This window comes from Spea bombifrons, chromosome 7 (genome assembly GCF_027358695.1).
Source record: "Spea bombifrons isolate aSpeBom1 chromosome 7, aSpeBom1.2.pri, whole genome shotgun sequence".
Classification (NCBI taxonomy): domain Eukaryota; kingdom Metazoa; phylum Chordata; class Amphibia; order Anura; family Pelobatidae; genus Spea; species Spea bombifrons.
In genome coordinates this window covers 42,447,104-42,514,702 of record NC_071093.1, presented here as the reverse complement: position 1 = coordinate 42,514,702, position 67,599 = coordinate 42,447,104, and the positions used below count along the sequence as shown (strand labels likewise).

The window sequence follows — 67,599 nt, the reverse complement described above, 5'->3', positions numbered from 1 at the left end:
AAAGAAAGAAACAGAGAGAACAAGAAAGAAAGAAAGATAGAAAGAAAAGAGATCAAGAAAGAAAGACAGGGAAATAAAAAGAGAGAGAAAGAATTTCAGAGAATGAAAGAAAGAAAAAAGAACAAGAATGAAAGAAGAGAGAAATGGAATAAGAACAAGATAGAAAGAAAAAGAAAGAAAGAATGATAGAGAGGAAAATAAGCCTCACAGAAATAACATGATGAAAATAAAGAAAGGTGTAGAATAGTAGGGAGAGAAAAAGAAAGAATGTGAAAGAAAGATAAGTGGAGAAAAGAAAGGAAACAGTGAGTGAGAGAAAATTGTAGTAAAGAACTAAGTAGAAGGATCGATAAAACAGATAGAAGACAGAAGGAAAGCTAAAGTATAAAGGAGAATAAGTCAATGAAGGGTCTGCAGGAGTAAAAGGAGGAGGAGAAAGGAGCAGAATAGAAAGGGAATCAGAAAGGAGCCTAATCTGAGCGGCAGGAGTCTGGGGGGATTCCGTGAGAGGGGAGGGCAGCAACAAGATTAGAGGGGGGGGTCACAAATAAAGGGGGAGAGGCAGTTAATCCATACGGCTAAAGGAGGGAAGACGCACTTAGGTCTGTCAGCATCCAGTGAATGGAACGTGGCGGTTGGGTTACCGTTAGAGCCTCACGTTATACGGAGAAGACATTTAGGTCTCAGGGAGATTCACCAAACTGTCAAGGTGACGGGCAGATTTCTAATTCCTAGGGGCAGATTCTTAGGGGCCACACAGTCTTTCATATTATTCATTGACCCAACAAGACTTCCTCCTGCCAGTTCAGGCTTTTCTCACTATTGCGTCTCGGTTAGAATCCCGGCTTGAACACAGGTGGGTCATTTTAGAAGACATCGTTTGGGTCATGGGGACTTGGAGCTGGAGCATGGAGCTTTGGGGTTCACTATTAAAGAGTTCGATGGGTCTCAGAGGCTCACGTAAAAAGCTTGGAGGGATGTTGTATTATAACGTAATATCACATGTTCTACGAGATATCGTACAGACGGGAGTGACCCGGCCAACATCTCCAACGTAGATCTCCAACGAGTGCAATGAGGAAAACAGACAAATCTCCACGGAGGAAAGAAACCGGAAAGCTCTGCTGAAGATAGTGAAAATAAGAAATTATAATTATATAATAATACATTTATTATCTAGAGAAAGAGGAAATTGGTTTGGAGGCTCCAGGTAGAACCTAAAGTTTTCTCCGGCGAGGGCTTTACAGATGTAATATTCATTGTAAATGTTCAACGCGACTAGAAGAAGAATGGCAAAAATAACATTGTGTAATAAAATATAAGTACATTCCCTGCTGTTTCTATACACATTATCGGGGCGTTTAGGGCTGTAGAACCCTGCGATCCCCTCATACCCGGCAAACATTCCGAGCTCCTAGAAAGAGGGGCATCAGGGGAGGGAAAAGGGGCATCAGGGGAGGAAAGAGGGGCATCAGGTTACAATGAATGACTGATCCTCCGAAACAGGAACACAGGGGGAGGTAAAAGGTATATATGGGAAAAAAGGGGTCACTTTTCTGTTGGGGTCTATGGTTGGAGATATTAACAGGACTATGGCGATCTTACTACCTGCCGCAAAGGTACTGCTGTTTTATCTATTATTTATTGAATACATATGGATTCGGGTGCGAGCGAGGGACTGCGGCTCAGAAAGAATTTCCTCGGGGGATACGGGGCAATACATTCCCCTGTATCTTGTACCCCCAGCAGCCGCGGGGTTAACCATTTTGCCCCATCTATGGTAAGCGGTTTCTCCCAGCTACCAGCGGAACTCCGTTCAGAGAGCGGCGCGTCTTGCACTGTTACAGTGACTCGGTCTGACACCGAACATCTGTTCGATGGAAATGATCTCTCCTGCGGGTGCGGAGTGTGATGGCGGAGGGGGGAGGAGTGCATTGGAAGGGACGTGTGCGCATGGAGGGCACGCCGATGATGCTGTCTTCTCCAACCACTTTTCTCCTTGCAGACAAACGCCCGTCAGACTGCATCAGCTCGGCTGCTGTACGAGAGGCAGGGTGGGGGCGATGCAGACGCCGGGGCCGGGGCGATCTTCAGGATCAGACAGCCGGCCTCTGAACCGGGAGAAGGAGCTTCCCAAAGCGGCCAAAACGGGGACAATTTGACAGTTATTGGGGGGGGGTGATAGGGGAACCCCAATAGATGTAAAGTTGCTCTAAATCTTTCCTTTTTTACAGGAAAAAAGCAACAATTTAATGGTGAATGGGGATTGCTGCTTATAAACCGCCTCTGTCTGCCCATATTATGGAGAATGGGCCACAGAGCTAGCACTCAGTGCATCCATTGCTTGAATCTGCTTATTCCAAACAACGTGCAAAATCACCAATCCGGGTCAGCACTGCTTGAAAGTGCCTATAAAATCAGTCAGTGAACGAACACTCATCCTTAGTGAGGTCATATACTCAGATCTGGTCTAGTGAGCTAGCACTCATGTTATACCATATAGTGCTGCCTTAGTGGGGTTATATACTCAGATCTGGTCTAGTGAGCTAGCACTCATGTTATACCATATAGTGCTGCCTTAGTGGGGTTATATACTCAGGTCTCGTCTAGTGAGCTAGCACTCATCTTATACCATATAGTGCTGCCTTAGTGGGGTTATATACTCAGGTCTCGTCTAGTGAGCTAGCACTCATCTTATACCATATAGTGCTGCCTTAGTGGGGTTATATACTCAGGTCTGGTCTAGTGAGCTAGCACTCCCCTATACTAGTCTAAGTGATGTTTGTATACGCTGCACGGTTCTAGTAATTATGTATCTTTAGAATAACCTCAATCAGCAGAAGCATTTAAAGGCCGGACGCGGAATCGCTCTCTACTGTACTCAGACACGCAGGACCAAGATCGGAAATTATTAGCATCTGATTTTACCTCCGGTCAAACCGAATAATAAAATGTGTATATTAAATAAATTTCACTTTCGCCAACAGCAGTTATTTCTGTGAGAAAAAAAAACCCTGAAGCTTTTGTAAACGGACTGAACTGCAATGAAATATCACGCGAGGTCGGAAAAAATAATAATTGGTGCAATTACTTGGCGTTGAAGGGGTTAATAGAATAAAATACTGACTGGCAGTCACATATAGATTGTAAGCTTTTATCGGGTATGTATATATTCCTCCGTGCTCTCCAGCAGGACATGTTGCAGGTTTGCAAATACATGCAAATATTATATGTAGATATATTTATATCCGTTTATCACATGTACATATATTTATGTATGTATATCACATGCACATATGTTTATGTATGTATAGCACATGCACATATAGTTATGTATGTATAGAACATGCACATATATTTATGTATGTATAGCACATGCACATATGTTTATGTATGTATAGCACATGCACATATATCTATGTATGTATAGCACATGCACATATAGTTATGTATGTATAGAACATGCACATATATTTATGTATGTATAGCACATGCACATATGTTTATGTATGTATTGCACATGCACATATGTTTATGTATGTATAGAACATGCACATATGTTTATGTATGTATAGCACATGCACATATGTTTATGTATGTATAGAACATGCACATATGTTTATGTATGTATAGCACATGCACATATGTTTATGTATGTAAAGAACATGCACATATGTTAATGTACGTATAGCACATGCACATATATTTATGTATGTATAGCACATGCACATATATTTATGTATGTATAGCACATGCACATATATGTCAGTCCGTGTCGCGGTATGTTCCGCCTGTCTCCGTGTCTCTCGTCTGCTCCCGTGATATTGCTCAGAGCGTAGCGTGTAGCTGTGTGTCTGAGCTTGGCGCACCCCTCGTCAGTTTGGTGGTTAGCAGTAATTATTGGGCTGGGGGCAGCTCAGCGTGACCATATGTTGTATCCAGGGTCTGGGGCCTGGGGAGGCATTGGGCGGGTGCCTTCCCTTTGCAAGCTTGTCATCGCTTATTCTTTGCTTGGCTGCTAGCAATAGAAAAAAAAAGGCACAAGATATCGCTCTTACCCAGCCAGGCGGCATTAGCTACGCGTAAAAAGACAGCCAACCTGCCCAAAAAAGTAAATTCCTGGACTACTGAACCCAAAAGGCAACGAAGTCCTCAAATACGGGCGAAGATAGGACCTAAGTAACGGTTCCAAGCAAGGTCTCAAAACTGGGCTTTTCCGACGATGGGTTAAAACCATTGCCATCCCCTCTCTTCTCTGCCCCATAAACCTTTGGTCAGCGCTATAATACTAATCCCCTGATGTAAAATGTATCTGCCCTCTCGGGGAGCACTTTCTATTTGAACTGCCTCCGAGATTCTCTGCCGGAGGGTTCCTCGGGGGAAGATACATTAACAACAAAAAAGGGCCGAGACTCTTTCAAACGCTAAAAAGACTGCATGGATTCTGGTACAGAATGTTCTCTCCTGAAACCTCACTAAAGCCCCGGCAGGTTTAGAAGGACGGTAGTTATTTAGGCCGCTAAGGCCTGGACCCTCTGAGACATTTGGCATTTTTCAATGTTGGGGTTGACCAAGCCAACATTTTTGAGTTCCTTTGTTCAGGGCTATCAAGTAACTTAAATATCGGACACGCTGGGCAGGGTTTTAAACGATGTCTCCCTACGTCGTCCTGAGCTTTGGGTCCCTGAAGGTCCTTGGATAGTTCTCCTTCTATGGGTCTTATTAACTCAACGGTGTTCTGCCATTTCTGCTTCACCCTCCAGGAAGCCATGAGTTGGCTGTGGGCAGGGTGGACTTCACATGGCCTCGAGTGGAAGTTAGTTGAGCATTCTTACTAAATTGACTATCCACCGAGATATTTGTAGCTCTCACTTAAGTAAGTCCTGGCTGACATCCTCAGGGATCCTCGATCCTCGAGGTGACCTTTGAAGGACTCAGGACAACTGAGTTGAACGTGGCTTCCATGTTTTGAGGGAAATCCTGGGGTTTAACTTGTGCTTCTGGGTTACCCACTCTACATTTTCCACGATTTTGTGGATATGGGAAATCCTTAATTCAGGTTTGCAGGAAAGTCACTGCGCCGCGCAGAGAATACTTGTGAGTGAACCTGGTAAGACCACGTATGACCTGAACTTGTACGAGAGAAGGTGGACTTAGTGAAAGACCAATTCCAAGACAAAACGAGATACGGGGAAGGTTGTAGGTTCTCGTACATCCAGCATAATACTGAAACCGGGTGAAATATCCTCAATTCCGTGTATCTCGAATTATAGACACAGGCGGCCACTGTTTAGGTCTTCTCACACAAGGTCCTCAACGTTCTAAACATAGAATTCCCGGGCACAGAACATTAGACAGGTCCATGTAATCGAAAGCGTCACACAACTGCGCGCACACACGCTACACAAACATTTTATTTTCAACGTGACACAGGTTTCCAGGAGCCTCGCTGACACCTCTCTCTGCCTCGGGGCTCCATGTTGTTAAGGCCGCTGCCCCCGACCTCTCGTTTACAAGCGCTGACAAGACCAGGGGTGGCGTTAACGAGCGCCCGGCGCGGCCTGCTCTGGTAATGTGGAGCCTAACGTCAAGTGACAGGGACATTTCACAAGTGAAGAGCCACCGAGGGCGCCTGGAGAAAGAGTTTAACAGTCAGTGCTCTCGAACTTCTGTTTAACCCACGGCTTGCTGGAGCGGAGTGTGGGCAGAGACTGAGAAGCTGCCCATTCCCAATCCCATTATCTTCAGCCAGTGTGAGCTGAGAATGTGGGAAATTGTAGCACTGCATTTTCAAACACTAAAGGTGCTGGAGTATGATGTCACGCTTCCGGATATGATGTCATCCCTGCCTCTTGACACCAGGCAAGTAAGTGCAGGTTGTGTGGAGATGCCCTGTCCCTGTAGGCACATCTTAATCTCTAGGAAATGTAACCATTTCTTTGCCGGCGGGACCTGGCATTTCTGCGCATGTGCCCAGTATTAGAGGAACGGATGACATCATGTCCTGGAGGATGACATCATACCCAAGCACCTTTAGCGTTTGAGATTGCAGATTCACACCACGGAGCAGAGGAAAAGCAGTTTGCGGATATCATTATGTGAGTTTTGCAATTGTATTCCATCACGGCCAGATGATGACATCACAGCTTTTCTTCAGCATGAACCTGTTTTGTTTATAATTTTTACGTTTTCGGGGGCGCGGGTAACGTCGGTTTTTCTTATTGCTTTTTCTTTAAGTTTATCGTCTCTTACGGTCTGAGTGGAGGAGATTTCGGGGCTCTGCAAATTACCCATTTTGCGTGGAAGTGGCCCAGAAGCGTTTGCTATTTGGAGCAGCGAGGCGGCCGCGGCGTGCGCGAGGTGCAGCTGGGCCTCGGAGGGGAGGGTTTAGGACAGAGAAGCGAAGCACCTTATCGGTCCTGGCAGTTCCCCTCAGTGCCTGGAGCCAGCCTGCAGCCTCCACCGCGCAGGCCCTTTAATTGCTTTCACATCCAATCCACCAGCCCGCTCCTCACGCCGGCTCTGCACAGCCCCACAGCCCTGCGCCCCTACTTGGGAGAGGGGGGGCGTCACACAGCGCCGTGACCCCAATATACCCCACACTGCGCAGAAAGCGGGGCCCCCGACACCCCGATCCAAAGTCATGGGGACAGATACGAGGAAATAGGCGACACTGGGAGAGACAGCCGTGTGTTATACAGAGGGAGCTGAGACAGTGGGGTACTATACAGAGAGAGGGGGCTAGACAGTTGTGTGTTATACAGAGGGAGGGGGTTAGACAGTTGTGTGTTATACAGAGAGGGGAGATCCATCTGTGTTATAGAGGAAGGCGAGATGTATATTCTGTAGCGCTTATACAATAACAGAAAACATGACGATATCCACAGAACGAGGACCGGGCCCCGCTCCCAGGAGCTTACAATTTACTACAGGCTAAGAGGGGATGAGACGAAAGGTGAAATAAAGCATTACAGGAGCCGGGGGTAACTGCATGGGGAGTTTATTCCCCTTTCGGGGGGGGGGGTCACACCAGGTGCGGTAGGAATTTTCCAGCGTCACGGGACAGATGGGTTCTCTTCTGCTAACGTCCAGCAGGCTAATATGAGTTTTCGCCGGCCCTCAGGGCTCATCCTCCGGGATACATCCCGCGCCCACCTGTACATGATTATATATATATATATATATACATACATACACACACACAATATATCCCGGAATCGGGTGGGGGGGGCAGTCGGGCCCCAGATGGATTCCGCAGAAAATACCTTCCAGCAAAAGTGCGACAAATTGTGTATCCAACGCCGACCGACACTTCGCAACAAAACAAAGGAAATGGATCTTTTTTTTCTGACAAAGACTAATATTCTGTCCTTTCCATAAATACCCGGAGATAGAGCATCATAACTCACAGCTTTATTACATAAATATAAAATTAGCCCATGTGTCCTGCCCTCCGCGGCTCACTCCAGCTGGCCGTCTCTCGCGCGGAGCGTAATCGAAGATGACAGAGGCTTCTGACTCGAAATCTGTTTTCACGAGGAGACGACGTGGGGAGGCATCGCTTTAAGACAGAGAGGATGCATCTCCGTCTGCTGCACCCTGCGAGCGGTGGTCTCGCGTACCCCTAGTCTCTCTTACCCTGGTCCGGACCCCGTGTCTGTCTCATAACACTCCGTAACACACGCTCGCCGTTCCTAACCCGGCGACGGTCTCCCCGCTCCTTCTCCAATCTGCTTCTTCCTCTCCGTTCCAGGACACATCATATTATGTAAAGTTCACCAACGTTCCGAGGTCTGCTGCTTATAAAGTTATTCTATGATTGCCCCGGATAACTCTCCAACGCAGGCCTCAGTCATGGACGTTGGTCCCAAAAGAAGGTCCCCTTGGCAGCTTGAAGGCAAGAGCTTAGGGTTGCCACCTAGGGAGAATAAATTAGGGGAACCGGACGTCACCCAATGGTAACAAAGTCTTGGAACATTTCTTGGATCCCGAGGAGAATTTGGTTTCATTTATGGTGACCTGCAGGGTTCTACGGAATTCAGTAGGAACTCAAACACCAGCAGACAAAAAACCCATCTCAGATATTAGATGCATTCAAACCCACGGCCCGGTCCTTTTCCGAATGCAATTTACGAACAGGGAAATGGGCCGCATGTTTGGGATGCCCCCCAACTTTCCTCAATTAGCCCTTGCGGCAACCTACCAAGGACATTGTGTCCCCGCAGCCTGAGGGGTTTTCCTTTTCATTTAAGAAATTATTTTAATTCACCGACATGTTCCAGCAGCGTTTTATGTAAAGAGAACTCCTCCTGAGCGCACGCAGGAGCTATCGCCGTCACCCGCCTCTCGCCGAGACAATTTCACACCCAAATACGAGTCAAAACGCATCTTTTAAAAAACAAAATCTTTATTTGGTCCGATAGAACCTGAGATGGGGGCGCAGGGCACCCTGATTTTTACTATCTATACAATCTGAGTATATAAGCTGATAAAATAGCATTCTGTTTTTATTACAGATGAACAATATATACAGGTTTTTCAAATAATTCCCAGTTGTGGCAGGCAAAGAGACCAGAGACGACCCCCCCCCCCAGTAGACAGATTTGGGGAGGAAAAAAATAGATTTTTGTGTTTAGGGAACGAGATCATTTTGTACCACGCAAACTCCCCGATTTACTTCCGCAAACATTAAAATGGATCATGATTATTCTAAAAACGACGGCCGATCAAATTCTGTGTTTGCCGTCTGTACAGCCAGGCCAGACGCCATAAAAAGGGTTTAACCCTTCATATGCCAGCAGGTCCCACACATTAAAAAGGGGATATGTAAAAATGAAAAAAAATATATTAGGAAAATAAAAACTCGAAAGACATTCCTACACCAGGTTAGACATTGACAGCATATAGTAAAGGTAACTGCAAGTATATATATATATATATATATATATATATATATATAATATAATATAATATATATATACTCCAGTAAAGGAGATGCAGCACAAATACTTACATGATTAAATGTCCTTTAAATTAATTATGGATAAATGGCACCCTCACCCGATACAGAAAGTTGAAACAAGAATTGTAAGGGTTAATTCTATAAAAGAATACAACGCTCCTAAGACAGCACTGGTTCCAGTCTGGTGATGCTCTTAACCCCTTAAGGACAATGGGTTATCAAACCCATTAAAAACAAAAACGGGCTTTGTCATGAAGGGGTCAAACTGGAAAACCTAAAGAGTGGAGGATTCTGGGTGATGACTTTTCCGTCGATGTATGGATCGAGACATGCTAAGCAATGGGTTTGTTACTCCCCATTATATAAAATAAATGCACATATGTATATAAATTGTAAAGAAGTTAAAAGGCAAAACAATGGCAATTAGGGAAAATATGGGAACATTTTCTTTGAGGATGGTGCCCCCTGGCTGCAGAACCCAAAATGACACTGAACGCTAAAAACACTCGTATAGCAGCTTCTTAAGATGTAAACACTACCCATTTACAGACTGGGGGTCTCCAAAAATCCTCCCGGACAATTTTCTTAAGGACCCTGTAAAGCCCGACCCTGCCGTGACGTTTTGGGTAACGGTAACGTCGATCCCCGTCTCTGTACACGGCGAGCCGGGGACTGACAGCTATAGACACGGACACAGCACAAAACAGAACCAGTGTATTTCATGAATGTTAAGGAGTGCAGGGAGGAAACGGTTAACCCCAGACGTGAATAACCAGCTTTTCTTTCCCTGAGACCAGAAGCGTGACGGAAAACACAACCCCCCCCCTTACCCCAAACATAAAAAAGGGCTGCTATATCACAGAAACAGCAAGCTGCCAGGGAGAAGCCCTAACCCCAGGGTGACGCGGGGTCCACAGATACCCCCTACATCTTCATAGGTACATTTCAGAAAGAATCAACAAGACGACGACACATTCCGAGGGGTCCTCGGCCAGAGAAGCAAGACATCTCGGGGTAGTTAACCCCCCCATGCCAAAACTACTAAAGGGGGTAAGCAGTCCATGAGCAGCGCTAAATAGATTACCGAAGCATCTTCCTAACAACCCCCTTCCCTGTTCTGTAACGAACATATTATTATTATTATTATTAAGCTTGTCCATCTTTTTTTGTGCGCATGGAGGTAAACAGGCCAAGTCTTCCGGGGAGGAATAAAAAGTTGTTAAAAAGCTTATACAGTAACTAAGGATTTCTTTAGCGCTGCCAGCACATTCACCGGAAGATCTTAAGACGGAACGGACATCTCCCAAAATGTTACGTTTCAGCTCACAAAACCTATTACGGTTTAGCAGATATCACCCCAAAACATTTTAAACAAAATATCTTAGCGCAATTTGGCTAAAAACTTATTAAAAGATCCGCGTCGTGTAAAAATGTAAAATGATCTCCCGAAATATTTATTTTTTGCTTGTGTCCTGGTGCCTCTCTGTGCCTGCAGACACCCTGAAAAAACATTTTATGTATTTAACAGAAAAACGTATAGATAATTCTAGGTGATTAAATCACACATTTACACGACAGGGTCCCGTTAATAAGCGTAACGAGGTGTGGATGATTGGCTGTAAAAAAAAAATTTGTATAATTTTACAGAAGATTCTTTCCAATGTTTCTTAAATGAATGCCCAAGTCCTCTGCTTACCTGGTGTTACCGCCTAGCATTGCAGCGATGTATATACCTTCCAAAAGTTTGGGGTCACTTAGAAAGTTCATTGGGTATGAAAGAAAAGCAGAATTCTGTCCATTAAAATGGATGAAATGCATGATAAATCCAGCGCAGACGGGGTTAATGTTGTAAATGGCTATTGTAGTTGGAAACGGCTGGTTTTTAATGGAATCTCTTCATAGGCGTACAGAAGCCCTTGATCACTCCCATCACTCCTATGTTCCAATGTCCCTTTATCACTCCCATCACTCCTGTGTTCCAATGGCACGTTGTGTTCGCTGATCCAAGTTTAAAAGGCTAATTGACCCTTTTGCAATTATGTCACAGCCAGAAATGAAAAAAGCTCTGTGACCCCAAACTATTGAACAGTTGTATAGAATAAAAACAAAAAATACAAACAAACAAAAAAAACCTTTTTTCAGTAAAATGATGACCTTTTCCTTAGCGACCGTAACCAGTTTCATGTCTTTCACAAAACATACGCTCCGTGATATAGCAGAATGTAAAAAGCAGGGATCGGCAGGTTTCTCTGGACTACAGCTCCCATAATGCACAGCCAGCAGCCACCTAATTCTTGCCCAAAGCAAAAAGGGGGGGGGGGTTAGGGAAATGCCTCAAGTCGTTATTGGTTTAGTTAAAATAAAAGCATGTTTCCCGACAGCCATGCTTCGCTTCCACGCGTACCCTGTTAGCAAAATCCATAGGCATATCAACATTTACACAATTCCTTAAAAATAAAGTTTAAAAAAAATTAAATTAAATTGATTTGGATATTCTGCGGAGACGGAGCAGTAACCTTTACAATCAAACTACGCGCTCCGGAGGTTTCTGGAGCTTCTATATCATTATTCTAACCTTAACGAGGTGGGGGGGGTACGTAACTCATAGAAAAATACGTTTATTATTATTTTTTAATGGCAATTATCTCGTTGCCGGGCCCAGAGGACGCCGTAATGTATCCGCTACCTTTAAATTAAAAAACGCAGGTCGGTCCGCATTCATCCTTTCGGGGGGGAAAATAAAAACTTCTCTTTGAGAAAGCTGTTGAGGCACTGCAAGAAGATAATAATAATAAAAATAGACCAGAATGGAGTGTCGCACGATTTTTTAAAAGAAAAAAAACAAAAAAATGACTAAATTGTCCCTTTTGATGACGGAGACCAAGAAGGGGTGGCTTTCACAGAAGTATTTTTAGAGTTTTTAATGTGGTTTTTCATAGCCAGTAGGACGCTCGGGTGGGAGCTTGGTGTAGACGGGACTTCGGGGGTCCCCGTCCACGCAGGAATAAAGTCCTGAGGAGATTTCAAGTGTAATCTTTTCGGGAAGAGTTAGTCTGTAAAGTGCTCCCAAAAGTACCTGGGCTCCGCCGTTGGCCGTCCAGGGGCTACGTCCCGGCACCAGGCGTCAGAGCGGACGGGGGCCATGGAGCCCAGACACCTCGGGGGACAGCGGGGGGCTGTGCGTAGCCTTATTGGGCACCCAGTCGTTAAGGAGAGCGTGGTTGGCCTTCCGGTGAGCCAGGCGGTGGGTGATTGAAAAGCCAGCATTGCCCTCCAGTTGAGACAAGATGACCAGCACCTGCCTGAAAACGGAAGTAAACCAGTAAAAACAGCATGACGTAAAAGAAAGGAGTGCAGGATGGGGGGGTTGTTGGGGGATCCATGGCGCTCACCTGTGCAGAGGCGGCACGCTGTCGCTGGTCTTCAGGCTGCCTCGGGTGGACACCACGTTAAAGCTGTCCGTGCAGTCGCACTGGATGTGCAGGAAAGATTTCGGGTGTCTGTTTTCCACGACGACTATGAGTCCTGCCCAGCCGTGAGTCAGGTAGTAGCAGGTCATTCCCTCACGACCCTGAAGGAGAGGGCAGAGGAGAAGTCAGCGCCCCGGAGAAACGTCTCCAAACCTCACGCCGGCTGAATAAAGAACGGGTGAGTGCGGCACTCCATCAGCGTGAGCGTTACCTCGTGTCGCTCTCCTTTGTCTTCAGTCAGCAAGATGATGGCGTCCGCTAGCGTCGTGGGCTGCGCTTCCACCTGCTCCACCATGACCAAGCGCGAGCTGTAGATGGCCAGGATGTATCCCATGGGATCGGAGACTGAGCGGCGATTGTTGCCGCTACCCGTGGGACTGGAAGCTGAAAAAACAAAGTTTCTCTTTACATAGATGTTTTAGACGGTCTTGGCTTTTTGTTTCTCGCTCTAAATGTGCCAACCGTTTTTTCCGTGGTGCCCGAGGCGCTCCCAGTACCGGGTTCCCCCCCTAACACGGGAAACATTTCCCACACAATGACGTTCAGTCTTGATCATATACTCCCTGCCTACGTCTTATTTACTTACAAGACCTGGGGCCACCTGCCCGCTTAATTCAAAAAGCGCAACTGAGGTATCTGCTCACCCTGAACAGTGGGCGCCACAACGGTCTGCCAGTGATTGAACGCGCAGCAGACGACGGCGTATTCTCCCGGCTCCAGCATCACGTCACATCCCACAAACTTCTTCACGGCCCTTTTGCTGTGGCCCATGAGCCGACCCAGCGTCACCTTCCCCCCGGCATCGTGAGACGCTCGGAACACCATAATGCAGAGATCTAGAAGGTGGCTGTCCACGGTGTCAGAACGCCTGCGGGAAAGGAAGACTTTGTCTAAATCCCCCCACCAACATTACCTTTTTTTAAAAAGTCACGGAAACGTTTTAGAGCCGTCGGAGCCCGTTATCTTTTTTGCTACCCACCTGCTGCCTTCCTGAAACAGCGAGAATTCAAGGGCTGTGCGCTCCACCACCGTGAGAGACGTTACCGTCACCGGTACAGACGCTTTGTTGGGGAAGGTGCCCTGGACTCGAACTTCGTGCCAGTCTGTATGGATCTTGCATATGTCCACGGAGTCAAAATACCTGGGGGGGGGAATAGAAAGGAGGAGGAAAGGGAGAGGAATACAGAGATAGAGACAAAGGGCGTGCAGGAGAAAAAGCGGTTTTGTAGTATGAAAGGGGATAAGTGGGGTGACAAGGAAGTTCAAACAGGAAATTGGATACATAAAACAGGAAACAGTTGCAGAGGAAAGAGAGATGGGGGAAAAAGGAAGAGGAAACAAGAAAAAAAAACAAAAACGTTAAAGTGTCACCGTTACAGAGATTAACAATCCGATTGCTAGGAAGAGCTCTTTCTCAATTAAAGATCAGACAGGACTCCCCTTGTATGGGGTATCCTGCGCTGCACCCCAATACTCACCGGATAAAGTCACTGTACTCCATCCAAAAGACCCCCTCGCTGCTCCCATGTGGCATCAGATCATGCTTTAACGGTGCTGGCCACAGAGGCCATTCATCCGACCAGCTCCCGTTCCAAGAGAAGCGACCCCAGGGATTCCGTAAACGGAGCAGACTGGAGAAAAAAATAAATAAAGTAACGCAAAGGCGTTGCACGCGAGACCGGCGATAAACCGTACACCCTCGTACATAACTTACCGGACGCCCTGCACATCCCGCACGTCCAGTATGGAGTAGGCATGCCGAGGTCTTAGTCCCATGCTCTCGTACGCCGCGTCATCCACCTTCATGTTTCCTCCTCCGCAGGACGCACCCATCAGGAACCTGGACGTAAGCACCAAAGAACATTACACATAAGTAAAGAGGCCACTTTTCTGCCTGCACACAGGTACGGAGCAGGTCAACCAATGCAAAAACTTATTTTCCTTACCCTGCCTCTTTCGAGCTTAACATTTTGGCCCAGATGAGGTCGGTGTCAACGGTCTCCTCTCGCGGGTTGGTGGAGCTGACCTGCAACATGAGGCTCTCGCAAGGGGCTCCCGTCAATGTGGCGAGACCCTCTATGGCTCGCCCAGCCTGCAGGGCAAAGTACGAGCCGTGAAGCTTTGCCAGGGCCTTCTCGATCAGAGCCACCCAGAGCTGCTTCCTTTGGGCCTGCGCAGGGAGACAAGTAAACGTGTTTAGCAAAGAAACAAGACACTTTTATTCACGTCACACCATGGAGTCTGGATGACGTAACTGATCCCTATACAAAAGAAATGATTCAATTTCACCTTTTTTGACCATATACTTTTACCAACATATTCAGTAAGAGAGGACATGCTCTTAAATTTCACCAACCTGGGAAAACAACAGATATCCAGCTTCATCACAAGGCAGCATATCATCCACCAGAACCGTGCTCCACGTCCCGTCCTTGCATAGCCGCACCTGGTACGCCCCCTCTGGGCAGATGGTCCTGGTTATCATCACCCTCTCCACCAGCTCCGGTCTCTCGGCCAGCACAGCCAAAGCACTCAGAAACCTAGGAGTGCGGGTACACATTATTGCTACAACATACGTATCCTTTACTCCTCCGCTCGCCATTCACAAGGACATCCAGTGTCCTGATTACATTCACAACAGGCTGTTTCTATTAAGAGGTCACCTCGATGACTGCCAGAACTTGTTGGGTCATCACCACTTCTACTCCATGTCCTTGGTTCTCTAACGTCTCCCATTCATACCCGTTTTCCCCCTTCCTCCAAAACTATTTATGTATTGTCCCAGTTCCTGTCACCCCCCGCTTATGTTTTTTATCTTCTACCTATCCACCTCTTACATTTTTCCCGCCAATTTTATGAAACGCTTGCCCGAAACCATAATTCTTCGGTCCACCCTTGAGCCCCTAAGTCCACATGTTCTTACCAGCAGTTTCCAAGAAGACCCTGAAGGATGTCGGAAGGACGCGGCGTTCGGAAAACCGTCCACTTCACCATGCGGTCTTTGAAGACGCTACAGTTTATCTCTTGTGGCCGAAGCCACTGCTTGACCCTCTGCTGAACGCTGTCCGACTCGGGGAATCCCACCGACCGAGGACCGGGAGGGAAGCTGTCATCCACAAAATTCATCCTGTTCTGGGATGGGGACAGGTAAGAGGACAACTGTCAGGAGAGGACGTATGATGGACGGAGAGGTGGGAGAGAAGGGTGAAAATGAGAGTATGAGGTTAGGTGCCGAGTGAAACGGGAGCATTCCGGTGTTGGGAGAGTTCTGCATTTGTAAGGAAAGAGGACATGTGCTCCAGATAGATCTGACACGCAAAGAAAGTGAGGCAATAAGATAAGTAGATGGCATTTATGATCAATCCAAACGAATATCCAAACGTAATGGTCTATGCCAGGGGTGTCCAACCTGCGACCCTCCAGCTGCTGCAGGACTACATCTCCCATACTCCTCAGCCAAGTCCCTTAGCTGAAAGAGCATTATGGGAGATGTAGTCCTGCAGCAGCTGGATGGCCGCAGGTTGGACAGACAAGAGAATAAAGCAGGTCTGGCCAGCAATGGAATTTATTTTTAATTTTTATATTTAATGGTTAAATTACCCTTTTTTTTTTTTATTTTGCACTCACCTCCTGACAGAAGCTCACGATGCTTTCCCACAGCTCCTTGGCCTCTACTTCATCAGTCTGTCTTCGCTGCTCCACTCTGACGCTCTCCCTGCGCCGCAGCATTCGGCCGCCACGCATGCGGTGCTGAGCCACGTAGAGCTGAGGTGTGTGGCAGGCTGCGCAGTGGGTTGACCCGCTGGCATTTAGCAGGGTGCAGGCTGGACATGCCCATTCCGTCCTGCGCGGAGCCGGTGTCGGGAGGGCCGATGTGCTGGAAGGTGTTGGCAGACCCTGTCCTCCGTTTTGCCCGGGTTCACTCTCGCTGCCACGCACTGCCCCGCAGACCCGACATCGGCTTGCACCGCCTAGGTTCCTCAGGGTGCATTTCCCACATGGCCAACTGGAGTCCGGACTTTGTGGCTCTACAGACGCCGGAGAAGGTTCAGAAGGGGTCAGCTCCTCCTCAAGGACACTCAGTCGCTTAGGAAGACGGCTTGGCGCAGTAGGGGTCGGGGAAAGTGGATTGTCAGGGGCCACCTCCCTCCTGCTTCTAGGAACAGGGACGTTATGGGGCCCAGGAGAAAGCGGCAGCGCTGGCAGAGGTCGGGGGGAATCAGGTTCACGGAGTGGTGGGGTGGCTTGTTCCTCGGAGCCCTGGAAGGCAGCAGGTGGTGGTAGGACTTCCGGAACCACCAAAGCCTCCGGTGGGATTTTGGGCAGGGACAATTTACGTGGTCCCCCACACGCTGAACAAGAGCTGGACACAGGTGTGTTATGGAGGGTACAGCGAGGACAACTCCACCCCCCAGATATTACGGAAGGGACAAGAGAGGCAGGAGCGTCTGTGGGTTCAGCGTCTCTAGTAGGGGATATCGGCTCCTCTCGCAGCGCTCGAGGAACACCATTAGGAACCGGAACAGGTGGCAAAAAGCCACAGACCTGGCAGCCAGTGGAGGGAGGCGAAGGGTTAGGAGAGGTGAAATTGGAAAAGGTGCAGCGGCTGCACGACCAGCGCTGCTCTGCAGAACTTAGTCGAAGGATGTGGTTGAGATCCGGCTGGTTTCGTGGAGCTTCACAGATCGAGCAGTGGCGCTGCCCGTGAGGATTCAAGAAGGTGCATCGGCAGCACGACCATTCCCCCCCACAGGAGGAGGCAGCATCCATGGGGACCGGAAGCCTAAAGACAAAAGAGGCGAAAGAAGACGTGAGGCTGGAACAAGAGAAGCCAGAGAGAAGGACAGCAGTAGCGAGGGAGACACAGGGACAATCGTACTCTTTTTTATAGGAAGCTTGGTGAATGAGGGAGAACTTAGTGAAATTGGGTATATTTAGTGGCTTTATTTGCAAAAGAACATAGCCAGAGTTGACTATTAATCTTACTGGGAACCACCCCCTTCCATTCATAAGTGAGAGCTGGGAGGGGGTGGCATCCGATCATAGGGAGGAACCAGTTGATATGTGGGTGGGGCACAATGTCCTGTCCCACATTGGGAGGTCAGAGGACCGCCCCAGAGGATCTGCAAGCAACGCTAAGCTTCAGCAAGGCTAGAAAAACTTTGCAGGCATCTTAATAATGCAGATATTATGGGCAAATCATCTGAGCAGCATTAAGTAAGCAGAACACAGACTGAATGATTCTTATCTGCTGTCAGATTCTAAGAGGGGAAAAAATAGGATTCTTTTTTTGCAGATTTCTTCACCCCCCCCCCCAGATTTGCCTTCTATCCGAAAACATCTTATCTCCTTCACACCCCAAACAGCTGGCGTCTCCCTCAAATGTTTATATCTCCCAATCTTTATCTATTAGCCCGCGATACTGGCTGTTATAGAGCAGGGGTGCTTAGAATATTTTGCAGTTCTGCAATAACATTATTAACATCAGATAGTTAGGGTAAACTTGAGACTGTCGTTACCTTGAGATCTTTGTTCTGGGCTGATCACTCTCTAATACATACCCTTTAGAAAAAAGCAGGTCATAAAGCCCCCCAAAAAAAGTTAGAGTGTAATCTACCTGCTACCCAGAAATGGTGGAGCCTTAAGAATGGCTGTAGGTGTTAATACAGCGAGAGCGCAGAATGACAAGGAGAGGAGAAAAATCAATAATGAATTCTGTGCTGTCTGATAAGAGACAGACGAGACAGGCCGGATACTCCTGTACTGAATACCTTTCGCGTCTATGTTTACACCCATGGCTAGCGTGACCGTGGCACATACCGAAAATAAATACAATGCATGAACCACACTTTTTTATTCCCATGACAGATCCAGTTTAGTGAAGGCGTCACAATTGTAGACTTTGAGACAAAGAGGACTTAAATATTCCCAGAGGCCACACGCCGGCCCGGCCCACGGCTCAGCCGATCATAACTTTCTACCGACGTAAGCAAACTCACGGCTCAATCTAATCAGATAGGATCATAGCAGCTTACACGGGGCACAGAGGGTTAATTCCCACCACAAGCCCAATACCCTCAGGGAGTTTCTCTTTGTTTACCTGCAGAAGCCGCCTTACCGGATAGACGGTAACATTAACAATCAGATACGCAAAATACATAAAATATACAAATACACTGCCGCTCAGAAGATTGGGGCCACTGAGCTGTTTTCATGGAAAACAAGGACATTTCTGGCTGTAACATAATTACAAAACGTGCCATTGGAACACAGGAGTGATGGGAGTGATAAAGGGCCATTGGAACACAGGAGTGATGGGAGTGATAAAGGGCCATTGGAGCACAGGAGTGATGGGAGTGATAAAGGGCCATTGGAGCACAGGAGTGATGGGAGTGATAAAGGGCCATTGGAGCACAGGAGTGATGGGAGTGATAAAGGGCCATTGGAACACAGGAGTGATGGGAATGATAAAGGACCTCTGTACGCCACAATAGCCATTTACAACATTAACCCCGTCTGCGCTGGATTTCTCACCCACTTCATGTTATTTTAATGGCCAAGGAAATTCCTAAGCGAGCCCAAACTTTTGAACGGTTTCAAAACCGTTCATCGCTTCCTTGTGTCTCCGGGGTAGTGTACGAGTCATTCAGTGGTAAATAAAATAATCTTAATATTATAATAAATATTAATATCATAAGACATATAATTATATATATATTAATAAAGAACGAGTAAGTTAAGTGGAAAGCTGCTACTTTATGTGTATTCGTTGAGCAAGAAGCTCTTTCTCAAGAGCAAAGCAAGACCGACGAGCGCAGACAGAGAGCATATAAAAAACACATATAACGACATACATCAAACACGCAAACAAAAGCATGCAGACGTCCCACTTTCCAGCTGACTGCAGAATTCTAGTACACTGACAGAGTATGAATCATGTTCATATTTTCTTGGTTTTTCTTCCTTGAATTAGGTTTCTTGTTAACGCCGCACATCGATGGCGAGGTAGATGAGGACAGCGGAGAGTATTCGGGATTGTGTAATACGCGGCTACATCGCTACTTACAACAAAACACACGGAGGCAGCTAAGCCGGGGTTAAAGTCATCATAAACGTAGCATGCCAACACACCCGAGTTTTGTTAGTGATCCCCTAACGGCAAAGGGAGCATCGCCCCCCAAAAATACATTCCAAGCAAGCCGGATGATTTTGGGATTATCGGGGAGAGGAGCCGGCATGGGTATCAGACACACACAGAAGCACTAAGCCCAAGCCGTCTTACCTGTGCGTCCGGTACATCGGGATGAAGGTGCCCTGCCATACTGCCCCCGGGGGCTCGCTCCTGTGCCAGCCCAGCAGGCTGAGCCCGGAGTACGCCGTGCCAACAATGCCATGGCTTGGGGTTCCCTCTGCGGCCAGAGAAGATGCCGAACTCCCCATGTGTGCCACCCACGTCCGATCTCACAACTTATCACGCAGGTAGAGCCCAGGCGGGCATGAGAAAACAGACAGGGTAACAGTGTTCGCAAAAGAGAGAGAGACCAAGAGAGAGAGACCGAGAGAGAGAGACCGAGAGAGAGAGACCGAGAGAGAGAGACCGAGAGAGAGAGACCAAGAGAGAGAGACCAAGAGAGAGAGACCAAGAGAGAGAGACCGAGAGAGAGAGACCGAGAGAGAGAGACCGAGAGAGAGAGACCGAGAGAGAGAGACCGAGAGAGAGAGACCGAGAGAGAGAGACCGAGAGAGAGAGACCGAGAGAGAGAGACCGAGAGAGAGAGACCGAGAGAGAGAGACCAAGAGAGAGAGACCAAGAGAGAGAGACCGAGAGAGAGACCGAGAGAGAGACAGAGAGAGAGACAGAGAGAGAGACAGAGAGAGAGACAGAGAGAGAGACAGAGAGAGAGACAGAGAGAGAGACAGAGAGAGAGACAGAGAGAGAGACAGAGAGAGAGACAGAGAGAGAGACAGAGAGAGAGACAGAGAGAGAGACCGAGATCACCGGAGAGATGGAAGGCGGATGAAGGACTGGAGACAGCTGTGGATAGGGAGGGACGCAGAGAGGAGTCACAGAAGGAAAGAAGACTTAAGCACAGAGAGGAAGCAGGGAGAGAAAGCTACGGGGTCAGCAGGGGGATCGTGAGGATGAAGAGAAAGGGAAAAAGGAGAGAGAAGAGGGCACACTGAATAAAGTATAACGCTCCTTCACAGAATCACGCTAACGTACAAGTAAAAACGAGTGATGTCATGAAGCCGGTTACTAATTTCCTGCGCTCCCAGGTGACACAGTGACACCGAAGTGGAGCAAACGCTTTTGTGGGTAATAGGAGGACACAACAATATAAACGTGTCGGGCCACATTCATATGTAATTACGTGACCGGGGAGAATGGAATTACACACGTGTAAAGCCCTATATAAATAGCTCGCCGTGATCGGCATCCAGCGGTGCATTGCCGAGAAGCCTAACCCGACGATTGGCCAATTAAACGGGCGTCACGATTATTGCGTGGACGCGGTATACCGCAAGACGGCTCCGTTCATAGCGAGTTTCTATCGCTTGTTCTCCCTTTAACCGTAACTGGAGGGAGCGGCGAGGCCGGCGCTGCCAATTCCTATCACACGTCTTCCAGGTGCGTGTAATACAGAGAGCGGAAATAAGAAGCAACTTGGCCTGTGGGTGACGGAATGGCACAGTGGATGTGGCACCCCGCCTGGGGCTTAAGAGAACATTATGTGCTTATATACATGGGGGGGGGGGGCGAATGCACATTTTAAGGAGCCGTCTATGGGACGTATAAATGAAGATCATCATTCAGCCGCAATAGCTAGTTGAGCGTTTTATATAGGTGGCTCTATAGGGTTTAGAAGTTCTTTATAGATTTACGGAGCGATCGGATATTGCGTGTGTGCCGTATTCACAGAAAGGTTAATGTCACCGGCAATTACCCGGCGGCTAATAACCGGGTGATAAACTTGCGTTATATACACCGAGGGCATTTCTATCCTCTGTTTAAACCCCAGAAAAAAAAGAGGAAAAAGGACCCCTCGTGGCCACCAACTCGCCCTCGATTAATATTAATATTATTTTCTTTTTTCCATTAACCCCGATTCGGGACGGTTTGCGGTCCGAGTGTACAGGATACACGGGCAGACTGGACGGCTGATCGGGTCTTATCTGCCAGCAAAGTCTTCGCTTCTATCTCACGGCTGCGGGGAGAGAGAGGAAAGACCCCGAAGGAATCCCCCCCCCCCCCCGGTTAAAACACGGCGACCGACCGGCAGATACATCCTGCTCTGGTGTTTCTACACTTCCGGTTTGTAAAACTCTTATCTCGAAATAGCAGCTTTGGGGTTCCAGGGTGTGCCTGTATCTTTAAATAGCACGTTAACCCTTTCACTGCCTGCCAGAAAGCAATAAAGGAGATTCCGGGTCAGCGAGATGCCGCGGCAGGCCAGCCGAGCTCGCCATAAGGAGCAGCCTATAACGGCACAACCGTATGGACGGCAAGCAATGGACAGCGTGGCCCCCTGTAAGAAACGGGGCCCTAAATGAATTCCAGGGGCAACAGGAATTAATCCTGCTTGGTGAAATTAACCCTTTAAGTGGCGGGAATATCCTTGTTTTAAGTTCCCGACGAACTGGAAAAATAACTTTCTATTCATCAAGAGAGAAATGCGTTTGTTGTCTTAACATCTTCCCGCTGGTTCAGTAACTTTCAATTCGCTGTGTCGGTATTCCCCAGCATGCACTTGTCTTACGCTCCCTGATTGGCTGGGCCATCCGATTTGAAATAGCGCCATCCTTATTATATAACCAGATTATCGCATTGCCTCACCTGACAGCGCGTTCCGGCACTAGATCAAAAGGCTACTTTCGCCCCCAAAAAAGGGTTTTTACCTCACCTTGGTTCAAAATCTTCTATTACCGATACATAAAAGCCAGCATACAGAGTGTTAAAATACAGACATAACAACCAGAAAAAAATAATCAATCCAAGGTATTTCAGGTGACAGACTTGGTATAAGTATCAGCACGCGCTATATATCATATATTATATATATACACACATATATACACACACACACACACACCTTTATCAAAAGCATATGGCATCGCAAGGGCACGAAAGCAGAATAAATGCCCATGGCACTGTAAGGGTTAAATCTCGGTGGCCCCACTACTTATCACCTATTCCCAAGATCCTTTTGGATCACTTCCTGGGCTACGATCGTCTACCCGGGGCTGGAGCTAGAAAGGGAACGGGGCGAGCGATTTCATTCACGCGTGAAACGAGGGGAAAGCCATACAGATACTTTGGATAACAAAGTTTGAAAACTGATATTATCACCATAGCAACCATGCATTTTTCCTGTCCATTGGTTGCCAAGATCACTTTTCAAACTTTGCACCCGAAACAATCTTTTAAGACCTGGGGTTTCTGCGATAATATAACGATCACCTGGTTGCCAGACGTAGCATCTAACGATAGCGATTCATGTTAATGTACGCAGCACTGCGCGCCTTATAACACCTCCCGGCGTGCACCCGGCCTACTTATCACAGCAGCCCTAGGTCAAAGTTCCAAATGTGGAGCAGTAACAATGGCAACCGGCAGAACATGCCTGCCGACCGTGCCACACCTAGAACTTCTCCTTCGAGTAACGCGTCCGGGGTTACTACTTACAGTTTTGGTTTGGCCGTTTGACGTGATCACCAAATAGCCTCTGGTGGGGCTATTGTGACGCAGCCAGGGGTATCCTCACCAGGGGGGTTCTGCAGCAGTCAGGGGGCTTTCTCCAGAAGGCACCTCTCTCTTGCCCAATCGGGCTGCAGCGGGACACAGGTGGGGGGGATTCTAACCCAATGGCACTGCCAGGGGTATTATCACCAGGGGTAATTCTGACCCAATGGACCTGCTGCACAGCCAGGGGACTCTTACCCAGCTGGCAGCCCTGAGAAGGGCTTTTGCCCCATGAGGCGACAGTGTCATAGGCAGGGGTGCTTAATGATGCACAGTTTAGGAGGTCTTTGGCACACAATGGGGGTCTCCGCTGTGCTAGGGAATGAGTTTAGAGAATGAAACTGAGAAGAAGCAGCAAAGGAGTCCCATAAAAGTGCAATGGGGCATATAAGAATACCACTGCAGGGGGTGACACTGGGGCAAAAAGGGGCAATAAAAGCCTAGAAAGTACAGGAGTCACCAGGTGTTCCCCCCCCCCCCGGAGTGCATGCAAGATGATGGGGGTCTGACATACACGGTGTGGGGAGGAGTCGGGGCAATTGGGGGAGGCTCAGATACAGAATGAAGGGGGAAGCCTTTAACCTCTTCGCTCCCAGTGTCACTGCACAGGACTGCTCCACCTCAGCTTAACGTACCCAACGTAAGAAACGGCGGCCAGAACACGTTAGTAACCCTTAATAATTACCGTAAGGACTGCCAGGACCGGTCCAGGCGCTGCCGGCTCCTCTTCCCCCCGGCTTCCTCCTCCTTGACTCTATTTCCGGGTCTCCGCTGCTCAGCAGCTCCACCCGCTGGAGCACTGACGCAAAAGCGCCGCTTCTTGAACTACATTTCCCGACAAGCCCCGCGACACGCACGTTCCTCCACAGCCTTGAATGTGAATTCACAAAGCACGCTGGGAGTTGCAGTTTATCCACCTTTCACGTCATTGCGGCACGTCCAACATTGGGGAGGGGCGATAACTGTTTCGTGGATTTTTTTTTGAGAAACTAATCTGAAGTAAAGTGAGGTCAGGGCAGTTTTGGGTGAATTAAGTAAAAATATCGGGCACCTCAAGATCCACCTCAATTTTGTGGGGTACATAAGTGTGTGGCCCCCCACAGCCTATGGGCCAACGTTTCACATGGCCAAAGAGCCTTTTCGTTGTGGGGAGTGGTTAGAGGCGTGGCTGAGGCGGGGCTCCATCAAGCCTTTTTATATGCTTATTATTGACATCTATGTATCAGAAGTGTTCATTTTTATTTGCACTAAATTTATAAACCCATTTTAGGGAGGAAAAGTAAGAAATGGTCACTAGTGATGTAACTGCCCCACCGCGGGTGTCTAGTTTAAGAGGGTCAGACCCAATTCTCGCTTCGGGGGAGGGATGGCACGCATTTTATTCATAGAGCGCCAGCAGATTCCGTAGCGCTGTTCTAAAAGTAATACATTTTAATAAAAAAAATACCTTTAATGTCCAATATAATATTAAAAAGTTACAATAAGATAATCAGAATCTGTAGCGCAAAAGAGGGGGGGGGCTAGTCTTATGAGCTTACAATCAATCCTACATTCAAGCATGTTCCGCAGAACATGCTGGGGAGGAATTAGGCATTTGACGTGTCTGTAGAACGCAGCTATTAAATGCCAGGATCAATCTTTGCACGACAATTTCATAAATGCCTTGATACAGTCAGTACCCCTTCGTTAACCATAAAGACTTGGGGGCCTATGTTTTACCCCCTCATCCCTCTGTCCCGGTTCTAGATATTGCCCCTTTGCAGGGTACCGGTTCCTGATATTGCCCCTTTGTAGGGTACTAGCAGATGCTGCAGTCGGCATGCCCAGTACTTCCCGAAGGATCCGGGTAAACTGAGTAGTTTGGGGTGAATCCATGGTTTATTCACTCAACCAGCACCAGACTAAGACCACCCAGGTTCGCCCTAGACCATACCACACACACACCAGATCTTACCCAACAGGGGCACGCGGCCGGAGCCCTTAATCCAGCCCGACCAGCCATTTAGGCAGCGGGGCCCCTGGGTATTTTAAGGTTTAAAGCTACAAATCCACAGGACACAATTTCAAAAAAAGACAACACAGTTTTTTTTTTCCAATCAAATTGCTTTTATTTCTCACCAGAAATTTCAGAAAATACGCAAAGAAAATGATCTCCAGAATAATCAACTAAGTTATCAATAAAGTCATCTTTTCACAGATAATCTACTTTCATGCGTCGTCAGCCAGCGAGGTTCCAGTCCCTTCATATAAGATCCGGTTCCGTTTTGGTTTTTTTGTGACGTTACCGCTCCCATTATTGTTGAACAATTAATAAAATAAACAAATTTTCAACATTTTTTTTTTAACAATCCAAATCATACATTTTTTTTTCTTCTGTATTCTAAAAATCTAACACTGATATTCTTATTAAAAGTAGAATAGAATCTTTAAAGGGTTTTTTTTTTTTCCGTCCACTGGCGATAGATTAACAGTCTTTTGTACTGAAGAGGATTCTTTGCCAGTTCTGGAGGAAAAGAAAATTATTCCTTTGGTAAATGCAGACGGCGAGACAGAAAACCTACAAGGAAAGAGACGGCCGCCCGGTGGAGGGAAAGAAGTGAAATTGGGTGTAAACCTTAAAAGTGCAGTAAATTCAATTTTCTTTTGCAGATTTTGCGGTGAAGAAGATCCGAAGTGGAATCAGTGGATCGGGGCATTCCTCGCTAATAAACCCAGCTACGAGAGCATGGAAGCCTACGGAACGGGCGTAAATGCCGGCATTGGTGAAGGGGGCCAGAGTCGGACCGTATAGAGCAGGGGTGTCCAACTTGCGGCCCTCCAGCTGCTGCAGGACTACATTTCCCAGTCTCCTCTGTCAACCCCTTAGCTGAAAAGCATTATGGGAGATGTAGTCCTGCAGCAGCTGGATGGCCGCAGGTTGGACACCCCTGGTATAGAGGCATAGAAATGGTGTAAAGTTAACAAATATATAATTTTCTACATATAAATTGGTTTTTTTCCCTTCACCTTTATTTGTGATCACAGGACCTGGGTCTGTGAGATTCCTTCCCAATAAGTACCAGACAAAATGTTAAGATTAAGCCAGGAGGGGTTCATCCGGTACAAGCTCCTTATAATAAATACCTAAAATTATCTTTTTTTTCTTTTTGCCTGATAAATTATAAAATCAGGAACAGGCTCAGCTATTAGTGAAAAGCCCGTTAGAACAGAATGAACCGTGAGCGGAAAAGGAAAAAAAAAAAAAAAAAGAAATTAAAATAAAAAATGTAAAAAATAATTAAAAAAAAAACCTATAAACAGAATAAATTTTGGAAAAAAAAATAAACTAAAGCAAAAGTGATTTGTAGTCCAGCTTCCAATCAATAAATTAATTCAGCAAAACAATTCATTATTCTGTGATCGGAAAGAGCACGCATTCCAGCATGTGGCTTCCAACTCGTCAAACGTGTCACGTGTTGAATTACATATAAAGCGAATAGACCGTGACGTGGTTAAATTAATCTCCAGGAGTGCGTCATACAAGAGGGCAACGTCCAGTCCCTTCTCATACCTTGGAATATTTACAGATTATCCAATATACATACATATAGATCTTTCAGGTACTTATATACATACACACATATATATATATATAGAAATGTTCTTCAAAAGCATCTAAAAATGGGAACATTTGCCTGCGTATAAAAAAGAGGGAGAAAGGGGGGGTGTTGGAGAGCGAGAGGAATACTCCCACCGGCTTACTGTACATGGTAATCGTCTCAATACTACGATGGAGCGGCAATCTTTGACTGGGGGTGATGGGAGTTGTAGAGCAGGGCAGGAGTTGCTGAACCTTGCTTTCGATGCAGCACCCAAAATATTCAAACATTTATTGAGTAAGGAGGGGGGGGTCAGACGCAGTTGCAGCCCGGAGTTTTCCCATTGTATGCCTGCATACAAACATACAATTAAGCACATACCTGTATGTATCACACGTGTACACAGATGCACCAAATCTTATACTATTTGTGTTATCTCAATTTTTCCCCCCCAACATGCATCTCATCTGGATGTTGGTGCTCGTCTTGTACATCATCTGATATTCCCATCATGCTACACACAGGCTTAACGGTATTGTTCAGAATCAAAAGGCTCACCGCCAGTGGCCAAAGCGTTGATTTTATACACTGGTGATTTATACAAAGTCGTTCCGTGATGTTGTGGGTCACACTTACACAACACGTTGTGCGTTAGACGGGCAGAGGTGGTGATTTCTTTCGGGGGAAAGTTCCTCCATTTACAATTAGCCATCCGATTTCGAAGTAAAAAACAATACTCAATTCAGCCAGCAGGTGGCGACAGAACCGGGCATCGGCAACGCAACCGGCAACCAATGGGAATGAGAAATAAAACGATCGCCGTGTACGGCGTCCTATACAGGAGTGTTAACGTGTCCCCGCGCGCTCAGTCTCAGGTGCGTAGCGCATACCAAGATATGGTTTTCCATGCGCGCTGCTCTCACTCTCACAACTTGTACGGTAACGGGATGCAGGTTTGCATTTCTCACGGTGCACTCCACAGGTGAATGTCTTCCAAAACCCCCCCAAAAAAACAGTTTGGTGCAGCTATGCGTGCCGGGCGTCTCCAGGACTCGTATCTGCCTCCTCAGCATCAGGGATCACGGGCAGTAATTCTTGCTCCCGACGACGGGGCACACAGAGCTATTGCATTCTGCGGTAGAGAGAAGAGGTCGGCGTGAATCCCATTTTCCTTGTCCCAACCCCATGTGCTATAGTTCCTAGATAAAGCTTTGGCCTCTGCGATTCTTGGCATACTTCCATAAAAACACCCCACATTCTCAATCACCGACTACCCAGGTTCTAGAATCCCAAACTCATGCTTCTTCTAGAACCCGTCACAGCTCCCTATCCTCTGAACTTTGGGTCTATGTTCTGTCTGGTCGGAGATACAATTTAAGGCCCATGAGCGTATATTAGTCCCCTGCTGCTACCAAGTAACCCTCACTACATAATTCTGCCCCTGGTTTGGTACATTGTGACACCGCAGGGGGCGTCCAAAAGTTCTGCACCTCCCGCTACCTCTCACATTCTTACTTCACTTCCAAGATGGCAGGGTTGGTCTCCATGATTGCCACGATGATACGGTCAATGTAGTCCTGTAGTCTGAGGTTTATCTCTTCCTGCTTCTGGATGGCTTCCATAAGCTGCGGGGTGAGAGGGGGTAATGGAGTGAGTCAGGGAAAAAAAAAATAATAAAATGGTAAAATGATAGAGAACGCGGTCCATTCAAGGACAAAACCATAGGTTGGAGATGTCCACGTATTTCCGGGTCTGATCTGAATGGAGGTAAAATGTTCCTCAAGTTCTTTGTAACTTATGGGACATAGTAAATAATCTGTTTGATAGAACAAATGCAATAAAAGGAGCAGCTGATCTCTCTTGCTTTTTATTTCCTCTACAAACAAAAACGTCCCCTGTGAAGACCCCAGGAACGTTCCTCACGCCTTGCTATGTACTCTACGAGCCGTTCTCTCTCCATGTAACGCACCTCCAGAGATGGTTCGCCAGCTTCAGCTCTTACCTCGTCCCTGGAGACGCTGCTGATTTCGGCTGCCAGCGAGTCGGAGAACGTTGTGGAGAACAGGTTTTTGGCTCCTTGGATACTGAGGTTGATTATCTGGCCATTAAGTTCCTCGTTCTGTTCCTTCAAGGCCCGTTGCTCCTGTGGAAATAGAAGTAAAAGGCGTGAAACGCAGACCTCCCACACATAGCCCTTAAAAACTCGCGTTCTGTTGTTAATCGAGACATGCGGTCAGAACAATAGGGAACGGAACGTCTTTAGATACCAGGTATGGGGCTGATCAATTCCAAATGGATTAACACCATAATAAATAATGCAGCTTACACCGGTGCCCAATACTGGCCTAGGAGGTAGATCAATACACCAGGGGCAGATTGTCCTAATGGGTAATCAATCTCCCTAGCGCGCCGATGGTTAATGGTGAGGTTGGACCTACAGGCTGGAGGTCTTCTGAGACAGAATGCGGGGATTTCACATCACATTACACCCCGACGTTCAGCATAGAGGACGGAGGCTGCAGTAGGGGCTCTGCCATGGTTCAAGCCCAACGGCGGCGACCCGAATTCACCACTGGTAAGGTTACTCTTCTATTTAGACGCCATACCTGTTTCAGTCTCCGTACTTCGTGCTCGAGCTCTGCCTCCCGGGCACGGCTGTTGTATTCCTGTAGGGCGCTGGTGTTCCCCAGGCCCAGCCGGTGTTCCATTTCGAGCCGCATCAGCTGCATCTGCTCCAGCTCCCGGCGGAGCTCCTCAATCACCTGATAACCCGGAAAGATTGAAAATACGTTCATGAAAATAATGGCCACATCCTAGACCAGCTATGACACCCGTGATAGGATTTACTGCGTCGCAATTCTACGTACACAGAAGGTGATGTCTATCTCGGGCTACCCGTAGCTGCCTGGGGCATTTAAATGATCAATGGAGTTTGTGTGCCTTTAAAACATTACAAATTAACTAAATCCTTTAGGAATTACCACAGAGTTGCATATCCTCCACCCAGACATTGCAGATAGAAGAAGGTGTCCATGTTTCTATTACGATTCCCCCCCCATCTATGGTACCCAAAATCCTGTCTTGGAAACACCAGAGCGCCCCAGGAGTATCAATCACAAAGCCACAGGGTCCAAGTACTCTTATACTTGCCACTCTTGGGCCTACTGGATAAAAAGGTCAGAAGCGGGAATGATACTATGTTGAAACACTCTCTACTGCTTGCGCTAACGGGATTTAATCACCGCTATGGGGAGGTGGCGAAAGGAGCAGGAGGAACTACAACAAAAAATGATCTTGACCTTAAAGACGAAGAGGAGCAGCTCCGTATGAAGTAGCACGCTGTGGGAGAAGAGATACTCTGTGCTTTAACACAGAACATGAAAAATGAGGTCATACAAAGCAAAATCACCAGCCTCGGGAGAGGGTGGGGGGTAACCGGAAGACGGACCCTTAGAAGGATTAGAGGGAAAGAGACGGGAACGTTCGCGGTGAGGCTGGCGATGGACAAAATTCGAAGTGGCACAAAAGAAGGGGAAGACACACCAGGGAAGTCACCAGCGAGAAGACACCGTAAGACTCACCTCCTGGGACTGCTCTTTCTCTGACTGCTGTTTGTGCTTCTCCTTGTTAAGTCGCCCGCCAAGTTTTTGGTTGAGTTCCTTATTTTCTTTTAGCTGGCGACGCACTTCTTCCACCTGGTCCCTCAGCTTCTGGTTCTCCTACAGACAGAGAGAGGGCTCTTGAGTGTCCGGGCACATTTTATCAACCGATTCATGTCTTTTTACCCTAATGGTTGTGACCATTATAGGCAGTTAAAATAACTCCATGTTCTCACCTCCTCAAGCCTCTGGGTTGTTGCTTTGAGAACGGGCACCTGCGATCGGAGTTCTAAGTTCTCACTTTCAAGCTCCTGAACTCTAAAAACAAAGAACGTGATGTTCGTAGGGTTTTCCTTCACACGCTACACAAACCATTTCAATGTCCACTGACTTTTAGCGCTGACCCAGTCAGGCATAATAAAAGATTGCTCAACCTCCGCCATGGTACCATAGTATTTTTTAGCTACTAGCCCCCCCCCAACCAATTCAGGGGTATACTGCAACCCCAGCAGTCTGCTCTTTTAGCCCATAAAGACACCCCCTTCCATGACTGCAATCACAAGAGGAAGATGACTCCAAAGCCACCGAGCCATTAGTTGGATCTCTTCCCGAAATGAATGATGCCTGCGAGAATAGCGAGGAAATCTTAAAGTCTGAACGTACCTGGCTTTAAGGCTGCTCAGCTCGTACCCACAGTCCCTTTCCATTTTACGGAGCTCTTCCCTGTGTCTCCTCGTTTCTTCGCCTTGAACCTGGTCGGATCTCAGCTCCTGCTCTTTGAGCTGCTCCTCCAACGCGTGGGCTCTGGACAACAAAGAGCGAGGGGTCAGTGGCAAGAAGTGAAGGAAAAGAGGTAGGTTTAATAAAACCTGTTTCAAAGAATGAGCGGTAATACCGGAGCCACCGTATTCCACGAAGACCTCCCGTCTCGGATCAGCGTGGACTCACCTATGTAACAACTGCAGGTTCTCCTGCCTGAGACGGTTCTGCTGTTCCCCGTTGGTGCTGGCATCTCTTTCAAGCTCGCTAACCCTCTGTTCCAAGTACAGAACCTGTAAGGGTAACAGACTGTTAAAGATGGCAGGCGCTCACGGAGCGGTTAATGATTTGAAGAGGTTCGCATCGGAGATTCCAGCTTCTGCCCAAGAAGAACCATCTCAAGATACTGACCAACTTATCACATGTGTCTGTTCTCACTACGTCTACAATACCGGCAGAGCTCGGGGCCAGCGCCATCTGAACTTGGAAGAACTAGTGAAAAAAACTAATACTTTGCCCCACCGCGTTTCGCATTCCTACCTTGTCCGTGAGATCCGTCTCATCGCAGGACATGTCTGCGAGCTGCCGTTCCATGGAGTCCTCAACCAGGAGACTGCTGTGATGTAGCCTCCTGCGGACCAAGAATAAATGTTGTTTAACTCATCGTACACAGCTCCCCTAAACCCAACCTGGCCAGATGAACGCAGGGTCACCTCCATCAGCCCTTCCCCCGCAGAGACCCCGGCCAACCTAAAACGCAAGAGCCCGTACATTATTTCAAGGGCCAATGCACAATGGATTGTATTACACATCTTAACTGCAACAATGATGCACCACCCAAGTTACCCTATCAAAATAAAATGCCCAGGAACTGCCTATTAACCCCTTAATTGCTTTAAAAGACTTCCAGAGCCTCATCATTTGTAACCCACACGACGTGCTGGGCACTGCGCCATTCCGCTGAACCCACCTGGCTTCTTTTCTGCTCGACGGCCTCTTGTCGGGACTGAAAAACATTACGAAGAGATTGTGAGTAGAAGAGAACACAGGACGGAGAACTCGCAAAACCATCACCCTTTAACCCCTTCAAATCTGGGAATGCTTGGGAGGCAGTTAGGAAGCGCATGGAAAGCACACCAAAAGCACAAAGAATAGCCGCAGGTATACCCCAGTAACTAGCGGGAGCTCCGGACGCCTCACCTGGCCATCGCCCGGACCAGAGACTAGAAGAGAAGAAGGTGTCGGAGACCTAAGGGAGCGATATTTTACTGGATTCAAGCAGGAAGAGATAAATAAATCATGTAAGCTTCCCTATCGGAAAGAGAGAATTGGGCTGATTCCAGGCGGTTTCCTGCTCCAGGAAAAAGATAAATAATAGCTAATAGTATAGAGACCGCCGGGACGCAGGACGGCAGCGGGGGGCTGAATGGGTTGTGTTTGGAAAGTGAATCTGATCCAAAGCGTGAAAATAACAGTCTATCAATTGACAATCCCATCGGTTGGTATGGCGATAAGACAAACTTTTAAACTTTGCACCAGAATTACGTTTTTTGTTGTTTTTTTTGAGAAATACACTGTTCAGGGGTATTTTTTTTTATAAATACCAAAAAATGCCCTGGACTGCTTATTTTAAAACGTAGAACTATAGCTCAGATATCCAGTGGAACTTATAGGGGCAAATATTATAGGGAATAGTTCTGGTCTAGCAGCTACAAAAGGAAAAATGTTAAACTGAGAGGGTGGTGGATAAGTGGAACAGCTTCCCAGCAGAAGTGGGAGAGGCTAATACAGTGAGGGGGGTATAAACATGCAAACCCCCAGACACGATGCAAAATAACGTGCAGAAAACACAGCAGGCTTTTTATGCCTCGTACATGCAGTTCAACCCCTACAGGCGGACAGGGAGAGGCCAGCGGTAACGGGGTTAAAGGACAGGAGCGCTACGTGTTTTCCCCGAATACATGGCAAGTATTTTGTAACAGGAAGAAAATTAGATGACTTTGCAATTGGGAGACTAATGTGCATTACTGGGGGTAGGGTACATAGCTATGCATAGGACTACAAGGACCAGCATGCACTGCAAGTACAAGATTAGCGTTAAGATCAGGACTACAGCCCCCAGAATGCACCACACATGGATGTCTCGAATCGAGATATCAGGGAACGCGATGATATTTATTATAACAGCTGGCGGTTAAACCATAAAAGCCTCCCCCTGTCCCCCGGCGGGTCCCGGGCATGCAGAGTCACCTGTCCATCTCTAGGTATCGGAGACGGGTGGACAAGTCTTCCAGTCGGTTAACGTGTTTGTGGCACTGGCTGCAGAATAAGCCCCCTATAGCGGTGCACGGAGGGGGCGCCAGCAGCTGGCGCTCTGACACGGGGCCACCGCTGGAGAGACGCAAAGATCAATCAATCAGGAGACATAGAACGGTAACCACTGGAGGAGTAACATTGTATCCGCCGGCGCGTAATAAATAAACATAACGTATCTTCAGCCAGCGACTAACGGAGAGCGAAGAATAGAGAAAAGGAAGAAACGCAGAACATCGGCCTTCATGCTTACCCAGAAAACATCGTCCTGCGGCCTCCAAGCTGGACTAACCCTACAGGGGTGCTAAAAATTATCATCCGCATACCGGCTAAAGTGAGAGGACCACGGGGGTGGGGGGGATGGGTTCGCTCAGTCCCTCTTTTCTCTGTAGGGGTCCTGAATTCCACGAGCATTTGCTTTACCCCACGTCGGGGGTGGGAAACCTTTGGTTTTTCCAGCTGTCCCAGGACCACAATTCCTGGTCCCGTAACCGGTGGAAGTTCGTGGGGGATTTTGGTTTATCAATAGCTGGAGAAGAACTTTTTGTCTGACCCTAGAGTCAAAAAGACCCCCCTTATCTCTGGCAGGGGGGTATTTAATATCACAGATATCCCAAGTCCCCAAGGACTAACTATAATGTAACTAAGCAATTGACTTTATCCATATTTTCATTTAATTAACTATTTAATTAATTTTCCCTTTATTTTTTTTAATGATGTAATCAGGGCAGGATGGGAAATATGTTCTAATCACAAGAGATGTCATGAATGTGTATATTGACTTAAAACAGATCAACTGTTTAAAAAGTCTAATAATATACCGGCAGTGTTATTCTTAATTAACTAATATAAGTATATATGGCGACACCAACACTCCCCGCTGTGCTGTCTGAGAGTGATGGGTGTATTCTAGCCAAGGACGACTAGTGACCTCCCTTGCGAACGGCCCATTTACACTATGGAGGACTGTGTTCCATAGTATGTCTTCCCCCATCACACACAAGATGACATCACATCCCTGCGCAGGGCGTGGAAGAAGGGGCGGCTGAGGACGGCCGGCTGACAGTGATGAGGACGTCACCTGCTGTAGAGCGGCTGGATACTGCTGGTCGTCTGGTTGTCATTCTGATCCTCGTCACATTGGCTGCTGAAGAGGTCCGGCTCCGTCCCTTCCCCAAAATCCTCAAACTGCTCTTCCTGACCGGTTACTGAAATCACTGAGATGTCACAGAGCGAGATCTCCAAACCCTCCGGCCTGTGGAAAAAAATATATTATTATACACGGTTTAGGGTCACTTGGTAGATTTAGTGGAAAACAGGAGATTTATGGCTACAACATAATTACAAAAAAAAGTTTTCTCACAATCAAAATTGGAATTTTTAACTTAAACTTGGAACTGAGAACACGACGTGCCATTGGAACCCAGGAGTGATGGGAGTGATAAAGGGCCATTGGAGCACAGGAGTGATGGGAGTGATAAAGGGCCATTGGAAAAAAGTTTATGGTGAGAACCAGCGCTCAAACACATAACGAATATTTAAAGGGACGCAATCACCAGGAGAGGAGGGTGGAGAACGCAGTAGGTTTGTTAGTAGGACCACGGTCTCCGCAGTCACCACCATGCAACCGGATCGGGTATGAAAGATCACGTGACCCGGTTCATGTTACCTCCGCCAACCCCGAGAGCTGAAGCCACATTTCAGGAAAGACTCGACGGGAAGAGAAAGTGGTCATAGCTTAAAAGGAGAGGCTCAGAGGCCTACATTTAATGTAGGGAAGTTTAACTTTACTGAGAGGTTGGTACATATATGAAACGGCCTCCCAGCAGAGGTGGTGGAGGTTAATACAGTGAGGGGATTTAAACTTGCATGGGACTCGCATATGGATCTACCACCATCCCTATACAGCGCACTGGTAGGAGTGGATGATGTGCATTGCAGTCGTGCGTGCGCGGTGTGGCTCGCTTGGTATGTTTCTCCGCGGGCTCGTGCCGCGCCGCTCTCCTTTGTACTCACGTTGCAGGTGGAGGTATTCGGGATACTCCGCCATCGCCCTCCGTTTCGGGGTCCTCCTGCGTGGCCAGCGCTCCCGTGTCCTCATCGGTGAAGGTCTCGCACTCGCTGTACGCGCTCTCGGAGCCCACGTAGGCGCTGTCCGTCACCTCGGTCACCTGCGGGAGAACACACACATAGAGGCTCATGTTCGGTCCCCGTCAAACTCCCGAGCGTGGAGTCCAGGACTGATTCTGCACAAGAATTATTCCAGCTGGGCTGTGATAATTCCTCCCCAGGACAGGAACCAGAAGCCCTGATAGCGACAAGAAACACTACATGCCTCCCTTTGTGTGTTTTTTCTGCACATACATAACCTTATCTGAGCAAAGTTCAAGTAGTCTGAGGAAGACGGGTCAGCGGAACAGCTTACTCAAACAAAACGGCAGCGAGGCTTCACCCCATCCAGCAACAGGCCGGCAACCGACGGATAGGGGCCCGATCTGGCAGGAGGAAGCCCCTCGTAAAGCTTAAAATATATATATGTTCTCATTCAGACACGGCCCGCGGGCACTCGGGACTTTAGAAGCCACATTATGTTACAAGTGACGGGATGGGCAGACAGATGGAAAGGGCCGAAATACCAACCTATAATCTCAACGTAATACAATCATTACTTCTGACACTAATAAGATTCTAGGTCGCGGCCCTCCGGAGCCCCCGCATTCTTGCCAGGATCTTTGCAGCTTATGGCTCGGGGTCTGCAACTCCTGTTGTAAGTGTACAGCGCCACGGAATATGTTAGCGCTTCATAAAGAATAATAATTCTTTAGAAAGAAAGAAAAAAAATGGTTGCCAAGGTAACGTGTCTTTCTGTTCCACTCATACCTTTACGGACATCCCATTTGGGATATTGGGGGGCTACATACCCCACCATAATGATGGAATGAAACAGGAGGCAGCGGGGTAAGAGCTTTGTGGGACCCCCCCAAGTGAGGCTACATAAAAGTTAACAGAAAGGAGTTCTAAACACCCTGGTCACTTTGACATTAAAAGGAACAGAGCTATATGCACTAGAGTTTGTCAACAAAAACGATCTACAATAAATCGTAAGGAGCCGAAAGCTTGTTCTATAGTGGGAATTAACCCACGGCTTGCCCCAAACAAGAGGATCATGGGAGCTCTCATTGCCCCTCTATCTTCCATGCTGACGGCCTGTAAAATATGGCACGGTTTTCAAAGGGTGTCTGATTAACGCTGACATTTAATAAGATACAAAGTTCCATATTAACGAGGAGCCGGTATAATGATCACCGTGGGTGACACGGCTCATTAACCCGAGCTGCGCAGGTGTACACAGTTCCCTGTAAACATGCGCAGCTTGGGGGCACTCCGCTGTGTACACAATCACACAGCGTATAAATAAACAAAAGCGTTTACATAAATACAGCTTCTTAGAAACAAGGTCACACAATCAGAGCCTCGGCTGAAAGTCAAGTATACGATCAGTAAATAACCCCATAAACTATATGTAGTTACACGGAGGTGACCGGACCCGTACAGAAACCGTTACAAAGCCCTTAAAATGTTACGAATTACTGTAGAGAAGTAGATAGTGATAGATAAGTGGAACAGCCTCCCAGCAGAAGTGGTAGAGGCTAATACAGTAAGGTAACTTAAACATGGACAGGATAGGCATATGGCTCCTGAACGACTGATCAAGGTTTGAGTCATTACAGACGGAGAAACGGGCGACTAGACGGGCCGAACGGGGCCGTTCTGCCAGCAGCTTCACTTTAGCGAGTACATTCCAGGAGTTCCGACAGTCTGCCGAGAGCAGAGTACACCGACATCTCCATAAACACTGCGCTGCCGCCCTCCCCGGCTTACCTGCAAAGCCATCCTTCCGGGGCGCAGGAGCTGGCCCCCTTGCACTAGCATGGCACCCTCCAGGTGGCTTCTCGTACCAAAAGGTGGCCAAGGATCTGAGCGAGAGCTGGAGGGGGAGGAGAGGGAGGACGAGGAGGGAGGGAAGTCCAGGAAGCAGAGGGAATAGACTGGCTTTTGTTTCCTTGTAACCTGGAGCGGCGTCTCGCTGGGAGGGGACAAACCTGTCCCGTGTCACGTCGAGCCGCAGGTACACACCTCCCGCCCCGCAGAGCATCGCAGCCCTGACCCCTTCCTGACCAGTGCCGATCCCTGCCAGCAGCCGGGGGGGCAACTCATTGCCAGACAGCACCCGACAGGTTAATCGAGTCTACCCACCAGGTCGGCAAACATTACAGCAGACACTGCCCTTCCGAGTCTGTCCGCCGGACCCCCGCTAGCCGGGAATTTCACAGGGGGCTGCAGAAGGTTTGGAGACTGGGAAGCGCCGGCCCGCCGTGTTTTATCTGACACCGCGCTGTTTACACAAAAAAGGAGAAGAAAGGAAACAAACAGAAACAAGTCTTTCCTGCGTAAATAGAGAGAAACTGCCCCAAAACTCAGCGCCAGCGTTCCCAACACAGCCTTACTGGGACGAGAACAATTCCCAGTTATAATGGGATTATCCTCCGTACACAGAGCGGCAAAGGGCAGCTCATTAGCATGTGTGTCCGCAATTAAAGGTACAGTAATCAGAGAACCACAGAACCTGCAGGCAGATCGGCCCCCATTCGGCCCCCGTCTAGTCCGCCCGTTCATCCCGCTGTAAAGACTCAAACCCTAATCAGTCGTCGGTCTCGTCTTAGATTCAGGAGCCGTATGTCTATCCCACGCATGTTTACATCTCCTTACTGTATTACCCTCTACCACTTCTGCTGGGAGACCCTTCCAGTTATCTACCACCCTCTCAGTACAGTAGAACTTTTTCTTAAATGTCCCCGTTTGTGTAAAGATGATGCTCTGCAATTACCCCAATTTTTCACCCCATAACAAATAGGAAGCGTTGAGGAAAAAGTACTCACGGCCCCCTTCATCCCGTTGATGTGAATCCCGGACTCGTTTTCGCTTGCCACCGTTACATTCCAAGCTCACAGTTGCTAGGCAACCAACACACAACTTCCTTGGGGGGCATTAACATCTTTTAGAATAGAGACCTCCGTCTAAAACCTTAGCAGGGGCAGAGCCATAAAGAAGGTTTTTGGCCACAGGTAACCAACATCCGCACGCGCGCACGCACGCACACGCTTTCACCCCAGTGGCACTGTCCCTTTAAATGTACTTATTCACCTGCCATCCGGGCAGCGATCGGGTCAGTGACCGCAAACCTCTCTACTGATCTGGGGGGGCGAAGGCAAGACCCCGGCATTCCGAGCCCTTCCGTTCCCTCTCTCCGATTGGCTGAGATTTAATATAAGAAACAATGGCTTTGTCCGCAGAGCGTCGCTGTTCTTAGTTTGCTGTCCCTTTACATGCGTTTATCTGGTTTCGTTTATTGGTTTTGGTCATTTGTGTAACATTGTATTCGAGGTCACACAACATTCTAACACAAACATGACTTTAATGCAAACAGAACCCACAAAGCTGGGCATTTACATGAAAGGCAGCAGTCTCAGGTTTCCCGGCCGTGCGGCTTTATCACCGATATTAAAAAAACGTGAAAAATATTGGGCTTCCTATTTCAAAACCGTTCCAGTTTTTGCCCCATAATGTAATGTTTTCAATCAGCTGCATATCAGCCATTTTGTATGGTTCTCGCTCTGTTATCTGATCCCCGATCTACTAAACAACCCCCCCCCCGACACCTTATCATACTGCCTGTGGGGAGCAACAGAATGGCTCAATCTTAATAACCCAGTAGGACTCACTGACTAATGAAAGTCTATGGAGGGACGGACTTCAGCACCTGCCCCTTGCAATAGCTACATTTCTCTTTACTATGTAATATTTCTATTTCCAGGGAACGCCCCTTTAAGGCCAATAAGAAACTTTGTGTCGGCGCTGCAACAGTTAAATCAACTATAACAGCGAAAGAAACAGGAAAAAGATCCAATTACTAATCACGGTTTCTTTACCAACAGTAATGTGTTTAACCCTTTGTGAGCAGCCACCGAGTAACGTGATCTTCTCTCCCAAACCGCCTATACGTGAATGTCAGACGTTGATAATCTAGAGAGAGTCCAGCGGACGGCGAGTAAAACGGGGAGCGGTCTGCAGCGTAAAAATGATCAGGAAAGACTAAGGGATCTCGATATGTACGGCTTGGAGGAGATGTGATAATAATCCAAAAACCTAGAGGGTCTGAGGCTTAGATGGAACGAAAGGAAGTTTTACTTACAGAGAGGGAGGTAGATACATGGAACAGCCTCCCAGCGGAAGTGGTAGAGGTTAATACAGCGAGGGTATTAAACATGCATGGGATAGACATACGGCTCCTGAATCTAAGACGAGACCAACGACTGATTGAGGTTTGAGTCTTTACAGCAGGAGAAACGGGCAAATTCCATAGACGGGAATAAAGCGAGTACCCTGAATGCTCTTGGCATCTCCTCTCCTCAATCACTTTATTTTATCTACAGAATTCTTAATATATTCTAGAACATTTTTTTGATGATTAATACAGTTTTACGGGGCGGCAGTAAGTCCACTTTTTTGCTCAGTGTATTCCCTCCCAGCTACTATAAATAACCACATGTGGGTGCTTTGGAGCTTTAGGCAATACCAGCACAGACCAGCAGAGGGCAGTAGACAGACAGCTTGAGTTTGCTCTGCAGGTTTGTAACCTGTTAACCCTTAAAACCGGGGTATTCTGCAAAGAGCAGCAACTTTGATAGAATTGTTCAAATAAATAATAGGTTCGGCTAAAACTTTATCCATCCTTTATTAAAATAAATCCTCCTATCCTTTCATACAGCAGAGTATATCATATGCTTCTTTCCAAACCGTAACCCCAACCTGTCCATCAGACTGGCGGGCCAATGGCGTGAATGCTGAGCCGTACCACAAGGGGGAGGATGCAATAAACGTGTATGTGCAGGTGTGCATGACATATACACATCATTTACTTTATCAAGATGGTGGTAGATTAGTGAAATAGCCTCCCAGCAGATGTGGTAGAGGGTAATACAGTAAGGGGTGTAAACGTGCATGGGATCAGCATACGGCTCCTGAATCTAAGACGAGACCAACGACTGATTAAAGTTTGAGTCTTTACAGAGGGAGAAACGGGCGACTAGATGGGGGCAGAAAGTCGCCTCCTATAAACTAACCCTAAAGTTATAACAATTATGCAAATGGCCGCGCGGTGACAACAAACAGCGAGGTGAAACATCTCAGAGGGGAACAAAAGCATTCCTGCAGCTTTCAGAAACCGCGTCCTCCTGAACTGAACTCTGAAAAAGGTCCCAACACAAAGAACAGCATGGCGGGCGCGCCTATTGTATCCCCAGCCCCCGCAAACACAAAAGGGCTTTCCCCCCTCGCTGCATTGTATGCGGCTTACACAGCAGTGGCACGCACACAATGCACACACAATGCACACACGCCACGCTCTCTCCGAATCCTCACACCCAGACAGAGAGGTCCCCAAACACCACACTATCCCCGACACGCCTCCATGTGATGTCGCTGCTTCCTATTGGTTGCAGGCAGGGTACCTAAACCGTCACACAAGTTTTTTTTCCACCTCATTAAATTATATCTTTGTGCCGCTAGAGCATTGATACGTTTATGGACCATCAGAGTTTCCAAGACCCCTAAAGAGACATTATGTACATAGTTGGTGAGAAAAATCTAGTTTTATCTTATTTTGTTCCAATAAACTCCCTTTATCTGCAGACCTGGAGCTGCCGTTGCTGTCAGTCATGTGATATTTTGGGTGACTTTCCCGGCTCAAACACCGCACTGAGCTGATGCTTTATGGCAATGCTAATGAAGTCTGTTGTTCCATAGACTTGCATAAATCAGTGTGTCTGACTGAGTGATTGAAACTGAGCCATTCTATTGTTCCCCCAGGCAGTATGATAAGCAGTCGGGGTGTTTGTTTAGTAGATCGGGGGTCAGATAACAGAGCGAGAACTCATACAAACATATTGTTTTATAGCGGTTTTAAAAAAGTTAACTTTAATTTTATACCAGTAACAAAACGAACACAAGCTTTATTTAATTTCTCCAGTAACAAACTACCAACGCCTGCTTTTGCATCACATGACAATTAAGCATTCCCAGAAAAATTAAAGCTCATTTTTTACGCGACGGAAGAATTATTTCTGAGAAGGGTTTCAGTAACGGGAACGATGGCTCTAACGCTGCGTTTAGTTACCCGAGCGTTACGTTTAGCAGGATAGCTGGGTCAGGACAGCGAGTGGACCGGTTCAACGACACGAAGCGGGGGGGGGGGTCGCCTCGTGGAGATATTAACGCTTGTGACAGTTTCACCAGATGAACCTGAAATGGCGACTATATCGGCAAGTTTTTATTAACCTCTTCACGCCCAAAGCATATACAGACTCTCACCTCAAACGCCGCAAGGTCATCAAAATCCACCGAGCACGCGGGCTCCTCCTCGGACGGATATCCCATATCATACAGCTGCATGTCCAGATCTGCGGAAGAACCACAATTATTATTCCTCCCCGTGTCGTACACAGCACTAATGACGACGATTATTACCTTATGTTACGTTTACACATAAGCATCGGTCATAAGCCATGCGGGTGCCCTGTAACCAGGGGCGGATGGGTGTGTGTGTGTGTAAGTGTGTGTGCGTGGTAGCCTGGGTGTGTGTAAAGGTGTGTGTATGTGTGTGGTAGCCTGGATGTAGAAATGGTGTGAGAGTGAGTGTGTGTTAGCATGAGTGCTTAAATGTGTGTTATTGAGTATGACTAAGTGTATATTAGTGTAAGTAGGTGTATGTTAGGGTACAGTGTGTATTTTGGGGAGGGCGAGCGGTGGACAGCGCCATTTGGCTTTAGCAGCCCTCCCCTGCCTGTTTGGTAATGGGCACCGAAACTAACGACCCTCTTTTACAAGCATTGGTGAAACGCGGTAGATGTACAGCCGGATCCCGTGTTACACAAAATGCGCATATTGATCATTTTCTGCGTGTACCATACATGCAGACTGATCCTACCGTGATCCTCCCACATACAGGTTATTAACTCTCCAATAACTGCTCGAGGGGTCCTGAGAGCCCACGGCTCCTAGAACGGTTACCACGGGCTCCCAATCATACCGCTCCCCCGCCGCGTCTCCCAGATCTCTCGGCTCACGCGCTAAGCGAGTTCTAGAAACTACAATTCCCATTATGCTCAGGATTCGGCTTTTTTTGGCATGTGATCCAGGGACGGCCGCCAAGCCTCGGACCGTTGGCTGCGTTATAAAGCACTGCGATGTATCACCGCGCGTTAGTGAATTCACAGAACAGAGAATGAGATTATCTCTTAATATAATTGGATTAATTGTCTCCTAATTTAATTCCCCCTTAAACACATCGGTGAGAGGATTCGGACGCCCGAAACGCATCCGCGGCCGTCTATCAAACATACAGAACGCCCCACTTACTGATCTGCGCCTAGCTGCCCCGTTAACGGCGATATGGGGTAACACGGGGTAATATGCCACCGGCACGGCAACTGAGAGGTATTCGCAAACAACCGTACTAATCCCATCAATCCCAGCCAGCCAGGGTATGTGTTCCTTAAAGGTTATATTTTGCATTATAGCGCGTCCTTGTTACCAGCGTATATGTAAACGGCCGTTTATTTACATAGCGGCAGCATTTTCCGCGGTTACATGTTACACGGCAGCGACAGATATTTGCTTGCGGGAGGAACCACAACACTTAGCAAGCAAAGCCCAGCTAATTATATATATATAATATCCCTAAAAATGTACATTCATGACAGTAATAGTGAGGTAATAAACACAAAGACTGCCGCGTCTGACATCACAGTTAAAGTTCTCCCTTGTAGACGTTAGAATTTTCTCCCAAAGCACCGCACAATAAAAAGAGCCAGGAAAAGAAAATCCAACGAATCACGCCGTTCCAGGGAAGGGGAAGTAAAGATGGCTGCTCACATGATGGGGTACAGCCATTAGGGGGGCTTTTTTTATACACCAGATTTGCTCGACTATAAGATGACCCCCCCCCATATTTTGGATGAGCTGATGCTGTATGGCAATGTGAAATATGCTTTGTTAGTCAGAGTGTCCTGCTGGGTGATTAAGACCGAGCCACTCTACTATTTCCCATAGGAAGTATGATAAGGAGTCGGGGGGGGGGGTAGTATTTTCACCACTGGTTAATGTGATACTAGTCATAAAGCAGGCAGTCCAATGAAGTCTGTTCTTCTATAGACATTAATTATATAATAAATACAGTAAAAGATAAATAAAATACAATATCTTTCCAAACCGTTACACGATTCTTATGGCGATGCATTATACAAAAGGACCCCCAGGTGGGCCACAACACTCACCTTCATTTTGGATTTCGGAGATTCCACGATAGAAGTCACGGAAATTGATAACTCCAAGACCGGCAGGATCCAGGTAACCGGTGAGGTACTTAACCTGTGAAAAAGGAGGAAGAATGAACGTCAGAGAGGCCACAATGGACACAAGCGATGGTGGCGACACGGGCCACAAGCCCATCTCCTGCAACAATGACGGCGACACGGGCCACAAGCCCATCTCCTGCAACAATGGTGGCCCATCTCCCACAACGATGGGGCCATCTTTTGCACAGATTTAATACAAGTATATGAGACTATCCCATTCTATATCAATTAGGCGAATTCTATAAATCTAGGAAGCCCCCAGAAACAGATTTATAAAATACATAAAAAATATATATTTTTTGAAATTCTTAAAGACCGTTCTTCTTTGGCTCTGAATTCTAAAAGAAATCACCTAAAAACCATATATAAATGTTCACATTTCCTCCATTCTTCCCTGCGGCGAGGACACCTTTTGTCTTCCAACGCTGCCTTTTTTTTTTTGACAGATTACCATTAAACTTCGCATTTTCTGGGTAAAAAATAACCAGTGGAAAGTCTGCGCAGAACGAGGCCGTAACCGGCACTTTGTTTAATAAGCACGTAGAGAATAACAGCCTGTGGCAATCACGGAAGCAGCTGTCCCCGCACCATTTCACACGCTCCGGTCCCTTTAACACTGTGAGTGCCTAAAGTACCCACAATGCATTGGATGTCTCTTTTGGTTAGATTTAATTAATTTATTTTTTTACCCCAATTTTTTTTCTTCCTGAAAAGAGAGAGACCGGGTCACGGGATCTGCTTTAGATATCATTTCTGACGGACTCTTATCGCCATAGCGACCAACAGGATGGTCCAATCAAATGGCTCGTGCCACTGGTTGCTATGCATACCTGGGAACTTTCTAAACGAGCTGGCCTTGGGCAAACCCTGAGAGCTCACAGGTGTGTTGCCGTGGTCACGTTTCATACCTTACACCAGAATCACTTAATACCTAAACCCCTTTTTACATTAAATGATACAAAACAAGTATAAAAAGGCCCGTTGCCCCCGATTCTGGACAGTAGGGTAACCTATTCCCCCGACGCGATGCAGGAGCCACAATCTGGAAGGAAGTGTTTATGATAAATACATTGTAATGAGGGCAGGGATGGAAGTGGGTGTGGCTGTCATTTAGCCACACCCACAAATTCCGCTAAGCCAGGAGTGCAGCGCACCCTATGGGATAGGTGACCGTGGTCAAGGCCTGCCAGCCCCGGTCTAACACGTTGGCGTCCGGTGCTACCACAGCTGGAAGTACAATAATAATAATAATAATAATAATAAAGTGTCTGGGGATTTATACCGTGTTAGACAGTACACGGGCTGCACGTTTCACGGCTGTTACTGTGATAACATACTTTGGGCTGGCTTGATGAGTCAGACATCTTGTTTTTGACCTCCTCCGGCGACACGTGGGGAGGAATCACTGGCTGAATCCCACACATTTTGGTAACCAGGGCAACACAGTCAGCAGGAGTGGAGGAGTGCCGGCTTTACCAAGACTTTATTTAACTTAGCGATCTACTAATGGCTATTTTTGTAGAATAATGTGTTTTTTTTGCATATTTCCTGCCGTTTCTGTACAGTTTGAGCTCTCTTTGCTATAATAAAGATGCTTGCATACACTTGTGTTAGGGGGTGACATCGGTGGGCGGTCCCGCTGACATCACAGGAAACACCCCCATTTAAAAAAAAAGAGGGAATGGGTGGGGCGTGGGGCATGCCAGGACCACCCGGAGGGGCACTTCTCCCCGAGTTCTCCTGGCGAAACCCACAGAGTCCCTAGGTATGGTGACCAGAGACCCCCAACCAGCTCACGATGCCTGCTTTTGCAACGGACCAACCAATTTAGTTATATTTTCTAGGGCTGCGTATCAGCCGCCACGTTTTGTTACAACTGAAGTAATTAGATATTTTTTAAATTTTAATTAGCACCTTTTCTAAAAAGTGCAATGCTCTTGAATTTAAAATTAACGTGGTTTCTATTTTAAGACGCCGCTGTCGGTGGTGTTATGTAAGCCTACTTCAGCGGTATTTTGCCAGAAAGGATGAGAATGATAGCAAAATTAAGAAGTCGTGGGTTTCCGTCTCAAAGACAAAATGGCTTCCTAATTCAACCGATTATTACGTAGATTAATTTGAATTTGTGTCAAAAGTAGGAAGGTCACCCTTGCATTTTTTTAGTCTTTGACCACAGTTTTGATTCACTAAAAACACCAAGAAAATTAAAATTTTAGAATTCACACGAAAAACATCCAATAAATCAATATACAAAAGGTAACCACGCTACCCCTCGGTTGTGGAATAAACGCGCTTAACTAGGAATGTTCTATATGCTGAAGGAATGCAGCCGTATTTATATTTCCGATGACAGGTTCTGCAGATTGTGATACAAACAAGAATACACAGATGTCTTTTAGCTATACAAACACACACGGCTTGCACGTTACGGCATCTAAAATTACCACGGTGCATTATTAACGGTACAGAATTCCTTCCAATATTATTACCGGCTCCCCTGCAATTCAGCAGGTTGGAAGGTCCTGCTTTGCTAACGGGCCAGACCACAACAGTTATGGGGGGGATATTTGGCCTCAATATTTAAAATGGGGTCCACAAGTTACCTATATAACATCTAAATGAATAATGTCGGAGGACTAGATCTTTTTCTTCTGTCCTTCAATTACAACCTAGAATCCCACCGAGAAAGGTAGCGACTTAACCTGTACCCGCCAAGAGCGGAGTCCGACGTACAGCCCAACAGAAGGGGTCTTTAACGGGAATAGACAGCTTAAAAGCGCGCCTGTCAAGTGAAATGACAGACCAGCACTTCAAAAGGGCAGATAATGTAATCTGTACATTATCCTGGAGAAATTATTCTTTTATTTCTATGCAAAGCAGGACCGTCTGTAGATGAGAAGACCGTCTGTAGATGACAGGCCTGCTTTAACCCCTCTTGTACCCACGGATATCGCGGTGGGTCCCTCCCATACCATCCCGGCTGTCTCTTAAATTGCAACAAATTGCTGTGTTTTTGGCACATAAGCCACACGGGGAATCAGCACATTCCAGCAGTCGAGCCGTTACAGTTTGAATAGCGAGAGACGCTGCAGAACGTCTGGTTTTATCTTTATTAGATTCCATCTTGGAATCATTGCTGTTCATCTGCTTGTCTCGATTAATTATCCATTTTCCAGACACCTAATGCCAGCATCTGGAATACTGCATAGTTTCACCCGTTATATACCAAGCATGAAGCTAAATATTTTACCGTCCTGTCACCATAGCAACCACAGGAATGGTCCAATGAGCAGAGCTGGAGAGTCAATGAGTGAAGTTCTAATCTTGAAACAAATTCCATTCTTAATAATGATCCTCCCCAAAAAATAACTTCTATAAATCACCTGCTGCACTCGGTGTACAGTTCAAACTTTCTTATGGACTCACCCGCCCTATAAATAATATTTACATGTTTTAATACTTAATATAAAATGACGTAGAGTCATCTCGGGAAAACCAAAACATTTCACCCATGCGTCCCTCTCACCTGTTCCGCTCCGTACACTGTAGCAAATTGCACAAAGTCCTCCATCTTCACAAAGCCATCTTTATCTCTATCCAGCGCCTCAAACACAGCTTGGAGACGGGCCAGCTCGTCCCCGCGACATGAAGAATCGGTGTCCAAGGGGAACCCCAAACCGGGGTCGCAGTTCAGGTCCTCTGTAGAAGGAGCGGAGGGGGAATCTTGGAGAGAAGCAGAACGATCACCGAAGACCAAGGTTCCCGTTTCAAAAGCTGAACCAACAAAATGCATTTTAACCGGGGCACCCATCGAGGTCAACTGCGTATCTTCAAAAGGTGATCCGTCCGTAGGCAACTGATCAGGTACGCCATCAGGACAAATCTGGGAATCTTCTTGTGTGGATGGCAAACGTTCGCTCTCATGAGAGGAGACTAAATGATGCAAGGCCAATTGATTTGTAACTTCGCCCGTTGGTAACAGGTTGGTTTCAGATGGTGACTCAACTTTCGATATGGACAAACTGCCACTTCCCGGTGGTAAAGCTTCCAGACACTGGGTCACCCTATTATCCGAATATAATGGCTGGGTGTTTTCAGTAGATTCATACAACAGATCCAAAGGATCCGTAACAACAATTAAAGGCAGCTGACTGATCCCATTGGGCGTTCTTTCTTGAAAACGCTTTGTTTCTCTGACTAAGTCCAAGTGGCTCAATGGACTTGGGCCAAGAGGTGTATCAGTTAGAGTTTGAGATTCAGAATGGTCTTCAGAATCAGGATTTACAAGAGGAAGCTGGCTGGCTCTGGGCAGTTGGGAATGAAGACCAAATGAGTCTGTTTTGGAAAAAGTCAACAATGAGGTCGCATTTGGGGAGTCGGAAAAAGAAAGGGATGATATTTCAGCCCCTTTGACAAAGACATCGCAAAGCAACGGGCCAGTTTGGTTAGAAGATGGCAACTGAATATTGTTAGTAGGTTCATGGCAAACAGATACGTTTTCAGTTTCACAGGGTAACTTCTCAAACAGCAAGTCCAAATTATAGTAGGGTCCATCATCCGTCCCGATATTAAGACTCTCAAGACAATTTGGGGTCATGTGGTTTTCTAAATCGTTCCGTTCGTGATATTTGTTATCCGACGAGCCGTCAGTTGGAAACAGGCCACTTTCTGAAGACTTATTCCAGTTTACAGTGGGCCAATGTGTTCCAGAGAGCGGCAACTGCCCAGCTCCATATAATGGGTCCAATTCTGACAAGGCTAATTGTTCAGGATCTGCCCAAAACCTGGCTAATTGGTCAGCTGGGTCAGGGACATTATTCTCCTCCATTAGAACTTGGGTTAATTGTTCAGCTCCCAGATTTGCGAAAACATCCGTAAGACATAATAAGTCATCTGAAAGAGTTAGCTGGTCCTTCTTTGAAGAAACGTAGTCGGGTTCTTGTGTTGTATCCAAACAGAAGATTGAAAACAGGTCTTCTTCACTTCTACTCTGCAGCTCACGTGTTTCTGTTGGCAAACTGATGGAAATGTCAGACATAGAAGATAAATCATTACTCAATTCTATCTGAAAAGGGTTTTGCCCCGACTCCTCAGTAAGCAGGTGGTTACGTTCTAGAATGCAGTCAAACAGAGGAAGCTGAGGAGTATTAGGAGACAACCCATCAGGGTGGCACAGTTGTTTAGTTGTCAGAGAATGTTCTAAATGAGACAGCGACTCAACACCTGGGGGCACACAGAGTTCGTTCATCGAGAGCTCCTCTGTATCACGGGCCAAAGAATGTTCAAGCAGAAGCAATTGCTCAGACTCAGAATGCAAACCAGATTCAGACGGGTTAATCCGAGGAAAATCTCCATTTCCAGAGGGAAAATGCAGTTCAGACATGGAGAGGAGATCATCGCTAACAGAAGTGGGGAGATCAGACGTGGAGAAAAGATCGCAGTCATGGTGCACACAGGTTAATGGAAAGTTCTCAGTTTCAGAGGTGAAAGTAGAAGCAGAAACAAGCAAATCTTCAGTGTTACCAGTCAAACTAGGTTCAGCCATAGGTACCTCATTAGTGTCCAGATTCAAACTAGATTCATACTGGAATACATCGTTAACATCACGAGAAAACCCAGTTTCAGAATGTAACAGCTGCTTGGCATTAGGTGGTAAACAAGAAATAGAAGGGGATACATTGATCGTGTTAGAGGAAAGACAATATTGAGAAAGCAAAGAGTGGTCAATAGAGGAGGCCAAACCACAGTCAGTCAAGAGTAGCTGATCTGAGTCAGGGAGGTATAGCTGCTCAGACACAGGGGTCAAACTGGATTGAGACTGCGGTAGCTGATCATTGTCTGGGCCCAAACAAGTTTCAGACTGTTGGCACTGCACAGTGTCAGTGCCCAGAATGGATTCAGACTGGGGCAGGCGATTAGGATCCAAAGTGGACTCAGACTGGGGCAGGCGGTCAGTGTCCAGAGCCAATTCAGACTGGGGCAGACAGTCAGTGTCCAGAGCCAATTCAGACTGGGGCAGACAGTCAGTGTCCAGAGCCAATTCAGACTGGGGCAGGAGGTCAGAGTCGGGGTCAGAATCAAATTCAGGCTGGGGCCAGCGGTCAGTGTCAGGGTCCAGATGGGATTCAGACTGGGGCCAGCGGTCAGTGTCCGGGTCCAGATGGGATTCAGACTGGGGCCAGCGGTCAGTGTCCAGATGGGATTCAGACTGGGGCCAGCGGTCAGTGTCAGGGTCCAGATGGGATTCAGACTGGGGTAGGCGGTCAGTGTCCAAACCTAATTCAGACTGGGGCAGACAGTCAGCGTCCAGAGCCAATTCAGACTGGGGCAGACAGTCAGCGTCCAGAGCCAATTCAGACTGGGGCAGGAGGTCAGTGTCCAGAGCCAATTCAGACTGGGGCAGACAGTCAGTGTCCAGAGCCAATTCAGACTGGGGCAGACAGTCAGTGTCCAGAGCCAATTCAGACTGGGGCAGACAGTCAGTGTCCAGAGCCAATTCAGACTGGGGCAGACAGTCAGTGTCCAGAGCCAATTCAGACTGGGGCAGGAGGTCAGAGTCGGGGTCAGAACCAAATTCAAGCTGGGGCCAGCGGTCAGTGTCCAGATGGGATTCAGACTGGGGCCAGCGGTCAGTGTCAGTGTCCAGATGGGATTCAGACTGGGGCCAGCGGTCAGTGTCAGTGTCCACATGGGATTCAGACTGGGGCCAGCGGTCAGTGTCCAGATGGGATTCAGACTGGGGCCAGCGGTCAGTGTCAGGGTCCAGATGGGATTCAGACTGGGGTAGGCGGTCAGTGTCCAAACCTAATTCAGACTGGGGCAGGCCGTCAGTGTCCAAACCTAATTCAGACTGGGGCAGGCCGTCAGCGTCCAAACCTAATTCAGACTGGGGCAGGCCGTCAGCGTCCAAACCTAATTCAGACTGGGGCAGGCCGTCAGCGTCCAAACCTAATTCAGAGTAGGGCAGGCCGTCAGCGTCCAAACCTAATTCAGACTGGGGCAGGCCGTCAGCGTCCAAACCTAATTCAGACTGGGGCAGGCCGTCAGCGTCCAAACCTAATTCAGACTGGGGCAGGCCGTCAGCGTCCAGAGCCAATTCAGACTGGGGTAGACAGTCAGCGTCCAGAGCCAATTCAGACTGGGGCAGGAGGTCAGAGTCGGGGTCAGAATCAAATTCAGGCTGGGGCCAGCGGTCAGACTTGGGCAGGCGATTAGGATCCAAAGTGGACTCTGACTGGGGCAGGGGATTAGGATCCAAAGTGGACTCTGACTGGGGCAGGGGGTCAGTGTCCAGAGCCAATTCAGATTGGGGCAGACAGTCAGTGTCCAGAGCCAATTCAGACTGGGGCAGACAGTCAGTGTCCAGAGCCAATTCAGACTGGGGCAGACAGTCAGTGTCCAGAGCCAATTCAGACTGGGGCAGACAGTCAGTGTCCAGAGCCAATTCAGACTGGGGCAGACAGTCAGTGTCCAGAGCCAATTCAGACTGGGGCAGGAGGTCAGAGTCGGGGTCAGAACCAAATTCAAGCTGGGGCCAGCGGTCAGTGTCAGGGTCCAGATGGGATTCAGACTGGGGCCAGCGGTCAGTGTCAGTGTCCAGATGGGATTCAGACTGGGGCCAGCGGTCAGTGTCCAGATGGGATTCAGACTGGGGCCAGCGGTCAGTGTCCAGATGGGATTCAGACTGGGGCCAGCGGTCAGTGTCAGGGTCCAGATGGGATTCAGACTGGGGTAGGCGGTCAGTGTCCAAACCTAATTCAGACTGGGGCAGGCCGTCATTGTCCAAACCTACTTCAGACTGGGGCAGGTCGTCAGCGTCCAAACCTAACTCACACTGGGGCAGGCCGTCAGCGTCCAAACCTAATTCAGAGTAGGGCAGGCCGTCAGCGTCCAAACCTAATTCAGACTGGGGCAGGCCGTCAGCGTCCAAACCTAATTCAGACTGGGGCAGGCCGTCAGCGTCCAAACCTAATTCAGACTGGGGCAGGCCGTCAGCGTCCAGAGCCAATTCAGACTGGGGCAGGAGGTCAGAGTCGGGGTCAGAATCAAATTCAGGCTGGGGCCAGCGGTCAGACTTGGGCAGGCGATTAGGATCCAAAGTGGACTCAGACTGGGGCAGGCGGTCAGTGTCCAGAGCCAATTCAGATTGGGGCAGACAGTCAGTGTCCAGAGCCAATTCAGATTGGGGCAGACAGTCAGTGTCCAGAGCCAATTCAGATTGGGGCAGACAGTCAGTGTCCAGAGCCAATTCAGATTGGGGCAGACAGTCAGTGTCCAGAGCCAATTCAGACTGGGGCAGACAGTCAGTGTCCAGAGCCAATTCAGACTGGGGCAGACAGTCAGTGTCCAGAGCCAATTCAGACTGGGGCAGACAGTCAGTGTCCAGAGCCAATTCAGACTGGGGCAGGAGGTCAGAGTCGGGGTCAGAACCAAATTCAGGCTGGGGCCAGCGGTCAGTGTCAGGGTCCAGATGGGATTCAGACTGGGGCCAGCGGTCAGGGTCCAGATGGGATTCAGACTGGGGCCAGCGGTCAGGGTCCAGATGGGATTCAGACTGGGGCCAGCGGTCAGTGTCAGGGTCCAGATGGGATTCAGACTGGGGCCAGCGGTCAGTGTCAGAGTCCAGATGGGATTCAGACTGGGGCCAGCGGTCAGGGTCCAGATGGGATTCAGACTGGGGCCAGCGGTCAGTGTCAGGGTCCAGATGGGATTCAGACTGGGGCCAGCGGTCAGTGTCAGGGTCCAGATGGGATTCAGACTGGGGTAGGCGGTCAGTGTCCAAACCTAATTCAGACTGGGGCAGGCCGTCAGCGTCCAAACCTAATTCAGACTGGGGCAGGCCGTCAGCGTCCAAACCTAATTCAGACTCGGGCAGGCCGTCAGCGTCCAAACCTAATTCAGACTGGGGCAGGCCGTCAGCGTCCAAACCTAATTCAGACTGGGGCAGGCCGTCAGCGTCCAAACCTAATTCAGACTGGGGCAGGCCGTCAGCGTCCAAACCTAATTCAGACTGGGGCAGGCCGTCAGCGTCCAAACCTAATTCAGACTGGGGCAGGCCGTCAGCGTCCAAACCTAATTCAGACTGGGGCAGGCCGTCAGCGTCCAAACCTAATTCAGACTGGGGCAGGCCGTCAGCGTCCAAACCTAATTCAGACTGGGGCAGGCCGTCAGCGTCCAAACCTAATTCAGACTGGGGCAGGCCGTCAGCGTCCAAACCTAATTCAGACTGGGGCAGGCCGTCAGCGTCCAAACCTAATTCAGACTGGGGCAGGCCGTCAGCGTCCAAACCTAATTCAGACTGGGGCAGGCCGTCAGCGTCCAAACCTAATTCAGACTGGGGCAGGCCGTCAGCGTCCAAACCTAATTCAGACTGGGGCAGGCCGTCAGCGTCCAAACCTAATTCAGACTGGGGCAGGCCGTCAGCGTCCAAACCTAATTCAGACTGGGGCAGGCCGTCAGCGTCCAAACCTAATTCAGACTGGGGCAGACAGTCAGCGTCCAAAGCCAACTCAGACTGGGGCAGACAGCCAGTGTCCAAAGCCAACTCAGACTGGGGCAGAAGGTCAGTGTCCAAAGCCAACTCAGACTGGGGCAGAAGGTCAGTGTCCAAAGCCAACTCAGACTGGGGCAGAAGGTCAGTGTCCAAAGCCAACTCAGACTGGGGCAGAAGGTCAGCGTCCAAAGGCAACTCAGACTGGGGCAGACAGTCAGTGTCCAAAGCCAATTCAGACTGGGACAGGCAGTCAGTGTCCAAAGCCAATTCAGACTGGGGCAGGAGGTCAGAGTCAGGGTCAGAACCAAATTCAGGCTGGGGCCAGCGGTCAGTGTCCGGGTCCAGATGGGATTCAGACTGGGGCCAGCGGTCAGTGTCCGGGTCCAGATGGGATTCAGACTGGGGCCAGCGGTCAGTGTGCAAACCTAATTCAGACTGGGACAGGCCGTCAGTGTCCAAAGCCAACTCAGACTGGGGCAGACAGTCAGTGTCCAAAGCTAATTCAGACTGGGGCAGACAGTCAGTGTCCAAACCTAATTCAGACTGGGGCAGGAGGTCAGAGTCGGGGTCAGAACCAAATTCAGGCTGGGGCCAGCGGTCAGTGTCCAGATGGGATTCAGACTGGGGCAGGCCGTCAGTGTCCAAAGCCAATTCAGACTGGGGCAGGCACTCACACAGGTGCTGCTGCTCAGTTGCTAAATTGTATTTAGAAAAGAGCCCATACATAATCTTGGGGGCCAGATTGCATTCAGAATGTAGCAGCTGGTCAGTGGCAGGATCCAAACCCCGTTCAGACCATGGCAGGTGCTCAGTGTCAGGGGCCAAACTAAATTCAGAAGGTGGCAAATACATAGTGACTTGATCCAAACAAGATTCAGATAAAGACTGATTTAATTCAGACTGTGGCCGCTGATCAATGTCAAGATCCAAATTAGATTCAGACTGTGGCTGGTGGCCAGTGTCAGGGACAGAATCACAGTCACATAGGGCTTGCAGCTCCGTGTCAACGACCAGTCCACAGTCATACATGGGCAGGTGGTCGGTGCCAGGGGCCAAAGCAGATTCACACTGTGGCAGCTGCTTAGTGGCAGGGGTCATAGTGGATTCAGACAGTAGTGGTTGCTCAGTCTCAGGGGGCAGATTGCATTCAGACGGGGACAGGTGGTCAGTGTCAGGGTCCAAACCGTATTCAGAAAGTGGCAGATACATAGTGACCGGGTCAGCGGGCAAAACAAATTTGGACTGAATTGGCAGATCGGTTTTGGAAGCGATGGACTGCTCCAGTTGGGGAAATTCAGGGAAGCCCAGACCGGACTCCGCCGGGGGCTGCGGGCCAGCGTCCAGACCGGACTCCGCCGGGGGCTGCGGGCCAGCGTCCAGACCGGACTCCGCCGGGGGCTGCGGGCCAGCGTCCAGACCGGACTCCGCCGGGGGCAAACAGACAGAGTCAGGGAACACAACAGATTTAGATGGTGGCAACCTCTCAGAATCAGGAGACAAACTAGTTTCAGATAAGAGCAGTTGGTCAGGGGGTATTTCAGAAGGCAAACATGGTTCACACAGGGCCAGCGAAGTAACTTTAGGTAAACTAGGAGAAGGACCTACGGTATCTGGGGTCGGGGTAAAGCGGGAATCAAACAACTGGTCACCTTCAGGGTCAGCGTGAGGGTCACAGGGAACCTGCCGGTCAGGGTCAGAGTGCGATTCAGACAAGGCATGTGGAACAGTCTGATTTGGGCTAATCTCCGGGCTACTGTCAGAACATAGGCTGTCTAAGTCGCTGTCCTGGGAAAGGTAGCCAGCTGGTGTTAGTACATCGTCCTTGTTTGATGGCAAACAAGCTAACGGCTGAGGTGCCTGGTGAGCTTCTAATGCCAGCAGGGGTATGGGAGCAGTCCTATGGGGTAAAGGGGACTCACGGATGGCAGTAGACTCAGAGGACAGGTAGTTCCTTTGGGGCAAGTTATTCAGAGGCAGGAAAATCTGGGTAAATTCAGATGGTTCACTCCTCCATGGAGGGCCCTGGGGTATATACATCTGAGACAGAGGCATCTGGGCAGATTGAGAGGTTAATTTGAAAGCAGAGAGGGTTAATCTGCCCGTGTCATCCACCGCCCACTGCTGGCTGGCATACAGAGACTGGCAGTGCCCAGCCCCTAGATGCCCCTCCAATGCACCCTGAGGCCCTACCAAAGATCCCTCACGCTGGGAGAGAAGAGGGTGGGGAGCCGGCATGATCTCACCCAGTCCATCCGGTTCTTCAAGGCTGGGGAGCGGGGAAGCACGTTCTCTCTCCTCCTCCCCCATCACAAAATAGCCCCCCAAAACCTGCTGGGGGGCGAACAGGTCCCCATCTGACACGATTTGCTGTAGCCCCCCATCTTCTGCTTTTAAGCTGCCCCCTATGAGCCCCCAAGCAGTCAAATGAGGGTCCCCTTCCATCCTCATCAGCCCTTCTAGCTGGAGGCTGGGGGTCTTTCAGATGAAGCAGTGGTGGGCTTTAAATCACGATCCCCATCATGGTCTCAACAGGCTGCATCCATCAATCCCATTCCTCCAAAAGACAAACCACCCCCTTACACGGGGAGGGGGGATTAATGCAAACGGCTCATACCTGCTGCCCCTGTCCTGGGGGAACGCATCCTCTGATCATAAATTGTAATCCAATAAATGCCCCCCCTCCTACCCCTGCAAGGTGCAGATCCGGAGATCAATACCCGGGCTGGGGTATAAAAGGCAGGCGAGGGCGCAGATCCCGGGGCGGGGAGGTTCGCTCCTTTGTAATATACCGGCGCGATGGTCACTCGGTGCGGCAGCCGGGGCTTTAAACGGCCGAAGCAATTTATTCAAAGGGTCCGAGGGGGAGGCGAGCGATGATCCGGGGACTCTCCATACGAAAGACTGCGGGAGATCGAGAGAGAGAGAGAGGAGGCTGGGCGGAGCGAGAGAGAGGGGAGGAGGCACAGAGGATGTCAGTGATGGAGGGAGGTGGGGAGAGAGATGAAGGGAGACACTGGAGGAGAGAGTAAGTGGGGGGGATTTAGGAAAAAAGGGGGTGCTGGAGAGATGGAAGGAAGGAAAGAGGGGGGAGAGATGGAAGGAAGGAAAGAGGGGGTGCTGAGAGATGGAAGGAAGTAAAGAGCTGGAAGAGGGTGAAAAACATGATACAGGGGAGAGGAGTGGGGGCAGTGATGTGGGGTGCTGGGGGGAGAGAGGGGGGTAACTGGGGTACTGTGGGTTAGACCTGGGAGATTCTAGAAGAGAGGCCAGTGATGGGGTGTTATTTTTAGGGTGGGTAGACCCTGCAGTTACTGGGGTGAGGGAAGGGGTTACTAATAGGATGGGGGGGGTGGTATATATATCAGTATATTATATATGAGAATCAGGTCAGGGGAAGACGGGGTGCCAGACCGGAGAGTTTCCCCGATGATACGGGGTCTTCAATAATGGAATTAGAGAATTAGAAGATAGGGGACTTCCAGGGGTCACTGAGGGTGGGTGACGCCCTCGCCCTTTAAATGTCAGAATAAGGTAGGTGTGAGGGTAAAGGGTTAGAGGACGCAGCCGGCAGTCTATGGGGTTTATATTTAAATACGTCTCCTTTTTTAATAACGGCTCTGACTGCCATGTGCTAGGAGGGACAGGCGAATGGTATTACGGGTCTCTCCGGGCCGTATTAAACCGGTTTAGGGAACAAAGCAAGAATTCAGCGAATTCCTTTCAGAAAACACTAAATATTGGGGATCCCATCACGCTACACGGCCATATACTGCTCAGCCGGCCACTACGTCAAAGTACCCCAAGATTGCCGAGTCCGATCTAATGTCATAATGGTGACATGTCTATCGGTCATTATTATTCTAGCAGCAACCCCGGAATCTGTATGCCTTTCCATGCCGTTTAGGTTGTGCCCGCCATCATGACGGATTGGATCCCAACGCCTATGGATCTCTATAGCGTAGACGTCCTTCTAGCTTCCTCCAGGCTCTCCAGGATAGCTGAGGGCCGAAGTAGGACGCGACCGCCCCGCAGGAGGAGTTCAGCTTACAATTCTCTAGCATTTTACACAAATAAAGTTTAGACGATTGTTATTTTTAGTCTTTTCTCGGAATCTTTAATCACGTTACGGGATCGTTTAGGAAGATTGCAAAGTGTCTTCTGTGTCACATGACTATTAAGGGTTCCCAGAAGAAGTAGGAACGGGACGTCAACTTCCATTGATTACGGAGATATTTCTTAATGGTGCGTTTATTCACAAAAGTCTTAATTTCAATACAGTAGTCGGAACAGCAATTATTAACCCCTTAAGGACAATGGGTGGTCCCAAAACCCACTGAAAACAATGCATTTTGAGCCCGTACGTGTACGGGCTTTGTCATTAAGGGGTTAAAGCCAGGAACCCCCAACACCAGAACCGGCCTATGGGCTACTGGTACCCCCAATTTAATTATTTTTTATTAAAACCTCTTTTATTTGGCGTGGCTGGGCTGCTGGTGGTAAAGACCGTCTTTGGTCCATATTTACCAACGTGAACCCTGCCGGAGGTCGGGGCCCCTCGAGATTTTAGGCCCCGCCGAGTTCAGTGATAAGTAGGAACTCACAGTTACAAGTTTAGTTCCTTCCAAATTCAACAGGAAAGCAACAGATGCCCTGCACCTACCGTTAACTAATCACGGCGACACATGTACACTTTACCGAGAGAGTAGTAGATATGCGGAACAGTCTCCCAGCAGAGGTGGTAGAGGTTAATACAGTGAGGGGATTAAACATGCATGGGATAGGCATACGGCTCCTGGAGCTAAGGCGAGACAAACGATTAAGGTTTGAGTCTTTACAGCAGGAGAAACGGGCGACTAGATGGGCCAAATGGGGCCGATCTGCCGGCAGCTTCTATGTTTCTACAGAAAACTTACAAATATCTGTAAAAATGTGCTTTTAACGTTCTATGCCGGTGGGTACGTGCCGTATAGACGTTAAAACCGACTTTTAACATAAGCAAGTTGATTTTTTTTCTTAAAAAATCCTACTTTTTCCCCAGGATAAGGTTTGCCTCCCCACGCACCTGTTTGGTGATGTCACCGAGGGGCTCTACCAGGCCGTCCATCGAGGCTTGACGTAGCCTACAGAGATACGCGTCTGCGAGCCTCGAAAACCAACACGGCTTCTCCCACACACACGCACACACGTGATGTCACAGATGCTCGTGGGATCTGAGCGGCTGCATGGCTGCCTTAATTAAAACTTTAATTATTTAAGGGTACCCTGCCTCGAAACGATCTCACCCCCTCGCTCCGGCATTACATTCTCAACTCAACACCCAAAAGAAAACTTTATACGCATCACCGGAGCGCACGATGCTTTGATAATGTTTTTTACGGTTTAATAGTTTTAAATATATTTTAACAACACGTGTATTTGTGCAACTTGTCTCTGGTGCATAGCACATGATATATCATGGGAGGATCATGGGAGTTGTAGTTTCACAACAACACATCACCTGTTGGCTACCCTACTCCAAGGCTTCTATTAAGAATTGAAAGCCTTGTCTAATTCCTCATTTACTCGTTAAAAACGGACTTCATTAGCATCGCCATAAAGCATCAGCTCAGTGTGGGGTTTAAGCCGGGAAAGTCACCCAAAATATCACATGACTGACAGCAATGGCGGCCTTCAGGTCTGCAGATAAAGGTGTTTGTCAATCCTGACCTGCATTACTGTATACAGCGCTGGGGGTTATATTACTGTATACAGCGCGGGGGGTTATTACTGTATACAGTGCTGGGGGTTATATTACTGTATACAGCGCTGGGGGGTTATTACTGTATACAGCGCTGGGGGGTTATATTACTGTATACAGCGCTGGGGGTTATATTACTGTATACAGCGCTGGGGGTTATATTACTGTATACAGCGGTGGGGGTTATATTACTGTATACAGTGCTGGGGGGTTATTACTGTATACAATGCTGGGGGTTATATTACTGTATACAGCGCTGGGGGTTATATTACTGTATACAGCGCTGGGGATTATATTACTGTATACAGCGCTGGGGGGTTATATTACTGTATACAGCGCTGGGGGTTATATTACTGTATACAGCGCTGGGGGGTTATATTACTGTATACAGCGGTGGGGGTTATATTACTGTATACAGCGCTGGGGGGTTATATTACTGTATACAGCGCTGGGGGGTTATATTACTGTATACAGCGCTGGGGGGTTATATTACTGTATACATCGCTGGGGGGTTATATTACTGTATGCAGCACTGGGGGTTATATTACTGTATACAGCGCTGGGGGGGTTATATTACTGTATACAGCGCTGGGGGGTTATATTACTGTATACAGCGCTGGGGGTTATATTACTGTATACAGCGCTGGGGGGTTATATTACTGTATACAGCGCTGGGGGTTATATTACTGTATACAGCGCTGGGGGTTATATTACTGTATACAGCGCTGGGGGTTATATTACTGTATACAGTGCTGGGGGGTTATTACTGTATACAGTGCTGGGGGTTATATTACTATATACATCGCTGGGGGGTTATATTACTGTATACAGCACTGGGGGTTATATTACTGTATACAGCGCTGGGGGTTATTACTGTATACAGTGCTGGGGGTTATATTACTGTATACAGCGCTGGGGGTTATATTACTGTATACAGCGCTGGGGGTGTTATTACTGTATACAGTGCTGGGGGGTTATATTACTGTATACAGCGCTGGGGGTTATATTACTGTATACAGCGCTGGGGGTTATATTACTGTATACAGTGCTGGGGGGTTATTACTGTATACAGTGCTGGGGGTTATATTACTGTATACAGTGCTGGGGGGTTATTACTGTATACAGTGCTGGGGGTTATATTACTATATACATCGCTGGGGGGTTATATTACTGTATACAGCACTGGGGGTTATATTACTGTATACAGCGCTGGGGGTTATTACTGTATACAGCGCTGGGGGTTATTACTGTATACAAATAAATCTCCGCTCCTGACATTCTCTCTTTTTTTCCCCCATCATTAGCAACTGGGGAGAGATAACTTAATGGGGAGGAATAATCACACAGTTCCTGAGTACAGTCGTGTTCTGTGACACGTTCGCCTTGCGTTAGTCCTCCTATACAACAAATGACTTTCCGGTATCTTGTGGTTTCTCTAAAACGTAGAGGATTTATTTTACGAGGAATTCTCATTTTGCTGCATTTTACGGGGGGGGGGTCGGTCGGGGATTCTGGTTGTTCTTTTACCCCAGACCGGGCCGGTGATTTATGACGACGCTGGAGGTTTTGTTCTCTTTGAAAGCAGCTCTGTGTATTTTCAGGGGAATTTCCTCCCCGGCGGCACATTTCGGTGTCGAATACATAGGAAAAATACCGTTCTATAAATAGAAACGTGAGATTATTTTATAAGGAAGTTAAGGGTTTCAGCGTCACGAGAGCTGCCAACTTTCCTGGAAATAAAAATTATAGAATTTGCCGGCAGGTCGGCCCCATTCGGCCCCTATAGTTTTCTTGCTGTAAAGACTCAAACCTTAATCAGTCGTTGGTCTCGTCTTAGATTCAGGAGCCGTATGTCTATCCCATGCATATTTAATACCCTCACTGTATTACCCTCTACCACTTCTGCTGGGAGACTGTTCCACTTATCTACCACCCTCTCAGTAAAGTAAAACTTCCTTCCATTCCATCTAAACCTCTGCCCCTCTAGTTTTAGATTATAGTCTCCCCTCCTGTACTTTGTTAAAGTATTTAATCCCCTCTCTCCTCCAAGCTCCACCCCTTTTCTAATTATATGCTTCTGCTGCCCCCTAGTGGTTATATTGTGTATTTGCTTTCTCAGTATTGCAGTTTCAGTGATGAATCCTTAGAGATGATCACGTTGGTTCCCATGGAAGGAAGTTTATAAAGGAAGGGGTTCCTCTGAGGATATAGAGCAGGGCCGGTTTAGTAAATACAGATAATGGCAGGAAAAGGTGCAGCGGAATGCTGGAGCTCTGTGCAGGGCTATGGACAGAATGTACATTTTTTTTTACCATTCATACTTTTTCTCCCCCAGTTACCATTTTGATCCAGACACAGAAGTCAAACCCTCGTTATGTTCTCACCGTGATCTTTACATACATCATCTATGTGTCTATGCATACAGGACACCAAGGGTTAATGAATCACTTGGGGATCTTGTGGATGGAGCTACTGTAGAAGGAACCGTCAAGGATCCCTTTGGGTTCTAAAGGAGTCATTAGGTGACAAAGGCAAGGGAGACGTGGAGGCGTCACATACAGCCAGTTTGTTTATTACTGAACCCATTTCTTGTGTTGAATGGACCCCCAAAATCTGCCACCTGCTCTCGAAATAACTAAAATGTATTACTTACTTAAATTTTATTACTTTAACCCCAATCATAAAAACATGTAGTCCAGCGATCGGTATTTTTTAATTAATTACATTCAATTATATTTTTGTCATTGCCTTTTGCCCCAAAACATACAGTTTATCAGAGTATTACGAGAAAAGGAGATACAATGTATCAAAAATAGAACAGGGTTAAAAAAAAGATAGATATTAAAACGCAGCCATGGAATTTTCAGGTACTGGAAATTTATTTTTTTTGGATTAACCCCGTAGCCCTGGATCCAAGAAGGAATACCCCGAGCCGGGGTGAAATTTATGTCTGGCTTAAGTGCCCCAGGTGCAGGGTAGTTCTGCAGCCAATGGCAGCAATAAGAGAGGTCTGCATGGGGGTCCCAGCATGTATGCGTAAAGTAGATCTGGTTGACGTGTAATAGTGTCCATTTGTTATTTTGGTGGGGAAATTTACCATTAACTGCAAGGGGTGGGCTCAGGATCCCCCCGGTCCTTAAATCTCTTCAAATACATCGTAATGCAAAGGCAGGGACTGGAACGATCTGAGCCGCGGGGGGGGGGGGCTAGCGGTAGTAAAGAGCAAGAAGAAAAAGAAAAAAAGTTCTGATCACGATGATTGGACTCGATTCAGTTTATTTCTTCATCTGGGAGCTCCAAACATCTAGAGAAGCCAAAAGGAAAAAAGGTTGGGTCGTTAAATGCGAAGGATCGGCATCTCCTACGTGGCTCGTGGTGATCGGGGGTCTGAGTAGCACTCGGCTCATATTCACTAAAGATGATAAAAATAACAAACTGGGAAGTTCAGGGAGGTCAGATGTTATATCGGTGAGGTTTTGCATTATGACTCCAACGCGTTTTACAAACAGGGTCCTAGCTGTTTAAAGAGACTACTACCAACAAGAATACCACGCAGGGTTAATTTATACGGAAGGTCACTTTTAAAGGACGAAGATGAAAACGTATCCAATTATCTAATTTTGAACCCTCACATGCTTTCCAATGCTCCCCTTAAAAACATCACTTATAGAATATCCGACCCTGGAACCTGAACTACTGACTATCTGCAGAGCTTTGCCTCTTACTCCATGCATCTAGAGGTGAGGAGAAGGAAGGGTACCCAGCGATGCCGAAAGAAGATTGGGAGATGTCAACCACGATCCGCCGTCCATCACCAGGGTTGTTCCCGTCACGTAGGAAGCCAACGGGCTGGCCAAGAAGAGCGCTCCATGGGCAATCTCCGTCTTGTTGCCCATGCGCTGCAGGGGAATGATGGTGGAAAGTCCCATTGCTTCTGCTGCTGGTCCACCTAGAATCACACATGGTGAGCTCTGTACTGCAGAAACAGACTACGATGTGCCACATGGGTCAGCCATATGCTTCAAACATACCGCATTGCGCACGTATCTGGCACTAAAGCCATTCGGAATGGTTCTTGACCCAGGTTCAGTTTTGTTCCCCTTACTTTGATGTCCGCGGCTCAGTACTCACCCAGTCTACGCATGCCTTCTGTGCCAGAAATGGGCCCCGGCGCCAGGCTATTGACCCGCACCTTGCTCGGACCCCATTCCACAGCAAGGTGCTTGGTCATGGCATCTGCGGACAGAGAACGGGGAGGCTTTTAATGGGTCTGAGAAACCAGCTGTCAAGAGGGGTACAGGTAGTGCTCCATTACTACGGTACGAGGAGAAGCTGGTGAAGCGGCTGCCAATGAACAAGGTGAGCTTTAAGGTAATCTACAACAGGATCCACCTGTATAGGAATGGCAGAATATGCCATCTCTATGGTTAAAGGCGCACAGAAGTGGTCAGGGGACTCAGGGATATCGGCATGTACAGGGCCGGGGCAAACAAGCAATACGTATGTGAATCGCTTACCTATAGCTGCCTTGGCACTACCTGCGTGTACCTGCAAGACCTGCCCTCTGTAGGCCAACGTGGCCGTGATATTCACAATGACTCCTCCGTGGTCCTGACGGACAAAAAGCTCACATGGTTATTCTACCCCAGACCTGCAAGGATCCTCTGACGCAGACCGGAAGACAACGAGCCCCCCTTCCGTGAGAGACCCCAACGCTTCACATTATGAAAAACCAGGATAAATAATAAAAAGATCATTTTATGAGGTTTTATTTACGGAGCAGCTTAAGATACACGACGCGTAAAATCTTACCCTGAAGAAACGTTCAAACAGGATCTTGCTGGCGTTGAAGGTCCCCACGGTGTCGATATCCAGAACGGTCTTAAAGGCGTTGAAAGAGAGGGAGCTGGCAGGACAGAGGAAATTCCCGGCCGCGTCTGCGTGGGGAGAACATACGACGGACGATAAAGAAAAGATAACGAGAAAGACACGGAACAAAATCTAAATGAAGGAATCAGGAAGCGCAGCAGAAGCGGTGGGATCCATCGTGCTGGGAGCGTTCAAGAATATCTGAGACAACAGGACGATGGTGTGAGAAGAAAGTAGAATCAAGAAGGAAGGCTGAGGATTCTAGATGGCGAGGAGACAGACCAGACGGGAGGTTTGCTTCCTATCCGTCGTCCTAGGCAAGGAGATACTCACTGTTCACCAGGATGTCCACCCTGGAGAAGGTCCTCAGAGCCTCCTCCACAGCGGCCGTCAAGCTCTCCGGCTGACGGACATCCCCCGCCAGGGGCAGACAGCGCCTCCCTGTGGCAGCCTCTAGTTTCTTTGCTGCCTGGGAGAAATATAAGTTGGTTGACCCCCTAAACGACCATTACAAAACGTGTCTTATCACCGTGGCAACCTATGTAATCTCCCTGCTGACTGGAGCATTCCATTGGTTGCTATGGCCATTTTTTAAACTTTATAAATAAATGGAGATTTCAGAACATGCGCTACTTACCTAATTGAGCCATATATATATTTTAAATTACCTGTGACACCTGCCCCCTTACCTCAGCCACCCGCTGTAGGTTCCTGCTCACAATGATGGTGTCACAGCCGTGCCTGGGGGAGGGCAAAAAGGGCAGGGTTTATTTTTAGGGAAAAATAACCAAATACCAGGACAGACGGGAGAAACGTGGAGCAAGAGAGAATAATTATCCAGCAAGTTTTATTAAACCCGTTAATCGGACTGCGCCCCTCACATAACGCCGGGGGTAATTATCAACCACGTCTCGCCGGGCCCTTGTGTTACGTGCTGGGGCCGAAAGAAAAAAGGGCGGCTGATATCAGAGTAACTTACCACAAATACTCTTTTTGACAATAAAGAAAATTGATCAAGAAAAGAAAAGAAATAAAACCTAGAGAAAATGTATGAAAATGTTACTTATTTTCTATAAAAAGACAAAAGCTGCGAAAAGGAAGTTACTTACCTCATGAAAACTTCAGCGATACGAAATCCAATCCCAGACCCCCCTCCGGTGATGAACGCCACCCTGCCACTGAACGGAACAAAGTAACGGGATTAATATTCGATGAGAGAAGCTCCACACACGATCACAGCGTTATTTTTAGAAGTCTATTTAGAAAAAAATATATAATTCTAATAAAAAGTGCCGTTTTCCTTCCATGAATTCCGCTCCAAAATAGTTGAACGGGGTCTGCACATTTACAGCAATAAACTGTTAGGCAGCCAACTCTTGGGTCGCTATTGAGTTGAATTAACGGCCGAGGCGAGTCGGTCGCCGGCCCATCCATTCCATTCGACTCATCTGGGACAGACGGCGACTCCGCAACTCGACGGGGAGACTAACAGCGTCCAACTCAACAGCATTGGGAGCCATAATTGAGGCTCTTGGCACCTGGGGCTCGGTCAGAGGTCCAGCCCCACCACGTCACACCAGCTTCCACTAGTGGTAGCACCATGTCCGTCAGGTGGCCCTCGGAGGTTAGGACCCCGGCGGCATGTGACAGCAAGGGCCAAGAGAACAGCTGCTGTTTGGGTTGACTTCATCGAGTGCTATGATATGGTGCTGGGCCAGCCGTGTGACCCTAAGGCGAGTATTATGTACTAAGGGCCCTCTTGGCCGGGGATCAGTAGAATAAGGTATTACTTGAGCAGCGTCGGGCTGTAGAGGTAGTCGTAGGAAGAAAGACATTCATCTGTCTCCACATCTGCTGGCGGCTGATCCAAGGCGGGCTGCTCCGACATAGTGCGTCTTCTGGGCGTCCCTAGAAATTAAAGTCTACGTAACTAAAAGCAAATATTTCATTTTGAAACAGAACATTAACTTATTTTATTAAATAAGTTAAATTGCCTAGTGAAATTAGGCAGATTTCAGGCAGTAAGCATGTTTGGACGCGGAGCGCGTCGGCCACATCGTATGTCCCTGCTCCTTCCCGTGGCTTTTGCTAGTGGAATAAAAATAATTGTACCCAATGTCTTCAGTGTTTTTAGAAGCTCTATACTGGAACCCCACGCTTGCCTTTAAAACCATCATCGAGTTATGGTCCAGCTTTGTATGAAAAGGATTTCCAGTGGAAATTTTAAAAAAAATCTTTAAAGAGGGTCCCCCCCTGCATGTGTGCAGATGGGACGGGAGGGTCTGCATCCCCCTAGACATCGGTCATGGCGAGGTAGATATTATTATTCCTGCGTTAGTCGGTAGACGTGAAAATAAATGAATTTTATCGACCAAAAGTCGGATTTAAACGTCTGCAGTCTGTTACCCAATAACAGCTTTAAACTTTGAACCGAATGCCTCCCATTCTACACGGAGCTCACAGCTCAGCCACCGGCGGTCGGATCACAGACAACAAGAAAAATAGCGATACTAATAAAAACAGAGGCATCTGATCACGGAACGGTAAAAAAGGGATCCATTCTCCTGCCGATATTCTGCCCATGACCCCCGGCGACCTTTTCTCGCATTTTGGAGAATAACCTTCACGCAGCCCGATGGATCTCTGGTTTATACATTCATTTTACTTTAAAATACCTTATTTCATTATGAACATCAAAGAAATAATTCATTAGGCCCATTAACCCCTTAATGTCGGGAGGTCTGTATAAAGCGCTGCGTATATTTTTTGCATTTTAATAATTGGACATTATTTTAAGAATTAAAAAGTGAATATTTTTTTTATCCAGTGTCTGGGGCCCCTCTCTGGTGCTCTTGAGCTCTAATATTATATGTATGTGTATTATTCGAGTGGCCCATGGTTAAGATCTGTATAGGTTATAGGGGGGAGAGAGATATGTATATATAATATATGTATATATGTCTGCATCAGCATATTATACCGGTCTATACAGGCTGCCTTCATGTTTAGAGCTCATAGAATGTCAGGGTCCTAAGAGATACAAAGTTGTACACAATGGAACCTTCAGTGCCTGTGAATGCAGCCCCTGGAGCCGTAGAAGCTGCAGCCCTGAATATATGATTAATGTATACATGGAGCTGTCACTACGTATACCGGCAGTGTAAACCCCCTCTCCCCGCTCGCCGCCCCCTGTACTCACCTCTCTCTCTGCAGTCCGCGGTGCACTTTGTATCCTCCGCCTCGCGTTCTCTTTAATGATCGGCAGCGCAAAGCATCCAGGGAGTTGTAGTTTCCCTGTTTGTCTAGATTTTTTTTCTTACACATGCGCAGTCTGTTCTTACTGGTCTACGTGTAGCCAGAGAGCATGCGCAGTACTGTGTTGCTTATAGTCATGTATAGTCAGGGCTTCCCAAGCAGAATAGATATATAGGTATACAGTACTGGGGTTTTTTTGTTTGTTTGTTTTTTTAAAAACAATCTTGTTACCCCTTATTTAGCTAGCAGGTGGGAGGTGGGCATGCTGCTGGGGAGAGGTGGTAGGGAGGCCTGGTAGGGTTATGTAGCCATAAATGGAGCAAAGAAAGGATCCCGTCCGGATATAAA

The 67,599-nt window shown here is 47.9% G+C and overlaps 3 protein-coding genes across 6 annotated transcripts; all 3 read right to left on the bottom strand.

Annotated features, from left to right (window-relative positions):
* Positions 1-11,870: 11,870 nt before the first annotated feature.
* On the bottom strand, positions 11,871-23,931 carry CAPN15 (calpain 15). The gene is made up of 12 exons (XM_053471791.1): positions 23,859-23,931; positions 16,060-17,215; positions 15,356-15,564; positions 14,789-14,972; positions 14,379-14,602; positions 14,147-14,272; positions 13,911-14,063; positions 13,412-13,573; positions 13,077-13,300; positions 12,644-12,816; positions 12,355-12,533; positions 11,871-12,264 (listed from the first exon to the last, which is right to left on the bottom strand). The coding sequence occupies exons 2-12, from the start codon at positions 17,200-17,202 to the stop codon at positions 12,087-12,089; spliced, it is 2,955 nt and encodes a 984-aa protein (XP_053327766.1). The 5' UTR covers positions 17,203-17,215; positions 23,859-23,931; the 3' UTR covers positions 11,871-12,086.
* A 2,518-nt stretch (positions 23,932-26,449) lies between these two features.
* RAB11FIP3 (RAB11 family interacting protein 3) lies at positions 26,450-47,768 on the bottom strand. Of its 3 annotated transcripts, XM_053471431.1 has the most exons (16): positions 47,424-47,768; positions 43,817-43,910; positions 41,853-41,941; positions 35,439-35,593; positions 34,504-34,677; positions 33,360-33,500; positions 32,080-32,115; positions 31,650-31,740; positions 31,299-31,402; positions 31,014-31,154; positions 30,587-30,668; positions 30,333-30,470; positions 29,358-29,513; positions 28,754-28,894; positions 28,267-28,376; positions 26,450-27,883 (listed from the first exon to the last, which is right to left on the bottom strand). In XM_053471431.1, the coding sequence occupies exons 1-16, from the start codon at positions 47,706-47,708 to the stop codon at positions 27,874-27,876; spliced, it is 1,947 nt and encodes a 648-aa protein (XP_053327406.1). In that variant the 5' UTR covers positions 47,709-47,768; the 3' UTR covers positions 26,450-27,873. The 3 variants fall into 3 exon arrangements, with proteins under 3 accessions (XP_053327406.1, XP_053327407.1, XP_053327408.1); XM_053471432.1 differs by lacking the exon at positions 33,360-33,500; XM_053471433.1 differs by lacking the exons at positions 41,853-41,941; positions 43,817-43,910; positions 47,424-47,768 and adding an exon at positions 37,305-37,574.
* A 14,633-nt stretch (positions 47,769-62,401) lies between these two features.
* On the bottom strand, positions 62,402-67,269 carry DECR2 (2,4-dienoyl-CoA reductase 2). Of its 2 annotated transcripts, none has more exons than XM_053471440.1 (10): positions 67,200-67,269; positions 65,787-65,906; positions 65,106-65,174; positions 64,686-64,737; positions 64,330-64,465; positions 63,940-64,064; positions 63,645-63,738; positions 63,259-63,363; positions 62,853-63,076; positions 62,402-62,431 (listed from the first exon to the last, which is right to left on the bottom strand). In XM_053471440.1, exons 2-9 carry the CDS (start codon positions 65,882-65,884, stop codon positions 62,862-62,864), a joined length of 894 nt encoding a protein of 297 aa, XP_053327415.1. In that variant the 5' UTR covers positions 65,885-65,906; positions 67,200-67,269; the 3' UTR covers positions 62,402-62,431; positions 62,853-62,861. The 2 variants fall into 2 exon arrangements, with proteins under 2 accessions (XP_053327415.1, XP_053327414.1); XM_053471439.1 differs by having other exon boundaries at positions 62,888-63,076.
* Positions 67,270-67,599: the final 330 nt, after the last annotated feature.

Excerpts from the sequence above, each read along its gene's own strand:
- DECR2 (XM_053471439.1), bottom strand. The coding sequence starts at position 65,884 with ATGTCGGAGCAGCCCGCCTTGGATCAGCCGCCAGCAGATGTGGAGACA. Across the intron at positions 63,364-63,644 it reads TAGTGCCAAGGCAGCTATAG|ATGCCATGACCAAGCACCTT; the intron begins GTAAGCGATTCA and ends CTCTGTCCGCAG. Across the intron at positions 63,077-63,258 it reads AGAAGGCATGCGTAGACTGG|GTGGACCAGCAGCAGAAGCA; the intron begins GTGAGTACTGAG and ends GTGTGATTCTAG.
- RAB11FIP3 (XM_053471431.1), bottom strand. The coding sequence starts at position 47,708 with ATGGGTGCCCCGGTTAAAATGCATTTTGTTGGTTCAGCTTTTGAAACG. Across the intron at positions 34,678-35,438 it reads CGAATACCTCCACCTGCAAC|GCCGGAGGGTTTGGAGATCT; the intron begins GTGAGTACAAAG and ends TTTTTTCCACAG. Across the intron at positions 29,514-30,332 it reads AGAAAGAGCAGTCCCAGGAG|GTGATTGAGGAGCTCCGCCG; the intron begins GTGAGTCTTACG and ends CCGGGTTATCAG.
- CAPN15 (XM_053471791.1), bottom strand. The coding sequence starts at position 17,202 with ATGGATGCTGCCTCCTCCTGTGGGGGGGAATGGTCGTGCTGCCGATGC. Across the intron at positions 13,301-13,411 it reads CTGTTTCAGGAAGGCAGCAG|GCGTTCTGACACCGTGGACA; the intron begins GTGGGTAGCAAA and ends CCTTTCCCGCAG. Across the intron at positions 12,817-13,076 it reads TGTGGCGCCCACTGTTCAGG|CTTCCAGTCCCACGGGTAGC; the intron begins GTGAGCAGATAC and ends TTGTTTTTTCAG.